We start from the raw sequence: 72,089 nt of genomic DNA, 5'->3' as shown, positions 1-72,089 counted from the left end.
CTTTGTGTATTTGCTTTATCTCTGATGGTATTTTCAGTTGTCATATTCATAGTTGCTGCCTTTACTTTGTTTTTCTAGCTTAATTTCTAGTTTAGTTTCTCAAGCTGTATGCTAACACATTGATGGTCTCCTTATCATAAGTTGTTCATCTGTAAGAGATTAGAATACTAATAAATTACAGCTTGCTTTGAGTAGCTTTTGGCTTATATCACTAACTCTTTCTTCACTTGTTACACATAACAATGTATGTTGGAAGCAGAATGCTGGAGAAAGGCACATTGGTGTTATAATTTGTCATTTAGAGCTTTATCACTTTTTAGACTTATCTCTAACTACTTCCTAATCGTGTTTTACATAGTACCATATGTTGGAAGCAGAGAGTTAGGAAGAGATGAACATTATCATTGGTTTTTAAAGTGATTTTCTTATCTTTTTATTTGCAGCAACATGAGTAGTGGCTAGTGCCATTAGAAAGTGGTTCTTTGCTTTCAGTTTATTTCAAGTTATTTATTTCAAGCTCTTTCTTTGCAAAGTTTAGAAGGTAGTTAGAAACCACCAGCAACACACACTCACTCATTTAGAAATCACCTTACACACACCATCACTCATCTGTTTATAAAATCATCACTCCATCTTAGGAAGTTAAATTGACCACAAACAACACCCCCAAACGACAAAAGATCTAAGAGGTTGCTTAAGTACATATAGTACACCTTCACTTCATCAGCTTACGAGCTCCTGGTTGACAATTTATGATAGCAATTTAGACAACACTAAATTGACTAAACATTTTGGTGCCGTTGCCGGGGAAGTGAAATTAAGTAGCCATATTCTTAGAAAAAAAAAAACATAAAATTTCAAGGAAAGAAGTTGATAACCTATCAAAGTATGCTCTCCTCTTGCACTTCAAAGTGATCTGGAGGATCAGAAAAGAGAAAGTTATTGATTTAGTAGTTTCTTGAGTATGCTCTCTTCTTGCACCTAGAGTGACCTGGAAGATCAGAAAAAGAACTATTAACTTGACTTGAAGAAAAATAATAAAAAAAAAAAATGGCATGCATAGAGCTAGAGATTCTAGGGGAAGGTTTTTAGCTAGAGCTCGAAGTTCAATTTTTACAAGTCCATCTGCTTCAAGGGATAGACAAGAGACACCTCCCTTATCTCCAACCGACACTCCTAGTCCTAGAATTCCTGGAATTCAAGAGCCAAGAGTTGACTCTCCCACACCTTCTATCGAATTTGAACCAGGAAGAGACTCTTCTCTTTCTCCTACAGAAAGACCAATTGTAATTGAGGAAGTAGAATCATCTGAAGAAGAAGGAGAAATTTCTTCTCATTCACCTTTTGTAGAGGAACCAGAAGATTTTGAAATCCCTAGGAGAACCATCATGGCAGAGGAAGAAGGAGGTGGTAGAGGTAGAGGTAGAGGTAGAGGAGGAGGAGGAAACAACAACAATAATGGAGGTAGAGGTCCCCTTGGAGGAGGAAATAGAGATGGGGATAATTCATTTGGGTTTCCCATTGTTAATGAGGATTCCCGAGGCACTATGAAAAACATATCGCCATCTGTCCTCCCAAATTTCCATGGGTTAAGAACTGAGGACCCTGAAACATTTTTATTTGAGTTTGAAGTGGTGTGTCGAACTTATGACTACCTGGATGACTCTCAGAAACTCAAATTGTTCCCTTCAACACTGAAAGATCAAGCCTTGAAATGGTTCATGGGGTTACTCACTCAATCCATTAGGTCTTGGGATGAAATGAAACAGACATTTTTGGATAGGTATTTGGACTATTGTATGCCTACTAATCACAAGGACGAGGTATTTAAAATGATGCAAAGAGAAGATGAGAGCTTAGAAGATTTACTTGAAAGATTTCAATATAACTTGAAAAGAGCAAAAATGAGTAGCTTGGATGAAGAGACCTTAAAAGCCCTCTTATTAGAAGCCATTAGGGATGAATGGATAGATATCTTAAACATGATGGGGAAAGGGGATATTTCTCAACTTTCACTCAATGATATAGCAGAACTCTGTATCCATCTCTCAAGGGGCAAATCAAAAACTCAAAAAGGGCCTAGAGATCCTTCTCTCCTTAGAGCAAATAAATCTGCAACAGGATCAGTAAGTAGGGCTGAAATCGGCAATATGCTTGATGAATTCAAAACTGACATCTTAGGGAGTCTTAGTGAACAACTAGATACCCTTAAGATTCACAATAAACAAAAAGCAGAAGCTGAGGCTTTGGCCATTTTTTGCCCGAAATGTAGAAAGAAACATGCTTTAAGGGAATGTCCCTTGGATGCACACGTTGTAGAAACATGTGTAATTTGCTCAGAAACTCATGAGACTAAGGATTGTCCTTCAATACCTGGCCTCAAAGCAGTCTTTCAAGAGGATCCAAATACACTTGAATCTCTCTGTTTTATTGCAAGGAGACCTTGGCAAGGGCAACAGAATCAAGGGTTTAACAACTCTATGAATTCTCAATCCCAACCAAATTGGAATCCTTGGCAACAACCTTGGCCTCAACCTCAAAATGCTTTTCAAGCATGGATGCAAAGCATGCAAAATCCTTATGGGAGACTTGCTCAATTCTATCAATATCCTCCATCATTTCAGAATCAGCAGGCTCCACAACTTCCAAATCAAGGTCAACAACTATCATTGCCATACCCTCAACAACAACAACCTCCTCCACAAAATCAAAATTCTCAACTCTCGCTTCAATCCCAGCAGAAATCAAATCAACTTCCCTCTCAGCCATTACCAAATCCAAATAATAGGAACCCTCAAAATGCTTACATGATGGAAGGTCAACCATTCCCTACCTATATGGTTGTTCCTCTCAATGAAGTACAACTCAGATCAGGTAGAATCCTAGATCAACCTTCTACAAGTGTTCAACAACCAAGCATTTCTGAGGAAGAATCTCTCAAAGTCAATAAGGGTTCTGAAGTATCACTTCAAAACCAAAATATCCAAAAAGAAAAAGAAAAAGAATCAACCTCTACAACTCCCATAGTTGAGCAACCTACACCTTTAGCTACACCTCCTTTTCCTGAAAGATTACAAATTGACAAAGGAGTGGAAAAGCAAATATGGGTGCCTGACTATAGTTTTCTAGATGAATTGAAGAATGTCTGTATCAAGATCCCCTTGTTACAACCCATTAAGGAAATTCCCATTCTAGCAAAGACAATAAAGGAGTTGAGTTTGAAGAAAACAGGAAAGAGAACCAGAGATACCAAAAGGATACATCTAGTTGGAAAAATTGCAGACATTATGATGGGTAAGATTACCATGCAAAAATATGTGGATCCGGTAGCCCTATTGTCAAAACTCATATTAATGGGGTTGAAATCCCAAATACTTTGATTGACTTAGGAGCCGCTATCAACATCATGAGTAGACAGACCATGGATCAGTTAAAGCTTCCTAACCTTCTCTTTACACCTACTTTACTGCAACTTGCAGATAGATCAATCATTAAACCTGATGGTGTATTGGAAGACATTCCAGTCTCCCTAGACTCTTGGGAATATCCAGTTGATTTTATGATTCTAACTCCCAAGAACAATCTAGGAGGACATCCTCTTATCTTAGGAAGACCTTGGCTAGCAACAACTGATGCTTTTATCAGTTGTAGGTCTGGGGACATGTATATATCAGATGGTAATTCCACCAAGAAATTCAACTTGTATCCTCCAGCAAAGGCAATAACAGAAATAGGAGAATATGAGTGGGTTGATGATGAGGATACTATTCAACCTGTTCTAACTATCTCTGAGATCAGTGAAGATAGTCAAATTCTAAATACATTAGAAAATTTTGAAATACCTTTAGAATATGACTCTACACAGTTTCAGTTAGATGCGGACATTGAATATCTCTCCTCTAGACAGATGTCTCTCTTCTCAATGGAAGAGTTTGGTAGTTCTACAGTTGAAATCCTTCCAGGAAAAACATTGAACATTAACAGAAACTTGGAAAGACCACAACAAGAAGAATTAACCAAACTTTTGCAAAAACATTCCACTGCATTTGCATGGGAATACACTGACATGAAAGGAATCGATCCTAAGACTTGTATTCATCACATCTATATTGAATAAAACAACAGACCTATTAGGCAACCACAAAGAAGGATGAATCCAAACCTTATGGAAATCGTGAAAGAAGAACTCCAGAAATTGCTCAAGGTAAACTTCATTTACCCCATTTCAGATAGCCAATGGGTTTCTCCCTTGGTTATAGTGCCCAAAAAGAATGGTAAATGGAGAGTTTGCATTGATTATCGAGAATTGAACAAGGCAACCTTAAAGGATCATTTCCCTCTACCTTTTATTGATCAGGTACTAGATACTTTAGCAGGTAAAAAGTATTTCTCATTCCTGGATGGTTTTAGTGGGTATAATCAAATTCAGGTAGCACCTGAAGATCAAGACAAAACCACATTTACTTGTCCTTGGGGAACTTTTTCCTACCGAGTACTCCCTTTTGGATTGTGCAATGCACCCGCTACATTTCAAAGGGTTGTACTAGGAATCTTTTCAGACCTAATTCATGATTGTGTAGAGGTCTACATGGACGATTTCACAGTTTATGGTAGTACATTTGAAGAAGCTTTGGAAAATTTGGAAAAAGTACTGATAAGATGTAAGGAAACAAATCTTTCTTTAAGTCATGAAAAGTGTTTTATGATGTTTACTGAAGGGATTGTTTTAGGACATCATATTTCAGGAGATGGGATTAAGGTTGATAGATCCAAAGTTGAAGTCATCTCTAAGTTACCTGTTCCAAATTGCCAGAAAGATGTTAGAAGTTTTCTTGGGTTTACTGGATATTACAGAAGATTTATTGAAAACTTCACTAAGATAGCATCTCCTCTTTTCAAATTGCTTACCAAATACTGTGAGTTCAAATGGGATCCCGAGTGTCAATCTGCCTTTGAAGCTTTAAAGACTAGAATATCTGAAGCACCCATCTTAAGGGGGCCAAATTGGAAACTCCCTTTCCACATTTCTACTGATGCTTCAGATACAGCTCTAGGAGCTGTTTTGGGACAAAAGGATTTGATCCCTTATGCCATTTATTACACCAGTAAAAATTTGACTCCCACTGAGTTAAATTATACTGTTACAGAAAAAGAATTCTTAGTTGTGGTACATGCGATCAATAAGTTTAGACACTACATAACCGGCTATGAAACCTTTGTCCATACTGATCACTCTGCCATAAGATATTTAATGAACAAACCTGTTACTAATGGCAGAGTTACAAGATGGCTTTTACTTTTACAAGAATTCAACATTACTGTGTTAGATAGACATGGAAAACAAAACACAGTAGCTGATTTCTTGTCTAGAATCCAAAACACTAATGAAGATTCTCCAGTAGAAGATAAGTTTCCAGATGAATACTTGTTTGCAGTAACTACCAAGACTCCTTGGTATGCAGATATGGCTAATTATCTAGTTATAGGGAAGCTACCTCTACACTTATTTCCTAATGAGAAAAGGAAAATCATTCAGGAGAGTTCACATTATTCTTGGATTTCTAATGAATTGTTAAAAACAGGGCCAGATTGTATAATCAGAAGGTGCGTTCGGGAAGATGAAATGCCTGACATCCTTAAGGCATGTCATGATGAGCCATGCGGCGGGCACTTTGCTGACAAGAGGACAGCCTATAAAATCCTTTCTCTAGGATATTATTGGCCTTCTCTCTTTAAAGATGCAAAGCAGTATGTTAGAAGGTGTGACAGCTGCCAAAGAGTTGGGAGACCAACTCCTTCAAATGAAATGCCACTACAGCCTCAGGTATGCATCGAACCCTTTAAGAAATGGGCTCTAGATTTCGTTGGACCAATTAATCCTCCATCAAAGCAAAAGAAGTATATACTGGTTTGTACTGATTATGTTACTAAGTGGGTAGAAGCCAAGGCATTGCCTTCTGCCACTGAAAATTCAGTTGTTCAATTTCTTTTTGAGGATATTTTCACTCGTTTTGGTGTCCCAAGGGAAATTGTGACAGATCAGGGCAGCCAATTTACATCTAAATTGATGGAGAAGCTGATGGAGGAATATAAGATCAAGCACAGAACATCTACTCCATACCATCCGCAATTAAATGGCCAAGTGGAATCTACCAATAAAGTTCTTGAAGGCATTATCACCAAGACTGTTCATCTTCATAGAAGAGATTGGGCGGAAAGGCTTCCTGAAGCCTTATGGGCCTATAGAACTACATGGAGGAACACAACAGGCCATTCTCCCTATGAACTTGTTTATGGGAAGGAAGTCCTGCTCCCCATTGAGTTCCAAATCAAGACCTTCAAGATGGCAGTCCAGTTGGGAATGAGCCTCTCAGAAGCCCAAAAACACAGAATGGACCAACTAAATGAGCTAGATGAAATAAGACAAGATGCAATTCTAAGGAACAATCTAGTTCAGCACCAAAGATCTAAATGGCATGATCGTCATATCAAAGAAAGAAAGTTTCAGAAAGGAGATTGGGCTCTATTGTTTGATTCAAAGTTTAAAGACTTCAAAGGAAAATTTCAAACTCATTGGCTTGGGCCATATGAGGTTGATGAAGTCTTTAGTAATGGAGCAGTTCGAGTGAAAAATATTGATGAATTTCATACTCCTCTTATTGTGAATGGCCATCGCCTGAAAATCTACCAGAAGCCACTCTCAAAAGAGGAATTTGTCAAGTTGTTCAAAGAAGATTCTGCAATGAGGCTGGTGGAGAAGAATTCTTCTCCTCCATCAGCCTAATCTCTGTTTCTTTCAGTTAAAAAAAAAAAAAAAAAAAAAAATCTCTTGTATAAGCCTGAAAACCAATCCTGGATTGGCAGTCTTATGCAGAAAATGTAAGGTGAAAATCAGGGTCACCTGACACCTTATATTTTCCAAAAAAAAATCCCTCTTCTTCCATCTCATCCATCTCATTCATTTCATCCATCTCATCATCTTAATTCCATTCCATTTTTTTTAGTCCATTCACTCCATCCCATTCTCATCAATAAAGTCCCTATCAGGACTATTTCATTTAGTCAAGTTGTTTTAATTCTCTTGGTGCAGGAAAAAATGTTGCTGCAAATTCTACAGCTAGGAGCCAATTCCGCAGCTGATATCCGAATTCCGCAGCTAATACACTCTGTCCCTGCAACAAAAATAAACTCTGTTTCAAAAAGAAAAAAATCTGCAGTCAGAAGTACCAGCATCATTGAAGGGTGAAGACACACAGCATATATAAAGGCAGCAATAAATCAAAGGTTAGCATCATGATTAGCAAAGGAATCAAAATACACAAAGGTATGTTCTAAACCTCTAACTAACAGTTATATCATTACGTATGGTTTTCGGATTATGGTATTAGGCACCTAGTGTAATGATTGAACAAGATCTCCGTTCACTCCTTGTCCATTATGCTGCGTAGTCCACCTCACCTCCGTTTTAACGGTCCCATAATCACTGTGATTCAAACTTGATACGGCCTGCTCCCTTGCATTAATTCTCCGTACCAGAATGACGTGTCCTGTTACACCACGGCTCTTCAACTGATCATTCCGCAGCCAGGTGTATACCGTTACCTGACGTCGATGGGATTCGGCCGTTCTACCCTTTAATACCTTTCTACGCATGCATAACTTCATTCCTATCGCTGTTCACTCCCTCGATTTCATCGATTTCACTCTCGGTTCATTCCCCACTTTGTCTCACCGTAAATCTACGCTACTCCATTCTCCTCATCTCTCCGCTTAAAAAACCCTGACCAACAGGCTCGCAATTGCATCACGGCCATTCTACTGTAGCCGTAACACCCACTACTGAACACTGTTTTCCTAATTCCATTACGGCCATTCTTCTGTAGCCGTGTAGTTCTCTGTTCCAGCCGTAATTTACGCTGAGGAGCACTGTTTTCCCGTGAAGTCTCTTTCCTTTAGCATCCAAACAGTATTGTCAGAGCAGCAAGAGAAGTTGGTAACCGAAATGGGCAAGCTATTAAGAGCAGAGCCGGAAGGTTCTAAATTTCTAGACGGTTACCCACAAACAAGGAATGCCCTGCAGAAGGCTAAATGGTTAAAATTTATTCAGAAATTCAAAGGATACCACAAAGAGGTTACCAAGGCCTTTGCTCGGTCGTTTGATGGGAAAACAAATGCTGTGGAGATTGGGGACTTGCAATTCACTGTCACAGAAAGCAGCTTGGCTCAAGCAACTGCTTTGCCTTGTACTGGAGAACGATGGTTCAAGAATCGAACTGTTGAAAGCCAAGAGTGGAAGAACATATTGAAAAATCCAGGTATGGATACTACTATCTTCACCAAAGGAATACCTGTAAGTAACATTAAAAAGGAATGGACTGCCTGAATTTTGCTAGTGCAGAAATTTTTGACATGTGAAGGCAGATTTGGTACAATGTATGTTTATCACACAAAGATAATGATGCATTTTATGGGTGAACATACCATCAATCTCCCTTATTTCCTGCTGTCTAGTTTAAAGAAAATGAGTGCTACTGTGCAAAAACATGTGGGTAACATTGAGCCACACCTATATCACCATGGCCTCATCAAAATACTAATTGAAGAGCAGTTAAAAATCAGGAAAGACACATGGGAGAAATTCCTTATCAGGAACCATTTTCAGGAGGTGGCTGAAGCCTCCATTAGCTCTCCTAAAGTACCAGCCTCTATTAACTCTCCTAAAGTGCCCCGGAGAAGTAGAAGAAAAGAAAAAGAAACTGCTGCCCAAGATACTGATGTAGAACAAACTGCTGCCCAAGATACTGATGTAGAAGAAACTGTCCAAGAAATCATTGCAGAAACTCTTCAAGAAATTGCCCAAGAAACCGTATTGGAAACTGGTCAAAAAGAGAGGGAAAAGGGTAGCAAAAGAAAAAGACAGAAAAGGGATAAGGGAAAAGCTATTTTGCAAACACCATCCCCTTCACCTGAGCCTTCAACCAAAGAAGATACCCAAACATTGGCTCATAGGCTTGCACAGCTTCAGGAAACTGCCATCTCCAAGAAGAAAAGCACTAGCATACAAGTAAGAAGAAGTAGAAGGCTCATAGAAAGGAAAAGTGTAATAAAAGGAAAACAGTCCCATTTTGTTGACTTGAGCACACCTAAGAAGAGACAAATTCAGCTAGACATTGACTCAAGTCCTCCTAGAGAGGAAAGCCCTTTTCAACAAGAAAGAGAGAGCAGCTTTCAAGAGTTTGAATTCAAACCAAGGCAAACTCCAGATATTGACCCTGTTCGGCAAGAAGCATATGACTATTTAGAAACATTGGAGCAATCTGTTGCTGGTCCTAGCACAGTCTTGCCCCTTGAACAACAGGTTCAATCTCTGAAGCAAGAAATATTTGAACTAGAAGTTCTAAATCGCCACATCAAAAATGAAAATGAAAAATTGAAACAACAAGGTAACGTGGACAAGATGATCCACGACAATACCATGCTTCATTTGGGCCTTTGGCAAAGAAAGAACAGAAAGTTGAAGAGAAAATGCAAGAAGTTGAGCCGGGCATTGATCAACTTAAAATTCAGGTGCTTGGTGAAGAAACCGAGAACAAGTTTGGCAACAAAGAGGAAGAGAAGAAGGTTGGATGTCTTAGCAGAGGCATCCGAGCATATGAATTAAAGGATTATGCAAAGTTTTGGTTGCATGAGGACATGCAACACCCTCAGAGTGGGGGTATGTTGAGCCTCAACCTTGCACTTACTTAGCCATCTTCCCAACAACCTTTTCCCATTCACTTCTTCCTTTTTCTATCTTTTCCTCCATTAACTTGTTCAAATTATTGCATTACATGTCTTTTTATCATGGTTTGTTAACTATGCTAATGTTTGACTGTTTGATTAGAATTTTGGAACATATACAGCAATTCCGCAGCTGTTCAGCAATTCCGCAGCTGTTCAGCAATTCCGCAGCTATTCAGAGATTCCGCAGCCTTTTTGTTGTTTGATATGCTCCACGCGTCTTCTCAAGGAATGGGCCACATGGGCATGTTGGGATGGATGTACACATGGATCGTATGCTATTGGTTGAGCCAAACCAGTCACGTATGCCCTTGGTCAACGCAGGTGTTCCCTCGGTCAAACGGTCAAATTCCAAACGGTGGCATGGGAGCCGTGAGCAGCTGGGACACGGAACCATAGCTGGCACTTCCTCCACGCCACGAGGACAGCAAAAGACAGGATCCAAACATAGATTTACTTCCCATGATGACCGTTTCCCTCAAAAGTGCACGGAGTTGCCTGCGTGTTGCTGCACAAGTTAATTAGTTAAGACTGCGTGTTGCTGCGTAGTTAATAAGTTAGGCTGTAGTTGCTTAGTTCACGCAGAGGGTAGTTTGCCTCTGTGCTTATAAATAAAGCGTGTGCCAACGCTTATAGATTAGCTTTTGAATATTGTAATTGTTGCGCTGATTTTGTTATCAAAACTCTGTTTTAGAAGGCTGTTTCTACAGCACTTTTTCATTGTATTTTGACATGCTGGTTTTATAAAAAGAAGACTGTTTCTGTTCACCTTTTCATAGCTGATCTTTTAGTTGGTTGCGTGGATGGAGGGCCCCCATCTATGACAGTCTGTGTACATAGTGTTTGATTTCATTTTCCTGCCTTCAGCAATTTTTATTTCTTTCATCATGTATAATAGTGTACCATTTGATTTCATGTCATTTCATTTCCAGCATTTATTTTAAACTGATCAGTATTGTTTTCTGCAGGTTTTAAGCCGGGATTGTTTGTCTTTGTGTATTTGCGTTATCTCTGATGGTATTTTCAGTTGTCATATTCATAGTTGCTGCCTTTACTTTGTTTTTCTAGCTTAATTTCTAGTTTAGTTTCTCAAGCTGTATGCTAACACATTGATGGTCTCCTTATCATAAGTTGTTCATCTGTAAGAGATCAGAATACTAATAAATTACAGCTTGCTTTGAGTAGCTTTTGGCTTATATCACTAACTCTTTCTTCACTTGTTACACATAACAATGTATGTTGGAAGCAGAATGCTGGAGAAAGGCACAGTGGTGTTATAATTTGTCATTTAGAGCTTTATCACTTTTTAGACTTATCTCTAACTACTTCCTAATCGTGTTTTACATAGTACCATATGTTGGAAGCAGAGAGTTAGGAAGAGATGAACATTATCATTGGTTTTTAAAGTGATTTTCTTATCTTTTTATTTGCAGCAACATGAGTAGTGGCTAGTGCCATTAGAAAGTGGTTCTTTGCTTTCAGTTTATTTCAAGTTATTTATTTCAAGCTATTTCTTTGCAAAGTTTAGAAGGTAGTTAGAAACCACCAGCAACACACACTCACTCATTTAGAAATCACCTTACACACACTATCACTCATCTGTTTATAAAATCATCACTCCATCTTAGGAAGTTAAATTGACCACAAACAACACCCCCAAACGACAAAAGATCTAAGAGGTTGCTTAAGTACATATAGTACACCTTCACTTCATCAGCTTACGAGCTCCTGGTTGACAATTTATGATAGCAATTTAGACAACACTAAATTGACTAAACATGCTGCTCCCTCTGTTGACTTCTTTGCTACATGATTTACATATAAAATACATCAACCTCATACATAAAATGCATTTTTTTATTAAATGAAAAATGTATTTATAAATATAGAAACATAACTTTCAATTAAAAAAAATCCTCGGTTCGCCCAAAAGCCAGTAATGCATCAGTTATAGTGTGTTGTCAAACAAAACTGCACCAGATGAAATGCACACATATATATGATGCATTGATGTTGGTTCACATATTTAAATTTTCATTGCAATGTGTCTCAAACTTATGCATCGGGGCACACGTATACCGTTTTCGCACCGACATAAAACATTAAGGTTATCGAATGCATCGAGCTATATTTTTTAATATCTTTTTGCATTGCATTTGGTAAATATAAATGAACCAAGTGTAACCTAAAAATGTACGCACTGGCTTACAATTTATAGTTTTTCTTGGTGTGTTTTCATTTACGAAACGCCCCACAAAATAGTGGTGTGTTAGGCTCATGCATCGAACGATGGTGCAACCTGTAAATTTACAGGGTGCGCCGCAATCAATGCGAGCCGAAGCTGTCGAGCGCACCATGCAATATTTTTTTTTTTCAAAAACAGTGGATTTTTTTGAGCTATTTTTCAATTCTAATCTACTAAAAAGTTAAAGTAGAGAGAAACATAGACATTACTTGGGAATTTTCTCGTCGAGGAGGCATTCTTGACCTGTAATTGAGAAAAACAAATTTCACCACTGCTGAGAAAAATGGAAAGTCACGCACTAAGCACAATATGGAAGGATGGTGAGTAAGAGAAGCACCGACGTCAGGGTGCTTACATGAGGTAAGAGTGGCACCATGCTCTAGAGCTCTCCAACATTGTAGATGGAAAAATTGAAATTTATGGCCAGGAGGTTTTATTTTATTTTATTTTTATTTAACCCTTCCCTGATGTGTTATTGTAACCGCACCGGTGCATCAGATATCCAAGGACAACATTTTTTGTTCTTTTGTTTTTGTTTTTGTTTTGTTTGTTTGTTTGTTTGTTTTGTTTTGTTTTGTTTTTTAAATTAAAAGGCCTATAGTGGTGCTTTCGTTAAGACACCCCCGGGCATTCTAATACACATATCATACCGGTGCTTTGCTGGACTATAGCATCGCATTTAAAAAAGAATAAAGATTGCCTAGAAATGCTCTTTAGAAGATGCGCCACAACGTTTTAATACATGAACAACACCAGTGCTTCATTGGAATATAGCACCACATTTTTTTGAAAATTAAAAAGTATAGAAATGCTCCTTCTAGGTATGCACCGAGGCGTTTTACTACAAGAACGAAACCAGTGTTGTGGGTACATATAACACCGATAATTTTTAAAAGTTAACATTTTTCCAGTGCTATCGATTATTAAAGCACCAGTGCGTTTTGTTATTTAGTGTATTATGTTTTTTTTGTTTTGTTTTGTTTTTTGTTTGTTTGTTTGTTTTGTTTGTTTGTTTGTTTTTTTTTTTTTTGCTTTTTGTTTTTTGTTTTTTTTGTTTTTTGTTTTTTGTTTTTTTTTTTTTTTTGTTTTTTTTTTTTTTGTTTTTTTTGTTTTTTTGTTTTTTTTGTTTTTTTGTTTTTTTTTTTTTTTTTATAAAAATAAATCTTCCATGGTGCACCATGTTATTTTTGGTACCGGTGCTTATATAGATAGTAAAATATTTGTGCATTTATATATTGTAGACACAATGTGAAAAAAATTCTGTTAAAACATCTGCCCGCCCACCTCCACTAGTGACCTCTACTACAAACAAATTTTTGGGTTACTTTTATAGGGGCTTCCGCAAAAACCTCTGCTAGAACGTCTTTTCCTTGTAGTGAGTTGGACCTTGTAGGGTGTTGGAGCATCCTATCAACTGTAGCTAATAAAACTAGGGCGTTGGAGCGTCCTTTCAGTTAGAGATGGTAAAAATAGGTTGTAAGAGCATCCTTTCAAGAGTTAGAGCTTCATGATATATTGAATGCTTTTTTAGAGTATTAGGAAGTTGGAGCTTCCATTTTTGTTGGAGTTGAAAAAATTGTACTCATAAATTATTAGAAAATCATTCAGTGGTTTTTCTCCTGGAAGGGTTTCCACCTAAAAATATGTTGTGTGCCGCCATTCCCAGACCGATCATCAAGAAGCAAGGCCTATATACTACTCTACCTACTCTTAGTTGACCTTGGGAATCCATCTCCATGGATTACATGTCGAGCCTTCCTTCTACTAAGCACGACAATGACTGCGTTTTCGCGGTCGTCAATAGATTCTCTAAGATGGTCATTATGGTGGCCTGCAAACAAAGTATCACAACAGAGGCCACTACTAAGCTCTTCTTTGAGTGAGTGTGGGTACACTTTGGGATCCCACAGTCCATTGTCTCTGATCGGGACAACAAATTCCTAAGTGCATTTTGGTCAAGTCTTTGGTCGATGTTGGATACCAAACTCACTAAGTCCATGACTTTCCATCCCCAAACTGATGGCCAAACAGAAGTCGTCAACATGATGATCGTACACATTCTGCGCATGTACAACTCGAAGCATCCATGCACATGGGATGAAAGCCTCCCCTATGTCCAACACAACTACAACAGAGCTCTCCACAACTCATCAGGCCATAACCCCTTTCAAGTAGGGCTGAGATTTTAGCCATTATGTCCCATTGATGCAGCCATACCATTTGCAGCTACTCAGGAAAATTTGCCTCATGTCCAGTCTAAAGCCGATAGGGCTTACAACTTCATTGAGCGCATTCAACACATCCTCCAGCAGGTCCATGATATATTGGACAAAACCAATGCTAAGTACAAGCAACGCCATGATCAACATTAGGTGCCGCATAGGTTCCAGGGAGGCAACAAAGTTTGGCTACATTTGCATAAGGAGCACCTTGCTGGACGCTACCGCAAGCTTCATCTGTTCCGATATGGGCCATACACCATCACCAAGGCAATATTAACATTCCATCATTCCTTGGTCTACACCTAGTTCTCAATGTAGACCGCCTTCAACCATACTTTCCACCATTGCTGGACACATTTGAGGTTGCAGAATAACTCACACCAACAGAGCTAAACCCAGACTGCATGGAACAGGCCACAACTGATTGGATCATGGAAACACAGATTAATAACACTTGTCAACAGAAGATCCAACTATGTCGGGTTGTCAAATCTGGCCAACTCCTTTACCAAGGCAACTGGCTCACCAGGGACCAAGTTCTGCTGAAGTTTCCCCATCTCATGAAGACACTCGAACCAATGTGGACCATTGCTTCCTAAGGGGGGAGGAATGATCCAGGTGGATATTGGTGGCCACCCGCCTATTCGACTTGGACCCCCAACACTGTCTCTTTTAGTTTTTCAGTTTCATTAATTGTAGCACAATTTACTATTTTCGGCAGTTTTTGGGTCCTAAACTTCCAGAGCCGTTTTGAGGCCCTAAATGATGGTTTTAGGGAAAACGGAGAGAGCAAAAACGTCTCATTTTGTCTTACTTGATTATTTTCAGCCTCCTCTTTGAGAGATTCGAAACAAGGTATTATGGTAGCCAAGCATAGATCATATTCCAAAGTTACAACCCCAGGAAGTTGATGTACCAACTTACCCAAATGGGGCCCACATTTTTGGCGCTTCATCTCCTAGGGTTAGGTTTTTGAATTTTTAGGGTTTTCTATTGTTTCTCATTAATAAATAGGCCTTAGAGACTTAATGTAACACAATTTAGAGGCATGTAGTCGCCACATCTCTTCTAAGAGATAAGCTACCATCGCCCGAGCTAGTTTATTTCCATTATGTTTGTAAGCATATTTCATTATTCCGATATTAATGAAATGAACTGTTATGTCTTCTGCATTTCTGTATTTATGGTTATATGTGTAATTTTTTGCATTCCTGTTTAAGCTCAGATCAATGGTATCAAAGTGGTATACTCTTTCTCTGTTTTTCTTTGCATGTCCCCAACGAGGTTAGGGTATATGGAATTAGGGCTCGATTTGGTTGAACCTTTGCAAGACCAGCGTCGCAAACCCTGACGACCTCCCATGGAGGAAGAAAATAAAGACGAGGGGGCATGATATCCTTTCAAAATATTACTCGAGGAAGCCCTCGAGCGACAAAGGAATGCAATGATGGATAACTTTTCCCAGATCCTTCAATGGCTACCCACAAGTGACGCATCTTCATCCAACAGCTACTATGGAGGCACCACTCCTTTTAAGGTACAAATTAACTTTGATATTTTCGTATTTGAGGGCTAGATAGATACTCCTTTTAAGGTACAAATTAACTTCGATATTTTCGTATTTGAGGGCTAGATAGATATAGACGTTGTAGTTAAATGGTTGAATATGTTGGAAGGATATTTTTTAATTCATGACTTTTCCAATCCGGAAAATATTACTTTTTAACTTCTTAAAGCCACCCCACATGTCAAGGGCTGGTGGAAAACCTACTGTGAACAAAAGGACGAGAGGGAATCCTCATCGTTTTCAACCGCACCCACTTGGGATACTTTTTGAGACACCATCAATGAACAATATTACCCCATCAGGAGCTATGAAGAAATAATACATAAAGTGGTTCACGCTATGGCAGGGAAGGGATAAAGATGTGTCGGAGTTCACAAATGCTTTCCATGCCCTCTGCACGAAGTTAGGTATCAAGGATTCTAAGTGGTATTTGGTACTCAAGTACCACAACTATCTACACAAGTACATCAAGGATGAGATGGAGTTCCTAGGCATCTCCTCGCTCGGCATGACACACTGATACACTGTCAAGATTGAGCAAAAGTTTAAACAGAAGAAGAAAGGCTTTGGATCTATGAATTCGAAGCAAGGAAAAGGTGCCCCCAAACCATAGAGAAAAGGCTAAAGCCAAGTTGGGGTGACCCAAGAAAATCCGCCAAAGCTGCAAGCAAGAACAACACCACGAAGACAAAGAAGAACATGGGAAAATTGTGTGAGTTCCACAAGAACTCCACTCACAACACAAGTGAGTGCCAGACCAAGCAATCAATGGTGGCCGAGCTGAAGGCTTCTGAATCAGATGCATGTTTCGACTCTGAGTGAGAACCTGACAAGGGGAATGACAAAGGGAAGAATATCATTGATGAAGAGCCCAGTGCTACCGTGGCCACCACCAAGATCCAAAAGAATTAGCCTAAAGATCCAGAGGAGGGGGAACACCTCTTCCACTCACATATGCAGGTGAAAGGTTCTGCGCTGCAGTTCATTGTCGACAGCGGGAGACAAAAGAACCTCATTTCAGCAGAGGTCATGAAGCAGTTGGGCCTATTGATGACATCACATCTGCAATCATACACAATTGGGTGACTTCACCAAGGACGAGATTTCCACATCATCTAGCACTGTCACCTTCCCTACAACATCAAGCCCTTCACGGATGAGGTACTGTGTGATGTTGCATCTTTTGAATTTTGTGATGTATTATTAGGACAACCATACTTGTGGCAGTGACATGATGTACATGAGCCTAGACCTTACTCTGTGATTATTACTTTGGGAAATAAGTTGTACAGGATACTGGAGGCAACCCCACCTACTACCATCTCTTTGATCACCTCAAAGTAATGCAGTAAGATCATTTCCCAAACCAGGAAATTTGTTTTCCTTATGATTCACCCTTAGGGAAAGAAGAAGGTTGTGGCCACAACTTCTAGACAAGGATCCTCCGCATAGTAGCAATAGATGGACAAGGTCGTGGAGGAGTACAAGGACATTTTCGCCTCACCTACAGGGGTACCTTTGCACTGTCACGTCAAGCACTCCATTGATTTGACCCTGGGCACGCCGCTACCCAATGGATCGATCTTTAGACACTCTGTTTTGCAGAACGATGAGATCAAGAGGGAGATTTAGGAGTTGTTGCATAAAAATGTACATAAGGCCAAGGTCATCACCCTGTGGGAGCCCGATTGTATTGGTACAAAAGAAGGATGGGACCTAGAGACTTTGTATTGACTATTGGGCGTTGAAAAAGATCACTGTCCGGAATAGGTACCTAATCCCACAGATTAATGACCTTCTGGACTAGCTCAAGGGGGCCAAATATTTCAGCAAGATTTACTTGAAGTTCGATTATCACCAGGTGCCTATCGAACCCTCTAATGAGTGGAAGACTGCCTTCAAATCCAAGGATGACCTTTTCGAATGGTTGTCCATGCCTTTCAGGTTGAGGAATTCCCCCACAACTTTCATGAGATTGATGGATAACATCTTGCGACCCTTCACCAATGCATTCGTGGTGGTGTATTTATATGACATCTTGATCTTCAGCCAGAGTTGGGAAGAGTGCCTCCTCCATATTTGACAGGTCCTTCAAACCTACGACAACACAAGTTTTGTGCTAATTTGGAGAAATGAACTTTTGGCATGACCCAGGTTCAATATTTGAGGTACATCATTGATGAGTACGGTGTGCATGAGGACCCAACCAAGATACAATTCATCCAGGATTAACTTTATGGGACTTGCCAATTTCTACCACAAGTTCGTGATGGGACTCTCTCACATCACTTGGCATTTAAGTCAAGTCACCAAGGGCGGAGTGAAAGCAATTTTTTTTTGGTCTGAAACCCAACAGAAGGCGTTTTGCATGTTGAAGATCGCCTCTACTCTGCACCAGTTCTCCCATTAACAAACCTGCAACAACCATTTGAGATTGAGGCAGACACCTATGAATATGCTATTGGTGCAGTTCTTACTTAGCAGGGGCATACAGTGGCTTACTACAGTGAGACACTTTAAGACACAGTCCGAAAGTATCCCACTTAAAACAAATAAATGCATTCCATTTTGTTGGCATGTCATCAATGGAAGCATTACATTCTGGGGAAGGAAACGATCATCCACACAGACCACCGACCCTTGCATTTCATACAAGAATAAGGGAAGTTGCAGAACGATAACCATCAGAAATGGCCCACATACCTGCAACAATTCCATTTGAACATTAAGTATAAGAAGGGAAGCACAAATAATGTTGCAGACTGCCTCAGTCGACAACCAGTCATGGCGCTGATCACTGTGCTCGACTCCTGTGGGCACGAGACTTCGAGGTGGCCACATCTTTACGAGAGCAATCCAGAATTTGGCAGTACATACAAGACACTCCTGGAAGGTAAGAAAGTTCAAAATTTTCATCTCCACAATGCACTATTATGCCACCTAGGACACATTTTTGTTCCTTCAAGCGATCATGCCAATATTATTTGGGAGGTGCACTACGGTTGAGTCACGGGACATTTTGGAGTAGAGAAAACAGTGGCAGTACTGCAGAAGTATTTTTATTGGCCAAACCTTCGTCATGATGTTGGGAGGTACATTAAATCCTACACTGCCTGCGCCATTTCCAAACCAACCATCAGGAAGCAAGACCTATATACTCCTCTGCCTACTCCTGGTTGACCTTGGGAATCCATCTCCATAGATTACATGTCGGGCCTTCCTTCTACTAAGCACGACAATGACTACGTTTTCATGGTTGTTGATAGATTCTCTAAGATGGCCATTATGGCAGCCTGCAAGAAGAGTATCACAACAGAGGCCACGACTAAGCTTTTCTTTGAGATAGTGTGGGTACACTTTGGGATCCCACAATCCATTATCTCTATTCGAGAAAACAAATTCCTAAATTCATTTTGGTAAAGTCTTTGGTCAATGTCGGATACCAAACTCACTAAGTCCACGACTTTCCATCCCCAAACTGATGGCCAAATAGAGGCTGTCAACATGATGATCGTACACATTATGTGCATGTACAACTCGAAGCCTCCACGCACATGGGATGAAATCCTTCCCTATGTCCAACACAGCTACACCAGAGCTCTCCACAGCTCAACAGGCCACAGGCCCTTTCAGGTAGGGCTAGGATTTCAGCCATTATGTCCCATTGATGTGGCCATACCAGTTGCAACTACTCAGGAAAATTCGGCTCATGTCCAGTCCGGAGTCGACAAGGCTTATAGCTTCATTGAGCACATTGAACACATCCGCCAGCAGGTTCATGTTATATTGGACATAGCTAATGTTAAGTACAAGTAGTGCCATGATCAACATGAGGTGTCACACAAGTTCCAGGTGGGTGACAAAGTTTGGCTACATTTGCAGAAGGAGCGCCTCGCTGGACCCCACCGCAAGCTTCACTCGCTTTGATATGGGCCATACACCATCACCAAGGCTGTAGGGGACAATGCCTTTGATATTAGTATTCCATCATTCCTTGGTCTGCACCTACTACTCAATGTAGACTGCCTTCGACCATACTTTCCACCATTGCTTGACACATTTGAGGTTGCAGAACAACTCACACCAACAAATCTAAACCCAGACTGCATGGAAAGGCCACAACTGATTAGATCATGGAAACACATATCAAGAACACTCACTAATAGAAGATCCCACTATATCGGGTTATCAAAGCTGGCCAACTCCTTCACCAAAGCAAGTGGCTCACCAGGGACCAAGTTCAACAGAAGTTTCCCATCTCATGAAGGCACTCAATGCAATGGGGACCATTGCTTCCTAAGGGGGGAGGAATGATCCAGGTGGATATTGGTGGCCACCCGCCTATTCCACTTGGACCCCCAACATTATCTCTTTTAGTTTTTTGGTTTCCTTAATTGTAGCACAATTTACTATTTTTGGTAGTTTTTCGGGTCCTGAACTCCTAGAACTGTTTTGAGGCCCTAAACGACGGCTTTAGGGAAAACAGAGAGACCGGAATTGTGCAAACTTGCTTACTAGTTTATTTTTGGCCTCCTCTTCAATATCTTCGAAACAAGGTATTATGATAGCCAAACGAAGATCGTATGCCAAGGTTACGACCCCGAGAAGTTGATGTACCAACTTACCCAAATGGGGCCCACAATTTTGGTGCTTCATCTCCTAAGGTTAAGTTTTTGGATGTTTAAGGTTTTCCATTGTTTCTCAATAATAAATAGGCCTTGGAGCCTCATTGTAACATAGTTCATAGGCATGTAGCCTCCACATCTCTTCTCAGAGATAAGCTACCATCATCGAGCTAGTTTATTTCCATTTTGTTTGTAAGCATATTTCAGTATTATGATATTAATGAAATGAAGTGTTATTTTTGTTGCATTTTTGTATTTATGATTGTGTAATTTGTTGTGTTCTCGTTTAAGTTCGGATCAATACCATGGGCCAATACCATGAATTATCAATACCACATGCCCAAAAATCATAACTTATTTCACAGTCAAAATATTTTATAACAATATGAAAAGATTTTTAACCATGGAAATTCACCCCCACTTTACCATAGATATTATAAACTTGTAAATATGCTTTGTTACAATACATGGGTTAATACCACAGCTTATCAATACCATATGCCCAAAAACCATAACCTATTTGATAATCAAAATACTTTATAAAATATTTTATTTAAATTTAATTTTATAACATTTTTTTAATTGAATCTAAAAGGAAAAAGGTTATAATTACTTTTCAGATATATCTAAACCCTCTATCCTCATGACTACTAAAATTATTCGCATATAAATTTAATCAAGGAGAGAGATAGAGAGAAAAGGGGGAGAGAGAGAGTGGGAGACACATAGATGGTGGGGAGAGAGAGAAGGAGAGAAGGAGGGAGATAGTGACATAGTTGGAGGGAAGAGAGAGAGAGCGAGTGATGGGGGGGAGGGACTAAGGGGGGTGGGAGAGAAAGGACCGAAAAGAGAGAAGGAGAGAGAGATGGAGTTGGAGGGGGAGAGAGAGGCAGGGAATAAGAAAAGCATAGAGGGAGAAATGTCGAGAGAGAGAGGGCATGACAAGGAGAGTTGGAGAGAGAGTGAGGTAGAGAGGAGAGTGGTAGGGAAGAGAGAGAGAGGGAAAGAAGGGGAAGAGAGAGGGAGAAGAGAGAGGGAGAGAGAGAGAGATAGATATGGAGACAATGTGTTTATGTTTTGGGGGTGAGGTAGAGAGAGGGAATAATATAGAGACACGTAGATACAAATATAGATATTATACAATATTATATAACTAGCATAGATCCATCTTAACCCCGGACCTATCAAGCGTTGAGAGGGATCAAAACTCTCAAGGTGCAACCCTTTCCTCAAGTTTTGCACTCAAAAAAGAGGTTTGCACCTCAAGAGATTTGTTCCCTCTTAGCGCTTGATAGATACATGATTAAGATGGATATAGGATCTTTGAAAACTACTTTCCCATGGTAAAGACCATATGATCCCCTTATCGAGAACCATGCCATATTGAATGCTATAATCATCTGAAATGTGTGAGGGATGTCATAGTGGTGATTCTTTAATTCATCTCAGAAGTGACGCTTTGTCATAAGTTGATCTGAAAAATGGATAAGTATGAAAGTATACAAGAGTCAAGATGTATGTAATTCAGGATGTCAGGATTGAGATGGGGTTTAAGGTTAAAATGGTGTTTGAGTCATTCCACCATCGTATTTTAGGAAAAATGACTTAAGCATACAATCAAGCCTTTGAGATGAGATACACAAATGAAGTGGTAAGTCATCCCACCATCATCACTAAGCAAAAAATGGCTAAGTATGGATATTTTCTCAAGAGAGGTATTCAACACTATGGACCACATAGAAGCATAATATGGCTATGTTATTTGAATACATGCATAAATGACATGGAAACATATTTAAAATGTCTCACCGTTGATAAAAAATGTTGATCAACAAGTCTTTATCAAAACCTTTGCCATTGAAACATCAACATATAAAAGTTACATTTTTCCATTTTTTTTTCGACATATCAATCATTCTCTAGGATCAATCCACTTTTTATCTCTATAAATATATTGTATTCCATAAGTTTTGGACTCCAAAAATTGGTGTTTTCTTAGGACACTCAGACTTCCAAATCCCAAATCTTTACTGCAATTATCCAAATTTCCCCAAATTTATATAGTTTTCTCCATTATTTTCTCTTCTACTACCTTTTTGAGTCACCTAAATTGGATAATATAGCCATAATTTGTGCCAATGTTAGACAACATGTTGTTTTTGACCTTGATGTCTAGGTTAATCATCAATTTGACCTCTTGTTTTCTATATTTCAAAGATTTTTTTCTCTAATTTCACTAAAATTTTGACCTATGAAAATTTGAAATGTATTATATTGAAGGAAAGTAGTCATACTTAGTTTGGATTTTAAAATATGGAGTAATTCCTAATTTGTGAAACTCTATTCCTTTTAGAGGCTCTCTCTCTCTCTCTCTCTCTCTCTCTTTTGTGAACCTATATAAATTGCATCTCCTTGAATATTCCAACAAATGATATGAAATTTGGAGCCATGACACCCTCCAATATCTTCTTTCATATTAATCAGGTCACACAAAATTTAAAATCTCAAAATGTTTAGATATATCATATTTGTTGTATTGATCTTTAGTGGGGAGGAGGATGGCTCTGACGTGGCCGCAGGTAGGCAGGTGGCGCACGTGCATCTCCACACTTGCAAAAAGTTAGGTTAAAACAGTTTTACTGCAGCTAACTATGGCATTTGCTGCATCTGTTACAACCCTCCCGACCAGTCGCCATCCGGCTCTAGCACTCACGGTCAACTGTCTCTTCGGCGGTCTCGGTGGTGGTTTCCGAGAATGGACAGTATGGATTTCGAGGAGGAAGTAGACTACTCCCAGGACCATATCACGGGTAGTCTATCTTCTGTAGCCCTAACCCTAACCACACCAGCTCTGATATGCTTCCGGTATCGGATCCAGTTTTTGTGCCAGTTGTCTCGCTGCCTTGTTATTCCACATCCCCGCTTCAATTTGGATCACTCTCCCTTGAATCTTCGGGCCTGGACTGCCCTCCACTATCCCCCGGGACCCTAAATCTGCTCATGGCTGTTTCACCTCCATCGCCAGCTTTTGATCCGATCCCTTCGATCTTTCCCCCGCCCCCATCTTGTACGGATTCCCAAATTCCGCCAAACCCTAGCTCCCTCCCCTCTCGCTGCTTCGAATCGCCCATGATTAGGGTCAAAGCATCGACACCGCAGACGCAAGAAGGCTCAGATCCACTGCAAGGACACCCATCGGCTCCACGAACCAGGAAGAGAAAAGTCAAGTGTGTGAAATCTTCCTCAAAGGACCTCACTATCATATTTGGAGAGGACATTCCAATGGGAGAGGTAGTGGATAAGGCCAATACGGTACTGGTTGGGCATGTTAGAGGAAGGGCATACTCAGCGGCAAGATTAACAAGTTGGGTCAAGGAAATTTGGGGTAACACTCTACAAGAGCTACCAGAGGTTCAGAATCTAGCAAGGGGATGGTTCGCACTGCATTTCTCCAAGGCAGACTACACAGAGCTAGTTCTTGCGAAATATTGGCATATTGAGATGGCACTGGTCCTTCTCAAATGCTGGAATCCATTATTTGATCCAGAACGGGAGCAAATAGGTGTCGGCCCCATATGGGTTCGATTACCAGGTTTACCTCTTCAGTATTGGTCTGAAGCAGTCTTTGTAAGGATTGGGAATGCCCTTGGAACATATCTGGATTACGACAAGACCTATGTGCAGACAAAGAATAGAGCGCTGGCTAGAATTCTGGTATATTTGGATACGAGGGAGGGACTGGAAGAGAAAATTACTCTTAAATGGCGGCATTACACCAGAGTCTAGATCCTGGACTATGAGGGGGTTCCTTTTCGATGTAGGAGGTGCCACAAGGTAGGGCATATCTACAAGGATTGTCCTCTGCTCATGAAATCAGCTGAACCCCATAGCTCACCAACTCCACAAAAAGGAAAAGCAACAACCAAACAGGTCAACACCCCGGTATCGACTCACAAAGCTCATAATCAAGGCGAATCCTCCAAGTCTGCGGATGAGCATTACAGAACGCCATCGCCTCCACTGACCCGTGCTAGAGTTGCTGCTGCTGCAGAGGCCACAAGAAAAGCGGGTACATCTCTCTCTTCATCCCCTATCTCTAATTTTACTTCTGTCACATATGCTTGTTGTGCATCATTAGATTCGTCATCAGCATTGTTTAAGTCACCTGCTATTTCATGTGAGATTGCCTTGCCTCCACCCCTCATCTCCACCACCTCCCCATCCCTTCCCTCCTCCCCATGCCTTCCCTCCCCCCCACCCTCCCCCTGCCATCGGATTTGAACCATCCTGCTTTGGCCCACACATACAACCTTCGTTCCCGTTTCATCCCGGACACCAGCCACCAAACTGGCCTAGGTCTCACCTTCCCTGGGCCGATCACATAAGTGACCCCAGGGCCGTAAATCTAATCTCTCAAAAGCTATTCTGAAGGCCAGGGTAGAAGTAGTCTCTGGTAAACAATCCACTATGGAAGGGGTTCTTAGAGCAATGAACACCCCTGGGAGGGTTCCACCATGAAATGCCTCTCCTTCAATTGCAGAGGCATGGCTAGTGCCTCCAAAAAACTAGCCCTGCAGAGGTTATTTGATATTGAACCTGTCGATATTATCATGCTGCAAGAAACCCTGGGAAACGCTGAGTCCATCAATCAAACCCTAGCAGCCATTAAACCAGGTTGGCATTTCCTCTCTCTGGATGTTGTGGGTAGATCAGGGGGAATAGCCATTGGATATGATCCTCGCTCCATAAATGTATCAGCCTCTTGGGGAGGAGTGGGATTCATTGGATTGGACTTATTCTCAGTCGATCTTGGTTTGTCCATCAGAGTCATCAATGTATATGGTCCCTGTCAGCGGAGAGATGAATTTTGGTAGCACTTCCTAAATACTGAAATCACATCGGTGGATCAGGTGATTATAGGGGGTGATCTTAACTTCTCCCTAGGCTTTGGGGAATCCTGGGGATCACAAGCCCAAGTTGACCCTATGTCAGATTTTTTCAGGGACATTCTGGATCAACACAACCTCACTGATGTCCCCATGATCAAGCCCTTGCCCACTTGGAGAAATCGAAGAGTTGGGGATGCAGCTCTGGCTAGAAGGCTTGATCATTTCCTGATTAAAGTGCCTTTGCTTCAGCAGCTAAATAGATACAGACAATGGGTTGGGTCTGGAGGGATATCAGACCACTCACCTATCTATTTGGAAATTCTAGGACCTGAAGCCAAGCCAAAGTCTCCTTTCAAATTTAATCATGTTTGGCTCCAAGATCTGGGATATACCAAGTTGGTCTTGGACTATTGGACATCCCATCCCATCTCCAGTCATAGATCTGCGGCTGAAGGATTCTGCCATAACCTATCTCAGCTAAAACATTTATCCATCACTTGGGAAAAGGAGAAAAAATTAAAGGACGATCAGACCATATCAGCTATTGAAGCTGAGCTGAACGAGCTTTTGGATGACAACAACAAAGGTTTTGCTTCTGCAGATGAGAAATCTCATCTGATTGAGCTCGAAAAACAGAGAGATAAGATACTGAAGGAAAGAGAAGAAACATGGAGACTGAAGAGTAGAGCAATTTGGTTACAGGCTGGAGATGATAACACAAAGTTCTATCAGAATTTTGCAAAAGGAAGGAAGATAGCAAATACAATATGGAAAATGCCTCTCCCAGATGGAGGTGTGGCTGACACTTTCAAAAAGCTATCTCTTTTAGGCACCTCTCACTTTTAGAATCTTTTCAAATTTCCACAAGAAGCCAATCTTGCTGATATCATTCAAGTAGCAGGCTATTTCCCTAGATTTGTAGGGGAGGAGGAAGCGCAAGATCTCAATTCACTTGTAACGCTTGCGGAACTTGAGGGGACCTTAAAGTGGTTCAAAAAAGACAAAATCCTGGGACCAGATGGGTGGACGATTGAGTTCTACCTGGCTTTCTATGATCTTTTGGCACATGACCTTCTCCAGGTTGTGGAGGAATGCCGGACTACAGGAAAATTGTACAATGCCATCAATTCTACCTTCATCGCCCTCATCCCCAAATCTGATTCCTCCTCATCCTTCAATGACTTCCGTCCCATCTCACTCTACAACTGCCTCTATAAAATAATTTCCAAGATCATCGCAAATTGTATTAGACCTATCCTATCTCATCACATCTTACCTGAACATTTTTCCTTTCTGGAAGACTGATAGATCCACGAAGCCATTGGCACTGCACAAGAAGCTATTCACTCAATTCGATCTAGGAGACTCAAAGGGATCATCCTCAAGATCGATTTGGAAAAAGCTTTTGACCGGGTTAGCTGGCTTTACATCAAAATGCTTCTTATCCACCTGGGTTTCCCGCACCTATTCACCACCTAGATCATGGCCTGCATATCCACGCCAACCTTCAATATCCTTATTAATGGCTCTGCCTCTCCTTTTTTCCATGCTGAAAGAGGACTCAGGCAAGGATGCCCTCTTTCCCCACTCCTCTTTCTGATTATCATGGAAAGTCTGAGTCGGCTAATCTATCATGAAAAGCAAAGTGGCAGATTATTTGGGCTGAAGATCAATGAACAATGCTACCTCACTCATCTCCTTTTCGTGGATGATGTTCTGATATTTCTGGATGGAAGCATTCGTGACTCGATAGCTTTCGATAAGATCCTTGCCATCTTCTCTAGGGCCACTGGTATGTTGGCAAATCATGCAAAATCCACAATCACTCTGGCTCACACCTCCGCACAGGAATCCACCTTCGCATCACAACATTTCCCTTATAGCACTCGTCCTCTTGAACAGGGCTTCAAATACTTAGGTTTCTGGATCAAGCCCCTGAGCCAAAAGATTGCAGATTGGAACTGGTTGGTCATCAAATTAGAGAAAAGAATTACAAACTGGTGCCACCGCTTCTTGTCTAGAGCTGGAAGACTTGTGCTTATCAAATCAGTCTTGGAAGCCACTCCGGTATTCTGGATGGCATTGGCATGGATCCCCAGATGTATACTGGCTCGTCTCAAACAGATTTGTTGCAGATATCTGTGGAACGACTGTCAGGACAAAAGAGTATTTGCATGGGTAAGTTGGAACAAGATTGCTTTGCCCAAAAAATGGGGAGGATGGGGACTCAAAGATCTAACCCTATTTGCACAAGCTTTGGCTGCAAAAATGGGCTGGACCCTCCTAACCAAACATAATCTATGGACTTCCATCTCTTATCACAAATATATTTGGCCACACCAAATTATGGACTGGATAAGGATGCCGCAATGGAAAAGGACAGGCATATCCTCGGTTTGGAAAGCACTTCTTCACTCTCTCCCTCTCATTTGCAATCACCTGGCATGGAGGATATATGCAGGCACAAGAGTGCACATTGGCCAGGATCCCTGGACTGGGGGGGAGGCAGATGCCAACTCCTAAGAGAGCTCATCCTACACTTAAATCAACAAGATATCAGGGTAATTGCTCAAATCACAGATCAGGAAAATACTTATATTTTCGCTCAAGCATGGAAATCTGCATCTCAGCTAAACCTTCCTCCTCAATGGCACCTTTCCTGGAACAATTATACTTCTGCATTGATTGAGTCGCACATCCGTATTAAGGATGGACCGGATGAACTCATGTGGTGCATGGCAGAATCCAGAATCTACTCACCGAAGGAAGGTTATCTGTGTCTGCTACAAGACAAAAAACCTGATCACATGCAAAGCTGGTGGCAGAGCATATGGAAACTGAAAACTCCTCCCCGAACCAGACTTTTCTTCTGGTGCATTCTTCATAACAAAGTACCCACCGGGGACTCTCTCACACACAGATCCATTTATGGACCTCATTGGTGCATTCTATGTAAACAAAACTCAGAATCGACTGAGCACCTATTCCTAAATTGCGATACAACTAAACATATATGGAGAACTGTAGCTGTTGAGATTCGATTCACTAGCGAATGGAAAGGAGACAATATATTAGCAGCATGGGAAACCTGGAACAGCTCGCACGCAGGAACAAATCTTCCATGTCTACCCCTGATTATTTGTTGGGCTATATGGCTGGCAAGAAATAAAATGACATTTGAGGACAACATGATCAGGTGGCAGAGCATCACAGCAAAAATTGTATCCTCTTACCTTGAGCTACCAGAATATACTCTGCCTCAACCGCGCAGATCTATTGCTCCTGAACCGATAGACCACTCCACCCCATGGGCTTTTTTTGACGGAGCAGCCCAACAACATGGGTGTGGGTTGGGGGGGGTTCCTTCTTTACCTCACTGATCATCATTTCTTCAGAGTCAAGTTGGGCTTGGGTGAAGGAACGAATAATTTTGCAGAATTGATCACTCTTCGTCATCTATTACATTTTTCTCTTAGCCATGAATGCAGAGATATTCAGATTTTTGGAGACTCCAAAACTATTATAAATTGGTTCAACAATATCACAAGATGCCACACACACACACTTATAAACATTCTGGATGAAGTGAAGCATTTCAAATCTCATTTTAACTCCATTATTTGTCATCATATTTACAGGGAACATAACGACAGTGCTGACGGCCTTTCCAAGGAGGCCACGCACCTGCCAAGAGGACAGTGGATAATTCATGAACAAAGGGGTACTACACAGTACCAGTACTATCATAGACCATACATAGATCAGACATATCATCGGGTGGATGGCACCTAATTTTTTGATGACTTTCGGCTACATATGATGATGTATATATCTTAGTTTTATTTATGCATATCACGTTGCAAGGTGTGTATATTATAGAACTCTATCCAGCCTCACCCTGCATAGTGAATTTTGTTTTTTGTTACAGCCATTCATAGGAATGGGATTGTGGATATTCTGGACATACTCCAAAACGACAAGTTATGCATATGCTATCAAGCATATACTATATGTAATTTTTCAATATTAATGAAATATTATGATTTTTCCTTGGGAAAAAAATTATATTTGTTGTACTTACTACTTTTAGCAAGATTTTAGAATTGGACAAGAACTCTAACTTAAATAGAACATATCTCCTAGAATTTTACACTAACTTGATTGAAATTTTAATCTATAACATCCTCAAATGTTTTCTTTTAAATGAATATGCTCTGAATTTATTGGATCTTGTATTATTTCACATCTATATAAGTTATTGAAACATACTAATTTTAGCAAGGATTGAGGGCTAGATAGGAACCCTAACTTGCACATAGAATTCACACCATTTTTCCTTTAACTTTAACTAGAGACACTACAAAATGTTTTCTTCTTCGAAATCAAGTGCAACTAATTTCTAGTTCAAAATAAAGGACATGAACAATTTACTAAATCTTGCTACTTTTGGTAGCTCCTTAGGACTAGACTTGAACACCAACTTGTATAATGGAAATTTTGACCTACAATAATGGAAATGGTCAATTTTGAGGTACCTAGAAAAACTAATGTTTCTAATAGTGAAGGGTACTTTTTGAATTGGCCCAAATGAAATTCACTCACTCTAACACCAAAAGTTATGAACCAAACACTCACTATAGCATGATAAACCTGGAACACACCAAATGCAAATCTAGTGACTCCCAATAATATTATTATTGTGAGTTACATAGTAACTATTATATATTATGAAAATAACTCTCCAATAACCTAACTGCATCCGTACATAATGGTTAAAGTGTATAATAATGAGTCCATTAACCTCTCTTTATATTTACTTTCAGTTCCTATTGGAATAGACCCTCTATTAGGTTGAACTATTGTGTAATTATACATGTGATCCCTTATATATCTTCATTAGAGACATAATAATGGACCTACTAGTGTTACAAACTCACGAAATGACTATAAGATAAAGGTTAATGGGAAATATAAGGCATAGACACAAGAATTTTTCTTACGGCAGAAGATTAGAATTAGGTACCCATGAGGCCCTACATGTAAAGATGTTGATTATGAGGTAAAAACATGATGAGGTTTTAACCTCACCATGTTTGGTTGGGGGCATTGGAAGGTCCAAAGGTAAAACTTGTGGTACTATGTGCCCATAGTTGAAAATGTGTAAAGAAATGAACATGGAAATAAGAAAATTGTAAGTTTTAACCTTGTATAATTAATTGTAGCAAATAGTTTCTTAATTAAAATAGGAAAAGTTGTAATGGCAAACACACACATTAACACAAATATTTTATCCTCGAAATCCAAAACTAGGAAAACCAACAAGATTTTTCAATATATATTGTTGGTACAATATTACAATACAATACATCTCTCGTGGCATCTATGAACTGTCAATCCATTGACCCTATATTAGAATATAACCATAGTTCCATAACTGAAACTACAAAACCACCATGTGCCACAAAACAACTTTAAGCAAAAATCGTGTTGAAAGCCGCCAAAAATAGACACAAAAAAGCCACCCATTTTTTCCATGGGTGTTTCCCGCAAACCCCCACCAAGGGGGCTTCCATCCCCTTGTTGTTTATCACACATTTTTACAACACGCGGGTATAGTCATACAAAGAATATAACACATACCCAATATTCTACCACTTGTTTTCCTTACACATGAGGGCTTGCAAGAGCACATGATCAACAATCTAGGGCAATCATAGCCAACATTTCTCTACACCAAGAGAACTTCTCAGTGCTCACATATTTTGGTAATGAATCTAAAACAATCTTCAAAGTGTCCACTTTTCCAACAACGCCTTTTGTCTTGAATTATATCTTTCACTAAGTGATAATGATCATCAACATGCTTTGTGTTTGAATAATAAGTTGGGTTCTTTGCCAAGAAGATTGCATTATGACTATCATAATCTACCCTTATAACTTGTTGTACCAACCCAATACATGAACTCAATCTCTCTAACCATGTTGCTTCTTTTCTTATGAGTGGTTTCCATGTATTTAACTTTTGTAATTTAGAATCACGCTAAGGATTGTCTTTTGCTCATCCAACTGATTGCTCTTCCAAATAGGTTAAACACATATCCATTTGTAGATATTCTACGATCCATATCTTTAGCTCAATTTGCATCAACAAAGCCATGTATGTGCAACACTCTGTCTAATCGCGACCTTCCTTGATAGCACAATCCATATCCAATAGTGTCATGAAAATACCTGAAAAAACCTCTTTATTGTTGTCTAATGCTCCCTCCCCAGTTTTGACATATACCTGCTCAATGCTCCCATTGCATGAGAAATGTTCAGTCTAGTGCAAAACCATTGCATACATCAAGCTTGCTATTGCATTGGAACATGGAACACATGCCATGTCATGTTCCTCTTCCTCTTATTTTGCCTTGGGACATTGATTTGCAAATGAACTTACACCTACATGAATAAGCACCTTTACTAGTTTACATCCCTGCATATTAAACATTTGCAACATTGTCTCAACATACTTTCTATGACTCAAACAAAGTTTCTTGTTTTCCCAATCTCTTCTAATTTCCATGCCCAAGATGAAATTTCCAACACTGAGATCATTCATATCAAATTTAGAGAACAATTGAGTTTTCAGTTCCTTGATGATTTCCCTATTATTTCTAATTAGCAACATATTATCCACATACACAACCAAATAAATAACACCATCACCAACTAATTTGAAATACACATAGTGTCAACTAATTGGTTCTATAATTAACTATGTAAAATATTTTACATAGTTAGTTCCAAAAGTAATTAGTCAACAAAATGAATACAAATTGTGGAAACCTACATGCTCATACACATAATAATATGCTTTTCTCCATGTGAAGCCAAGTCCCAATATGTATGTCTCAATTTTTTGATGCCACATCCTTGGTGATTGCTTTAACCCAAACAAGGACCTTTTCAACTTGCATACCAACTGTTTCTTTCCTTTCACAACAAAGCTTTCTTGTTGCTTCATGTAGATTTTTTTATTATAGATCCCGATGTAGAAATGATGTATTAATGCGTTGAAAATGGCAACAAGAAAATCCTGATTTAATTTTCCCTTGAATTAAGTTAGGAGAAAATTTTAATTACACATCACAAGACAACAAGAATGAGTTAACAAAGTTAATTTCACTTAGTTGTCTCAGTTAATTCGAGTTGAGGGCCTAACTTGAGTCATGTAGAGTGGTTCCTAAGTTCTAGGAGCCTGAGTTTAATTTGAGTTGTAGTAGTTTAATTCAATTAAACTAAGCTTATGTCAGTTAAACTAGTTCCAACTGTTGGAGGAACTAGTAGAAGGTCTAGCAGTGGGGTGCAACTTCATGTGTTCAACCAGTTAACTGATATATCAACCATAATTAACTCATGTAAGCATGAAATTCGAGTTACCCAGTTGATATTGGAGTTCAAGAGCAATGTACAGGTGGTGCATGCAGTCAGAGAAGGGCCTATAGGGATTGCACAATTCAATATGGGGATTTCCCTAATTAATAGGGGGCTAATTCCTTAAGAAAAAATGCAAGGAAATAAGAGCTTGGCAGGCAACAAAATTGGCTAACTATTGGCCAGAGTCAGCTTGTGAGGAAGTGAGATAGATTATACTTGTGCAAAGATTGTTCAGGCCTGAACACGCATTGTGTTTCTTATTTATTTTATGACTAATGCAATACATATAGGAATGGGTTTTGAGCAGTTTCTTTCCCCTTAGATAAATATCTGAGCATATGTGATTGAATCTTGTCTCATGTTTATGTTGTGATTTCTCGATTGATTAATTGTTTCTGCTAATGAGTAGAGTATATTCAAGTCTTTTGTTTTAGCATATTACATAAGCAGTTTGAATCTACAAGGAATTTATACATAATGTCCATCAATTCTACTTCAAAATCAAAAGAAACTAGAAAAATATAAGAAATCTAATAGAATTTAACTTGGAAATAGAAAAAATAATATCAACAAAGTTAATTCGCTCTACCTAAGAATAACCCTTTGCTACTAATCAAGTTTTGTATTTCTCCATTATGCCTTCTACATTCAATTTCTTTTTAAACACCCATTTGTTGCCAATAGGATTTCCTCCATTTGGAAACTACACTAGATCCCAAGCCTCATTCTTATCTAAGGCCGCCATTTCTTCAACCGTGACCCTTTTCTAGAGTTTGTCATTGTCTAAACTCACTGCCTCCCTAACAATTCTAGGATCATCGATAGTAATAAACAAAGAAAATTTTGAATGGAAATTACATGTAGTATACTTTTTTGTTGCTTTCTTTCCTAAATCTATCTCCTCAATACCAAAGTATGTGGTTCTTTTTCTATTGATTCCTATTCTTCTATAGAGTCTGGTTCATCATCCTTCATTCCAAACTATAACTTGGCTAGTTTTTTCTCCCTTGGCAAGACTTCCTATTTGACAACATCTTTGACTTCTCTAAATACCACATCTCAACTATACATGAGCTTCTTAGATTTTGGGTTCCAAAGCTTATAACCTTTCATACCATCTTTATATCCAATAAAGATACATTTTTCATCTTTCTTATCTAGTTTGCTCCTATTCTCCTTTGGAACATGTACATAAGCATCAAATCCAAATACACTAAGATGTCAAAGAGAAGGTATCTTACTAGTCCATACCTCATATGGAGTTTTGTCATCCAATGTTGATGAGGGTGATCTATTTACAAGATAACATGTAGTGTCCACTGCCTTTGCCTACAATTCTTGTCCTAATTTGGCACCACTAAGCATGATTCTTGCTTTCTCCATCAAGGTCCTAATCATCCTTTCTACAACTCCATTCTACTTAGGTGTATAAGTAGTCTTTTGCCTTGCTACCTTGTTATACCACAATTCTCACATAATTCTTCGCCATTATTTGTCCTCAACATTTTCTTCTTTGTCTTATTTTCCATAAAAGTCTTAAACTCTTGAACTTGTCAAAGACTTCATATTTATTCTTAAGGAAATAAATCCATGTATTCCTCAAGAATTCATCTCTAAATTATACATAGTACACATATTTACCTAATGATAGAACCGACACAATCTAAACACAACATTGTGCACCAATTGTAATATTCCCTTTGACCTTGTAGAACCATAGGATAATCTTACCCAATTTCACTTCCCATATAAACAATGTTCACAAAAATAAAAATCCAGAGAGAATTTAGAGATAACTTCTATCATACCATTATTGTGTAGTACTTGAAGGCCCTTCTCGTCGATACATCTTAGTCTTTGATGCCATATCATAGTCTTTTCTCCAAACGTTGCAAGAATTTTTCCTTCTTCTACTTCACTCTCATGAACAATAGAACTATTGTACCCATCACTAACATTGTTTCCCAATATCTTATATAGATTTCTAATCCAAACTACCCTTAGAAATTCCATCGCTCCTTGAACCATCCTGCAGGTATCATTTTCAAACACTATTTTTGCACCTGTCACTGCTCATCTTACTTATAGAAATCAAATTTTTGGCCAATCCCAAGATGTGCAAAACATTGTGGAGTATTCTTCAAAATTGAGACCTCTTCAATAGCTTCCAAAACAAATAAGTTTACTACCTTTAACTAAACAACTTCAAGCTTCCTCATCTCCATTGCTTATATAACAAATAGGGGCATGTAACTTGGATTTTCTTCAAAGACACAAGGAGCCTTAAGGTCATACCAACATACTACTCTCCCTTCATCATCTCAGTTCATAAACTATCATTATCATAGTCAATCCCTATAGGCATGAATAACATCTTAGTTCATGCATTCATAACACATTCAAAACAAACATAACCTCTGAGAAAGTTACCTTTGCATACAACAACTTTATTTAAAAGGAAAAAAAAACGTAATTTTATTTCAAAAGAGGAAACAAAATTACATTTTGCAGACACTGACAGCATTCAGTATGAGAAGCCTAACGGCTTAGAAGCGAGAAAAACACTAAAAATAAAAAATACAAAGGGGAAGAATAAGTAATGTAAAAATCACTTCACTTCCCTTTATTTCCTTTGTTTTATAAGACCTTACGCCATTCCCCTGAGTTTGGGTCAACTGGTACCATTTCCATTTCACTCACGGATGTCTTTGGTGGTTGTTCTTTGTCTGAATTTGAGCTTTTTGAAGCATGAACTTGCTTTGTTCTCACTGTCCCATCCTCCCTTTGCGCATTTCCATTATGTACCTGAGTAACCCTTTCTTCTTGGTTTGGAAGGTTATCTGTGATTTCCCCATTTTCTTCCTCTGTTAGGTAGGGATCAGGACGTTTCCATCCTTTTCTCTTGAAAACTGACCCTTTTATTTTTTGGTATTTTTTTTCCTTAGGGCATCTGTCTTGCAAATGTCCATTTTAATAGAAAAGTCAACATCTAAATGCCATATTTTCGTAATCTAGTAGTTGGGTCCACTAGATGTCTTGATGTTTCAGCTAAATGTGATATGGTAGACCTTTATTAAGATCTATTTCTAAGACGACTATGGTGAAACTAAATAACCTTGTCTTTTTCCTCTCAGAGTCCATCTTTTAGAAAGACCCTAGGGTGTTTCCACTTTCCTCAAGGACCTTGTGAAGCCAGAAAAGAAGGGGAAGATATGGTAGTCTCATCAATATTGACATTGTTGATACCACCATTGATGTGGCATCAAATTCTAGAAACCAAGGGATAATGAATGTTGAAAAATGTCACTATTTTCGGTCTTCATAATTATCATTGTACTTGTATCAATATGTATTTCATGTAAAAATAAAAAACAAAACAAAACAAAAAATTATTATTATTATTTCATTAGTTAAGCATGTTCTTCATGCTTATAGAGTTTATTGAACCAATTTTTTTTGTCATGAGTCAATCTATTGTACTTAAGTCCCATTTGGATTTTTGGAAGAAAGAGGAAAAATAATTTTATTTGAGTCAAAAGAGTCAATTAGTCACCCACAAGAACAATTCGGCCCTGAAAGGCACCAATTCAAACTCTTGGATGTGTATAAATACAATGCAATTCGACCTGATTTGATCACGAATTCATCTCATCGATTTATGTGCTAAGTAAGAAAGGAAAACCAGTGAAAAAGAAAGGAAGGAAGAGCATAGGTCAAAGGAGAGAGAGTGAAGGTCAAGGACAAAGAGAAATCAAGTTTTTTTACCCTAAGTTTTCCCTAATTCTATCACATGTGTGAAATTTCAGACTGTTTCAGGGGCCATCAATTTTAAACCTATTGCAGGGGCTGAAAATTCAGGGTTTGATTAGATTTGAAGGACATTGACCAACATTGACTTGGTTGGATTTAACTTTCTCGAGGAAGGATTAAAAGAGGGTTGACTTGGGTCTTGTGGGAGGTATTGGTCTGGTTTTTTGGTCTTGGATTTCTCACTTTGATCTGATTCTATAAGAAGAGAAGTTGGTTGGGTTTTCCCCATTGTGGGGTTTTTCCTTGGCTTGGAGCCTATATCTTTGTGTTCTTTGTCTCTTGTGATCTTCATAATTCTATGTTTTGGTAATTATTTGATGAAGAGAAGATAACAAAAATAAATAATAAGACAACAAACATTCACAAGCAATTATCAAGTAAGAGAAATCATCCTAATCTTCAAGCATAATGATTTCTCAACAATGAAGAGCCCTGCATTTCCCCAAAACTAGGGTCCTTCTTTCAATACTATCTCTTGGTCCTCCTGGGTATCAAAATGAACAATGAGGAAGCCTTTTGAGTAGGGGTATATATCACACTTGGTGGTCCAAGTTGCAAACACCCATTAATGCAGAGCATCCAATTTTGGCCAAAATTTGTTGAATCTACAAATTATTCCCCTAGATTTAAGAACAAAAAATAGTTGATTTGCCTCTTTTAGGTTTATGTCCATGGAAAGAAATTTTTGTTGTTGTTCAAAAATGTAGTTTCTAGGGTTTTATTGTGGAATCTCCAATGGATTATAGCCCTTACCTTGTGTTGCATCCTTGTAGGAGGGTGAGCCTCTTGAGTTCCCGAATCTTGAGGCACCCTCACGCAACCTCAACAATATGATTATGGTAGAATTTCAAGAAATACCATAATCATTTAATTGAGCATAATCATGCAACTATTTCCCTTCTAAAATAAGATGATACATGGCTATAAGAGCCCCCAATTTATTCTCAATAAGTGGCTTTAGATCTGCCCCACAGATTGATCTAGAGATCCAAATTTGGATTGTGTTTCCACTAAGGGTTTTTACAAAAATATGGAAACCTATCATTTGTAAAGGATCTTCAGAACCCCCCACCGATTCAGGAAAAAATGGATCATGAGGGTTTGTGGTTTTTTATGCTCCGATATGGATAGATCAAGGCAGAAAGGGGTGACATCAGAGGTAAACCACTTGAAAGATCGGACTTAGATTTTGACACCGTAGTACCTGAAAATTGAAACCTCGAAGGGCTAGAAAAACCCACATATGGGGATGGATAAAATAGAATAAACGACGATTAATTCCCCTATCCTAGAGACTAGAAGCATTCCCTTTAAATCCATGCGGATACCCACAATAACCTCATCAGAAATAAAAAGGAAGGGGTCGAAAACCACTTAGTACTTAGCATTGATCTTCCCATGTTGAATCCAGACAACAAACCTACTGATATGGGTGCTCGAGTGATCCAGGTGGCTCCAGGGACATACACAGGACAAAGAGGGCTTATGGAAGCTCATTAATCAAAGTGATCAGAACTCTTTCGAACTAGGACTAGAGCATAGATCTTGTCATCCTGATCACAACGGTGCAAACGGTTAATCAATCCGAGCTCGTATGAGGGAGAATGAGCCAGTCAAAGTTTTGGTTAAAGTTGGACTATGGGCGAGGTTTAAGTGTCCTACAATTTGACTGACCCCGGGGCACAGAACCTAGCTCCTGAAAGCGGTCAAAATTGTGGCCTCGTTAAATTTCCCAATATCCCTTATTTTCTAAAGATTTGAAAACACCCCTATCTTTTCGGGTGGCGGGGTTGGGTGGCCCCCACAACCAACATATAAAATTTTAAGTTAAAATTGGTCGACGGGTCATGACCCTTGTTGGCCCCCAACCTTCCGCGACCACCATATACAATTGGGCGGCAGGTTGGCCACCTCCGGTGGACTCGGCCCACGCCCCACCACCAACACATTACAATATATATAAGGCGAGGGTGGCGGGGCTTGAACCCGCTCGGCCGGTGTGGCCGGACCACCTCCCTAGCACCCTCACACACACAACCATATACCAACCCACTGTAACCAACACTCAAACAAACGCGCCTTTGAATATGCGCCCCCCCATTTAATACATGCTACGAAGGGTATGGGGCGGGCCGCTCAATGCAGACCCGACCCCCAAAACGAATATATACGTGGTTTTTAAAAACAAAAGGAGTATTAAAATAGAGGGGTCATGATTTGACCACCTGACCTCCTCCTTAATACTCAGACATTCATACCAATCCGCTCAAATGGGTTTTTTATGAATTCTGCCCATCGAAAATTTATATAAACCTTCATTTCATCAGTGCACCAAGGCATGGAGGAGCAAGGAGTGTGCACAAAAATCGAGGAATTTTTTTATTAATTTTTAATGTAGGGTGGAACCATGAACATGAGAAAAACACAGGCGAAACCATGATTAGGCGAAATTCTCAGGTGGGTGAAATTTTTGTAGTGTCCAAATTTGACAAATTTTATGTCAATCTTACACCTCTCAGTGACACGAACCTGATGGCATAGTTAGTTTCCTGATCTAAGCAACCGATTTGCAGAGGACTCGAAGAAGGGAATCTTTGAGGAATCTAGGGGAATCTAAAATATTCCTTAAGCCCTAGATTTCCACTTTCTCATAATTCAGAAATTTGATAGTGGATTTTGCACTATTCAACGCCATGAATTTGATGGTGTATTCAGATTTTCCATTTTCTCATTTCATTTTTTGGCCACTTGTCTAAGTGTAGTGCAGGTGTCAGCATTCATGTGCGAGTAGTCATTTTCCATGCGATTCGACACCGTGAGATCGATGGTATGGATAGCTTCAGCATTTTGATATCCTGTTTTTCAGATGGCCCCAGGATGTAAGGTATATGCATTGTGTTAATGTAATTCTTTTTGCTATGCATTGTGCTGCACAGATCCCTGTTTGATGTTTGATGTGGGATCTCTTATTACTTGTTTCATGATTCCTACTTGATGTGATGCGGAATCATTTGTGGGATGTACTTGTTGTCATGATTCGTCATGTTTTGTTTGAGATCCCTTTGTCGTTATGTTGATGGGATACTCATGTGTCGCCATGTATGTTTGCATTGAGATCCCTTTATGCCATGTTGGTGGGATGCCCATTATCATCATGGATGAGTTTAGGTCATATTGATAGGAGTCCTTTTTGAATGAGAGTTCCTGCAGTGGAACATCTCTTGGAGCCACTCCTGTGTGAGGGAATTTTCCTTGTATGATAGCGACGTCACCTCTTATGTACATCATCACTATTGACATAACTTAATGCAGCAGCCTAAACCATCCTGACACGGAGGCTTGGAGACATAGTCCCTCCTGGAAGAACTCCGTTATCAACGGCTTATGTTTTAATGTGTTGATGAATGTCATGTTCCTCTTCTTTACAACATGCAGATGTATTCATTTGTGTTCTTTAAAAAAATACAATTTAACACATCACCAAAGTAAAAGGTCTTGGAAGGGTCCTTTGTCACACCCGGACCTGGATCACCGAGGCAAGGAATAGGAGGTTCTTGTACCCTACAAAATTCACAATGCCCCAAGCATTTCCATTCTCTCCACTACCAAAATAATCCTCACCAAAAACCCTAGATGCGCTCACCATTTTCCTCCCTCAATTTTCTTTATGTTCTTTTGCATACAACAAATTATTCATAAATGGAAACTAATCAACATTCAACTAAGCTACATAAGTTGTTTAGCTCACTTTTCATACACATTTAGTAAAAAATATACATTAGATTTAAGCTCATCATCACATTTACACACAATAATCCAACATATCAATAAGCACCAACCTAGATCCATCTTAACTCTGGATCTATCAAGCACCGAGAGGGATCAAATCTCTCGAGGTGCAAACATCTTTTTTGAGTGCAAAACTTGAGGAAAGGTTTGCACCTCGAGAGATTTGATCCCTCTTGGCACTTGATAGATCCAAAGTTAAGATGGATCTAGGTTGGTTTCAGTCATGCGTTGTCACAAAAAGTATGTTGAACATATAACTAATGTACTCATTTTAAATATATTTAATACGTCTAAGATTATATATTATGAGAATACAAATTTAGAATGTTGAATGATCGAAAATGAAAATAATAAGAATATAGTCAATCAGAAAATAGTTTACAATGTGATTGATCTCAATCTCTCTTCTTCTGCTTTTCTTGCAGTCACACCTGCTACTTTTTCCATCTTTGCATATTGATCATATGAAAAGGGAGGTTGAAATCGTAGACCATTCATATCTTTAACTCGAGATATTGCAGTAAACATCATACCCTGTCTCTCTTGCTTCCCAATATTAATAGTAGCTTTCTCCAAAGTCAATCCTTGTGACTTATGGATTGTTAAGCCCCAAGCAAGTTTCAAAGGAAGTTGTTTTCTACTACCTCTTTCAATAGGTGTAATAGGAACTGTTTGAGGGGATGAATCATCCCATGGTACTCCCATATAATTATCAAATCTTACTAAAACATATGTGGGTGGTTCTGGGGGTGATTTTCCAAGTTTATACACAGTTTTTTCTACAATTCCAAGAGCACCATTTACAGTCCTGCATCAGTCCATATGTTTGATGTAAGCATCACTCAAGCTCCAACTGCAATGAGTAACTCAAGTTCCATTTCTTCCTCATCTATTTCCATGCAGTTTCTTTTTACTTTTGTAGCAACACTAGATGCAATGGGACAATTTAGGCTTCTTAAACAAAGCTTATTATGATTTTCTACATCATCATTTGTTGCAAACAAATGTATTTCCTTATTAAAGGACTATTTTGTGGAAGGATCCAAGCATGTATTTGTACGAGTCATAAGTGCTTCCCAGTCTTCCATAGTTGGTATTGCATCTCTTACATTCATTAACAAACAATGAAAATATATTTGTTGATTGCTTTGTCCATCTTGTTAAAACATGATATCAAGGGTCACAAATGTTGTGAATGAGTTCCATAATTCTTTTGCAATACCTTCACATGCATATATAGGTTTATCTAGAATAGGAGGCAATTGTCCCAAATCACCGACCAATATAACTGATATCCCACCAAAAATAATATTCTCGTTTTCTGGAAAAGCCTATCGAATTCTCGTATAAATGTTTTGCAATAAATTTATTCCTATGAGACTCATTTCATCTATCAAGATACACTTCACATACTTCAAATCTTATTGTAGGTTCATTAAACTTGATCCTTTCAAAGGTGACTTGTATTTGATTGGAAATTGAAGTGCATAATGAATTGCTCTTGTAGATATGTTGAAAGCTGCAACCCTTGTAGGAGCTAAAAGAAGTAATGGACTCTTCTCCAGAAAGGACTCGACTTCAAGGGCGTTTTTAATAGCTCTGATCAAATAAGACTTTCCTGTACCTATAGTTCCTTGGATTATCATAAGTAGTTGATAAAACCCTAATCTATAATAGTCAATGACAATATCAAATGTTATTGTTTTCTTAAGCCCCAAACTTTCAATGGAATAAGACTTTGCATGTTGGTTAGCACAGATCAAATTCAACTCTCACTTTTTAGATATGAAATGGATAACATGATTGGAATTTACTTCATCAACAAAATGTGTGTTCCAATCATGCACATGATCACGATCTTTGTGTCCTAGCATCTCAAACTCATTGTAATCTGTATATTCCCACTCATTCTGCCTAGACTTTGTAGGTGGATTTTGAACTTCTTCTTCATCAGATTCAATTGGATCAATTGGAGGTAATGGATTGTGATCAACATGCCATGGATTGTATCGAAAGTTTTCCCAATTATGCACTATCTCATCATCTTCCTGACCTATATCTCTATGGAAATCATGAAAGGCCTTGTACAATACTAAATCAGACCAACAAAATTATACAAACTTATCATCTTCTCAATCAGGAACTAAGTTAAATCAAGGAAACACACGTACAATAAATCCATTCTTTTGTTCTAACCATTTCTCCCCACGTCGACATTTATCATATGACCATGATTTTTCAACATTTATCAACGTAAGGTGCTCAATATGGGCATGTTGCTTGGTATATGCATCAATAAGGGAATTATCATTATCAACATCATATGTGTCAATCTGTACTTGTTTGAAAACTTTCCTACCAACATTTAGAACCAAAAATCGACGACTACATTCAGAAAGAGGGAGCTCTAGAAGCAAATGACATGTCTCTTATGCACCTATATCCATGTCAACAACAGTTTCACAAAAAAAACTCCTGTATGCACGTGTTGCTGGTTCATTTGGATTTTGAATAGAAGAAACACACATCAACATATTATGGAATGTTTCTGATCCTTTTTCAAATTTTATTGCATATTTTTCTAGGTAATTAATGACAAGGCGCTTCGAAAGAACATGTTTCCAATCAATATTAGCCCTCCACATCATCAATGTTTCACGATTGTGTGTATTAAATCTATCATCATTTCATCTTGGTTCATACTTCTTTTCTCCATTCTCATCAACATAAAGTTTGGACTCTTCACATAAATCCCATGGTGCCTTATATCGACATACCAATCTTCCTGCCTTCTTTCAAAGGCATGATCTCTCATTGCAAGTGATGTGACGCTCAACACAATTAAGAAGTTATTCATAATCAATCATAGGATCAAATTGAAATATTTGTTGTGTGTCCTTTAAGCAAGGATGATCATCAATATTGAGTCTAACTTGAATATTTCTTTGATGTCGATCACGTGGATTCATTGCATGTACACATCCATCAAAATATTCTTTTGCAAATCTAACTTGCACTAGATCATCCCAGTTCAACATGTCCATGTTAGGAGCATTTTTTAACCATAAAAATCCATGCACAAGTGGAGACCCATGATGTTGCCACTCATAGCGACACCAATAATTTGTAGCTTGATGAAAACATTCAAAAATTTCATCTCGAAATATTGTATGCCTTAAGTGCATATAATGTGCTACAATATGAGGATTATCAATTACATTTTGACGTCTCCATTTCCTTGCTTCCCTTGGATCTCTAGGACATGTACCTGGCATTAATTGATGTAAATCTGGCCATTGCATATCTTCTTAAATTAATGTAAATAATATTGTAGGACACCCAATCTGTTGAACAAGTCAGATAGCTCGACACGACACTTATTCCAATATGCATGCGTGTCTCTTATTACAATTCCAAATCACATCAATCTTTCTCCAAGTCATGAATCTAGAAGATTTTGCAAATTTTATCGTAACTCCTCCATTGTTGTTGTTAGATCTATCATATTCTTCTTTACAAATAGGAAAGAGGAAGCTTGAGCACGATGTCTCATGATGATATTGAGTAAAAAGTATCTAAATCACGGGTGCCTTCCGAACCTGTTATCACGAAATCGAAGAAGATGTTTTGCATACTCATAAAGATGAACATGTCTCTCGCGCACTTGAAACCAATTTGCTTCATCTTTTTGGAACAACAATGGAAATGCTATATTGAATAACCTCATAATGTTATACTCATTGATTGTAGATGAACCAAAACTAGGCTAACTAAGCACTTCCTCTGCATTAGGGTTATTTACCCAATCTCGAATAATATCAATCTCTCGTCGAACATTTGGAAGCTTTGATGCAAATGAAGTTGTATGTAAGCCATATAATGCATCGTTAGTCCATGGAACCCCTTCCAACATTACAAATTCAGTGTCACTATCTAACTCTGGAAAAGTAATAACATTAACAATATGTGATACACCTGTTACAATTTCAGGTAATTCTTAAAGTGCATTATTATTAACTTGAACTCCACGATAATATGGATCATTCTGAATCTTATAGTATAATGCACGTAATACAATTTCTTTCTTGACAGTAAAATCATAACTTGACCCTTTTGAACCTTTTTTCTGCACAACCTGTTGAAAATGCAACAAGAAAATCCTAATTTAATTTTGTCCTTGTATTAAATCAGGAATAAGATTGTAATTCCACATCATATGACAACTTGTATTAGTTAACTAAGTTAGTTTGAATTAGTTGTCTTAGCTAATTCGAGTTGAGGCTCTAACTAGAGTCATGTAGAGTGTCTCCTACATTATAAGAGCCCTGGTTGAGTTTATTTTGAGTTGTAATTAATTAATTAATTCAGTTTAACTAAGTTAAATATCAGTTAAACTAGTTCCAATTGATGGAGGAACTAGTAGGAGGTCAGACAATGGGGTGTTGCTTCATGTGTTTAACTAGTTAACTGATGATTCACTCATACATAGCTCATGCATGTCATATCTGAGAGTTACCCAATTGAGATTGGAGTTTAGGGACAATGTACTATTAGTTGTGTAATCATCAATATTGTACGGGTGGTGCATGAAGTCATAGGAAGGCCTATGATGGATTGTGCAATTCCTTTGAGGAATTTCCCTAATTAATATGGGGCTAATTCCCAAGGAAACAACGCAAGGAAATAGGGACTTGGACAAGCAAAAAATTGGTTAAGTATTGGCCTAGGCTTGTCTAGGAAGCTGTGAGACAAATAAAGATAGTGCAGAGGTTGCTCGGGCTTGAGAAAAGCATTGTAATATTCTCATATTTGATAACTAATGCAATATACAGATAACATAGGTTTCTAGTTATGGCTTTCCCCAGGAAATCATTATGTAATTTGTTCATTGAATTCTTTCCCTTCTATGCTTCATGATTTTGAGATCATTTAATTGTTTACGTTGATGAGTAGAGTATATTCAAGTCTATTGTTTTAGCAAATTATAGATTAGCAGTTTGAATCTACAAGAAATTTCTACATGGTATCAGATCAGAATCATTCTAGAAGAGGATAATACGAGTTTGACTTTTGCAAGTGAAATCGAATTTGTAGTATCATGCTTTAGAGCCAGCAGGATGTTGTTCTACAGATTGAGACTTGAATATGACCTTGAGGATAGTTTGAACTACATTTCTTGGAAGGACATGATGGAGGCAATTTTGGAAGACAACAAGATTAAGGAATTCATAGACAAAGATATTCCTAAGCCTCTAACAACTGATTCTTCAGATCTGGCAGAGTGGAGAAAATGTGTTGCAAAGGCGGGAAGGATTATCCTAGAATGAGTTTGAGATCAGATTGTCTCGAACCTCCACGGTAAGGAGACTCCATATGCAATGTGAAAGGCCTTGAAAGATTTGTTTCAAAACAATAGTGACCAGATGGATCCGGAACTAAAGGATAAGCTCAGAAAAATCAAGATGGAGAAGGGTGACACAATACCAAAGTACTTGACCAAGTTCACCCAATGTTGGGCAGAGTTTGGAAGTTTTTGTTTTACAGTTGTTGAAGGTGATCTGGTTAGCCTAACACTTCTAAGCATTCCAAAGATTTGGCATAACTACCAGGATTCAGTAAATGGGAAGAAGAAGCTACCAAAGTGGGAGCATTTGTGGTTTGACTTGGTGCAAGAATAGATTCAATAGAACACCAGAGATGAATTCTCATCCAAGCATGATGATGAGGAGAAATGTGCCTTAGATGGAAATGTAAAGAAAGGGAAAGGGAATTCATCCCATTCCAAATTAGATTCCAGTCGGGGTGGCAAGAAGAAGGAATTGTCGAAGATTAAATGTTTTCATTGTCATGATTTGGGACACTATGCCACGAAGTTTCCACATAAGAAGGCAGAGAATAAGCCTTCAGGAGGAGCGACAGGTGAAGCTCTTGCTTCACAATTCAAGTTGGATTTCACCCTCATTGCTTTCATGGTGACATCAATGATGGGTAATGTGTGGCACCTGGATAGTGGAGCCTCATTCCATATGACCGACAACAAAGAATTCTTCAGTGACTTGGAGGAGAAGGACCCACAGATGCACATCAAAATAGGAGATGATGGAAGGTGTAGTGCGATTGACATCGGTACTGTTACTTTTTAGAGGCAATCTGGTTCTCCTCTCACATTAAAAGATGTAATGTATGTTCCAGGTTTGAAGAAGAATTTGGTTTCAGTTGCTATGTTGGAGGATCGTGGTTATGATGTGATGTTTAGCAAGGGAAAGGTTTTCGTTCATCACATAGCCTTAGGAAAAGTGAAATGGATTGGGGTTCAGGTGAAGAACCTCTATATATTGTATGTAGAAGACTGTGTTGCCTTGAGCGCAAAAGTAGAGAAGGTGCAGATCTGAGACATTGGTGAGTTGTGGCATAGAAGATTGGGTCACTTGCACCACAGAGATTTGAAGATCATGCAAAATATTTCTACAAGACTTCCCAAGGGTGCACTAGAGAAGAGAGATACATGCAAAGGGTGTACATTGGGGAAGTACACCAAATCCACCTTTCATGATAAGGATAGTCAAGCACAAGCAATCCTTGAAAGAGTTCACTCAGATGTGTGTGGACCGTTCTTGATAGCCTCCATGACCAAGCACATGTATTATGTAATATTTGTAGATGATTTCTCATGTAAGTGTTGGATTTTCTTCATGCAAAAGAAAGATCAAACGTTCACTAAAATTTGTGAATTTAAAGCACTTGTTGAGAAAGAAACTAGCAAGAAAGTGAAGTTTCTTAGGAGCGATAACAATGGAGAATATGTTTCAAATGAATTCAAAAAAATTTGTGCATCAGAAGGCATTCGATGGGAGTTAATAACACCCCATAACCCACAACAGAATGGGGTGGTTGAAAGGAAGAACAAAAGTATTGTGGGAGCTGCACGAAAGATGTTACATGATCAGGGCCTATAGTTGCACTTGTGGGCTGAAGCATGCAATACAACTGTATGGAATTTTTTTTTTTAGAATGCAAAATTTGAAAAACGATTTACAGGTTAAGATTTAATCTTTTTTAGTGCATGATAAATCTGTGATTAAGATAGATCTATAGTGGTTTTGTGTCTCTTTCTCTATATAGACCATGTTTAATTTTTCATTATTTAAATTGTATTTTTTAAATAATTTATTATTATTAATATTTTATATTAAAAATTGAATGAATTACACATTTTTCTCTTCCTTTTGAGCATTGAAATATTTTACTAAGGTAAATATTAACACACATAATATATATATATAAGTTAATATGTATATTCAAATAGTTTATTGAAGTTCTATATTGAAATATTTATTTGATAAATATATAATATATAATAATATATATATATTACTTTATCTCTGTAAAGTTATATAAAACTATATTCAACATAGAGATCTAAATATTTTATTTATTACTCGAAGAGTAAAAGTGAAATATCAAGGAACTAGCAGAGCACAATGAGGATGTGATTATTAATGTTTTATAACATTTTTAATTAAAACTAACCAAATAGGTATAATAATTTATATTTATGTTTTTATTATAGCGGACAATGTTTTTTTATTTAAAGTATTTTTTCAAGGGACATGTGTTAACTCCAAGTTGAGCACAAACGAAATTACACATCGCCCTCATACTCGATTGTAGAATGAGCCTCTCGGCTCAATAAAATTGCATAAAGGGAATTGAGGAATTTTCTGCAGAGGAAAAAACACTGGTTTATATTAAGTACCAGTACAATTGTAAAAAATATTGTGCATACATATAATCTCCATTCTACAGAGTGTTATAAGTTCTATATTGTCGAGGTAAGGCTACATATGTGGCAAAGATTATAAACTCAAAAGTAAACAAAAATAAGTGCATAAAGTTGACCCATAATGAGACTACATAACAGTGACATGAGTGCTCAAATATTCAACAAATATAATGGACATTGAAAACAAAGAACCTATGGGAGTTGTATGGAGTTGGCCTATATAACAGTGTTATCCTCTAGGTACTGAAAGTGCATGTATCCCGTAGCCTTGGTAAGCCCTTTTTGGACAGTGTATCTGCAACAATGTTTGATTCCCTGTAAATATGGTGAAAGGTGATGCAGTCATAAGAAGACTTTAGAGTTGAATGTGGTCGAGCCATCCATTAAGTTGGGGGGGGGGGGAGAGTAATTTTCCATAGCATACTGTCAATGAGGTAATTGGAATCCCCGTATACATGAATGGTATTCAAATTAAGCTTTTTGGTAAACCAAAGGAGGCCCCACAGTGCTAATATTTCAGCCCTAATGTTAGTGCCTGTGCCACCATGCCAATGTATCTTGTATTATTTTCTGTCACAGTTCCTAAGGCAGGCACGACAAGCACATATTCCCGCATGTGATGCGCCATTAGAGTACCCTGCTGGAAAATGAATGCATAGTTGTATTAGATGAACACTTAAATATTTGTCACTATGTACTCAAATTTTCAGCATATCCATCCAAGTGCCAACGTAGGAGCAAATTTTATGGATATTGATAGGGATGCCTTCAAAAATGTATTTGTTCCTGGCGCACCGTGTTTCCCAGAAGAGATATAGAGGAATAGGTTGTACTATGCCACCCAATTCCAACCACTAACACAAACATTTTTCAACAAAGAGGTGAGTGCTAAAAGGAATATTAAAATTTTGGGATATCTAGTGATAAGAAATGAAGATTAAAGTGCTAGGGTTTTCACAGGTATATGGGGCCTAGTAAATTTTTTTGAGAAAAATACTAAGTGGGGCCTAGTAAATTTTGTTGGGAAAAATACTAAGTGGCGGGGGGAAGGGCAGGGAGTGAATCAATATTTTAATTCACTTTAAACATTTTCATTTCATATTCTGATTTCTATATGCTACTGTCATTCGTGCAACCAACGTATGTACGTGACGTTAGTGAAAGCAAACAATGTATATCCAGTGAACTAAATTTTCATATATTTTATCAATTGCTCATCTTTAACCAGTGCATCATTACTTCATTATTTATTCATTAAGCATAAGCCATAAGTAGTAAAGAGCAGATAGATCATCAACACACAAGAAACATACCAATTTTATCAACACACATGAACACCAAGATTTTAGGTGAAAACCCATTGTGGGAGAAAACCACTATTGTCGTCATCTCTGTCTTCTTTCTTATTATATAAAGAAAAAAAATCTTGCAATATTGTATTGGAGCAAACTCTTACCAACACGCAGGAACCCACCTGCAGAAGGCTATAAACTTCTCTCATTCTACAGTAGCCACTGGAAGGGAGCCACAACCCCTTGATCTCATTTACTGGCTCCTACCAAAAGGGAGCACCTACGTAATAACCCCGATTAAAAATCCATGAAATAAAGTTAATAAAGAAAAAGATAAGACCAAGGTCACGAGACACACATTCCAAGTTGAATGTTGGGAAAAAATATAGTAATGGGGATCACTTGTGATTAATTAATGACTATGGAAGTTGACAAAGACATTAGCAAAGACAAAGAGACATTTATTGAGATTTTATTTTTGAAATAAAGGAAAATAGGAGAAAAGGGAGATGAAAGGTCACATATTTGCATGTGAGAAAAATTGAAGGAAAAATATAGGAAAATGGAGAAAATAGAAGCCTCATTGATAAAAAGGCTTTTGAGGATTAGTTCATGGTTTTTCGTCAATTTTAGCTTGGATCTCTCTTCTATTCTCTCTCTCTCTCTCTCACTCCTGCACACTTAGAGAAATTTTGGAGCATTCTTGGAGCACATTGGATTTGGAGAAAGAAGGCAAAGTAAAGAAGGAAAGCACAAGGGGACATGAGGATCAACAACTATAGCTGGATTGCTTTGGTACCGAGTTGCATGTATGGTTTACTTGCTATTTTTGGCATGCATGGTGAATGCATGTGGTTATTTAGTTATGATTTGTCATTGGCATGAATGATTGCCTGGATTGACAGTGGTTTTGCCTAGCCTTGCCATTTCGTGGATATCCATTGTGTTGTGGGTTTACCCATTTGTTTTCTGATTGGTGCTAATGTTCCTTATGGTTGTGGGTTGAGTTATTAGTTCTTGGAGCCTTGGTTGGACAAATGCTTTGAAATCCCTGGAATAACTTAGGTTGAGTTACTAGCATTGGAAGATTTGGTTGGACAAACGCTTTGGAGCCCTTGGTGGGTTGAGTTACTAGTCTTGGAGCCTTGGTTGGACAAACTCTCTGGAGCCATACGACAATTGTGGGTTGAGTTACTAGTCATGGAGACGAGTTGGAACAAATTCTATAGAGCCCTGGACAACTTGGGTAGAGACTGATATGTTGATGTTAGTGATGTTCGACCATGAGGTGGAATCATTGGTTGAGGGTTGAGGTGGTTTGGCCTTTGGAAGCTCTAGTTTGATTTCACTTGGTTTATTCTACGAGATCCCATATTCATGCTTGGAATATGGGGTGGGGGTGATTGGATGAAAGAGAGATTTGGTTCAGCCCAATATATGGTCGGGTGGTATGTGGAAGTCCCTAACTTGGTTGGATTTTGCATATGTTAATAAGAGTTATTTCCTCTTGTATTATATGAGTAAATGTACTTGTTATGATGTGGCTTTGATGATAATTCTATCATTTTTATTATTTTGTTTATATGTTAGTTATAAGCATGGTTTCATGGCATATTCTAGTTATGGCTCTTATCATGTTTTGATTGGTAAATGATTGGCTATTGAATGCATGATCTAATAAATGTTATGACAACTATTATGAGAGGGAATTAGACCTTCTTGATGATTTTCAGATAAGTATCAGACCCTTATGTTTAGATATGCATTTATGACTTGTAGAGTACTATGTACACAAAGTGTTTGTATAAATGATTAATTTGGACATCCAACTTTCCGGGGTCATAAATTTGGAATATGATCTCCGTTTGACTATCACAATACCTCATTTCGAAAATGTCCACGAGGAGGACAAAACCAAAATAGCAATATAGAGTCGCATGTTTCTGGTCCCTCCATTTTCCCTAAAAATGTCATTTAGGCTCTCAAAATGACCTTGGAAGTTTAGAACTTGAAAAACTGCTAGAAATAGAAAGTTGTGTTAAATTTAAGGAAAAAAATTGAAAAGAATAGTGTTCAGTCAAGTTAGGATGATAACAGTGTGATCATGTGTCACTAGGTGTTTGCAGTCAATTCTGGACATGTGGACCCCATTTTCCATAAGTGCATATTGGAAATAAGATCTCGCACAGTAACTCCCATCTCATGTTTACCCTGACGAAGTTTTGAGTTTGGGTAGATGTGGGAGGAGGCATTACAGAGTGGTATCAGAGCTCCCAGGTTCAACACTTGGACTAGATGGGTGGAATGTGTTTGTCATGCATGCATGCTTGTTGTATATGTGTTTTTCATGTATGCATGGTATTGGTCATTGTTGCAGTTGTGTCGTCATGTATAGGTTGATGATGTTGGTATGTTGATTTCATTATATATATATATATATATATATATATAGATATATATATATATATATATATATATATATATATATATACATATGTTATGCTAATCCAGATTGATTGGTGCAAATGAGATAGCCTCCCTTGAACTTCACTGAGGTACGTGTGATTTTGTTTATATTTGGTTATCTGACATGGTATGTTTGTAGGAAGTAGAGGATTAAATATGACAAACAATATGGTAGACTATAGTTCACGTGATTCTCCCTACAGATCATATGAGTAGCATGGTGATTAGTACTCCCCACACATAGCAGAGATACTGAGAAGTTTGAAAGCAGAGATAAGGAGTTGTAAGGCAGACAATGACATAATAATTCAGTCACAAGAGATACTTGCTAAGGCACAGGAGAATCAAGCAAAGGTTAATGAAATTATCATTCAGAGTTTGTCAGACTTACATAGACATGGACCGCTTAGGCTCATCCATGGTCAAGAGGAAAGAACTAATGGGGCATATGTCAGCCGGTCTAAATCAAGATACATGTTTGACAGGGATGATACAGTCAAAGATGGTAAGTTCATGGATGCACCTTATATGAGGGATAACGACTGTGGGTTTTATTCTAGTTCTAGATCAGAGAGATAACATTTTCATCGCCATCACCATCCGTATAGGAGGAATGAGAAGTAGTAATTGCCAGAGGAATTTAAGAAAGAAAAGCCTCCTACATTTGATGAAGAAATGAAGAAGTCACAGATTGTAGAATCTTGGTTACTTGGGATGAACAATTTATTTCGATTGCATGATTACTCAAATAATATGAAAGCCATGATAGCTACTTTTAGTCTTAAAGGCAAAGCAGACATTTCGTGGGAAGATGTAAAGAATGTTAGAGATAGTCAGGAAGAGGAGTTGACTTGGAGTTAGTTCAAGAGACTTTTTAGGAAGAAGTATCTATCTTAGAGATACGATGATGAAAAGGCAAAGGAGTTCCGTGAGTTGAAGATGTGATCTATGATCGACGAAGAGTATACTAGTAGGTTCTTGGAGTGCCTTATCTGAAGGAGGAGAAAGATTCAAAGATTCATCAGTGGGTTTCTGATAACATTCAAGGCCAGGATCGAGTTTGATGAACCTAGATCGATGGAGGAAGCCATCATAAAGTTGAAGCATTGTTATTGAGAAATCGAAGTGTATGTCTGAATATAAACAAGATTGGAGATTTAATGAAAAGACTAAAGAAAAATGGGATAAGAAGCAAGACAAACTATAGGATAGGTAATAAAGAGAACACAGTGTTGCACATGAAGTTCAATATATCTGACATAGGATAGGCATTTCAATCTGAGGAGCAGAACAAGGGTGATGGCAGGATGCCTTTACAATGTTAGACTTGTGGCAAGGATCATCGTGGGATAAATTTCCCACAACATCAGGGTGGAAGATCGCAAATCTACAGTGCTCAGGAGGCACAAATAGGTGGGGATGTTGGGCAGGGAATTCCTTGGATATATGCAACATTGGATAACAGGTAGGCGGATCACCATGCATCCATTATCGAGATGGACGATAAGGTTTGTGATCAAGTTGTTTCTATTTTGATTGACCCTAGATCTAATTATAATTATGTTAATCCTAACCTGGTGGATAAGTGTCATTTGAATAAGGAAGTGCATGCATAATCTGGGTTAATGCAATTGGTTACAAGTACTAAGAAAAGAGTTCATAATTGGGTACAAGATCTTGTGCATTTGATCTTAATGGTATTTTTATGTCAGCACATCTAAATGTGCTTCCGTTGAGATTATATAATATGTTATTGGGTATGGATTAGTTATACATTCACAGGAACAAGGTAGATTACTATGATAAGGCTACTGATTTTTAGGATGACAATGGAGAACATAGAATCTTGCAGGGTAAGAAGAAGGCTACATCAGTTAGAATGGTTACAACTATGCATGAAAAGTGCAGTCGCAAGAAAGGGTGTGTCTTTTTTACAATACATATTTCAATTGACAAAGGTAAGGATGTTGAGGATGTTGAGGTCTTGAACATGTACCTGGTTTTATAACAGTTTCAAGATGTGTTTCCAGCAGAGATGTCAGAGTTTCCACATCATAAGGAAGTGGAGTTTTCTATTGAGTTGGTACCAGGAGCAACACCAACATCAAAGGCACCTTACAATATTAGCACGCCAGAGTAGTGGAACTGGAATTGTAGTTGAAGGAAATAATTGACAAGGGATACATTAGGCCAAGTGTGTCACATTGGGGAACACCAATATTGTTTGTGAAAAAGAAGGATGGTACTCTAAGGTTGCTTATTGATTACAAACAACTGAACAAGGTGAAAATTAAGAAAAAGGCATCCATTTATGATGATTGATGACTTGTTTGGTCAGTTGAAGGGAGAAAAAATGTTCTCGAAGAATGACTTGAGATCCAAATACCATCATATACGCATCAAAGAAGAGGAAATCTACGTGATTTCTTTTCGGATCAGGTATGGGCATTATGAGTTTGTTTTGGTTCCTTTTGGTTTGACTAATGCTCCAACTACTTTCATGTGTTTGATGAATAGTGTGCTGCGTCCTTATCTGGACAAGTTTATTATTGTATTCATTGATAATATATTGATATATTCTAAAAATGATGAATAACATGTTGAATGCTTAGTAGCAGTGTTAAGACTGCTCAAAGAGCATCAATTATATTCCAAGCTTAGTAAATTAATTTTTTTCAGACAGAGGTCCATTCTTTGGGGAATGTGGTTTCCAAGGAAGGTATAACGGTGGATCCAGAAAAGATAAGAGCTCTCATGGAATAGGAGACTCCTAGGAATGTGGATGAGGCCAGATCATCATGGGACTAGCAGGTTACTACAAATGGTTCATCAGGAACTTCTCGCAGATTGAATACCCTATTACATCATTGCAGAGGAAGGTAAATAAATTTGAATGGACAGAGGAATGTACAACAAGTTTTGAGCTGTTGAAGTAGTTGTTGATAAATGCTCCAGTGCTAAATATTATAGATCCAGATAAAGAGTTTGTGGTATGTACATATACTTGCAAGAGAGGATTGGGTGGGATTTTGATGCAGGAAGGACAGGTGGTATGCTATGAGTCCACGAAACTGAATGAGCACGAGCAGGACTATGTGGTACATGATCTTTAGTTGGCAACGATCATTCATGCTTTGAAGATGTGAAGGCACTATATTCTTGGCAAAAGGTTCATCTTGATGAGTGATTACAATGGATTGAGATACTTGTTTGAAAAACCTACTTTGAATGCCAAACAAGCTAGGTGGTTGGCTATGATCAATGATTTTGACTTTGAAATCAAGTACATTAAGGGAAAGGAGAACAAGGTTGCAGATGCTCTTAGAAGAAGGGTAGAGGTAAATCACATTGAAGTTATAAGTTCATATGGGACATATTTACTTGATCAGATCCTGTAGGTAGGACAACAGGATGATAGGTACAGGGAGCTTAAGCATAGGCGACAAAAAAATGGTACAGGTGAACAAGATGTGGACTATCATTAGATGGTTTTGTCATTTTTAGGGACAATATCTATGTGTCAGACAACAATGACTTAAGAAGCTTATCTTGCGAGAATTCCATGTTAAGCCATATTTAGGTCATCTGGGATATCAAAAGACATAAACATTGGTGAAGAAGTACTACTACTGGCCGAATCTGAAGAAAGAAGTGGTAGAGTTTGTGGCTAGATGTTTGGATTCTCAACAGGTAAAGACAAAATGTAAACATCCAGGTGGTTTACTACAACTGATTCCGATTCTAGAGTGGAAATGGGAGGGTGTTTCCATGGAATTCATTACAGGTTTTATAAGGACATCTAGACACCATGAATCTATTATGGTTGTGTTGATAGGTTGAAGAAGGTAGCTCACTTCGTTCTAGTGAAGTCTACTCATTCAGCTAGTGAGGTAGCACATGTATTCATCAAAGATATAGTGAGGTTGCATGGTATTCCTAGAAAGATTGTGTCAAACAAAGATGCCAATTTCACTTCTAGGTTATGGAAAGTTATTTTCAGGTTTGGGTACAAAGTTGGCCTTCAATATAACTTATAATCGGCAGATAGATGGACATACAAAGAGGTTCAACAATATTTTAGGGGACATGTTGAGAATGTATGTTATGCACCAACAACAAAAGTGGGAAGAGTAACTCCCCCTGGTGGAGTTTGCTTACAACAATGGGCATCACGAATATTTGAGGATGAGTCTATTTAAGGCACTTTATAGGCAAAGTTGTAATACTCCTATCAGTTGGAGGGATCCAGTGAACAGGGTGTTGATTGGATCGAACATGTTGGCAAAGATGGAACAAGAAATACAGGTTATCAAGAAGAATTTAGAGGTAGCATAGAACAGATAAAAGAGATATGCAGATCAACACAGGGTATTTAAGGAATTTTACATTGGGGAACAGGTGTACTTGCACATCAATCCCAAGAAGAGCTCCTTGAGGATTGGGTCATGTGCCAAGTTGGCACCTCGATATTGCGGGCCTTTCAAGATCCTTGAGAGGATTGGACCAGTGGCCTACAAAATTGCACTGCCTCCAACAATGAGAGTCCATGACGTTTTATATGTGTCATTGCTTAGTTAGTATGTGAAAGATGTTGATCATGTGATTGAATGATATGTCTTATCACTCAGTAATTTTTTGAGGTTGCAGAAGAAAATCGCAAAGGTAACCACAAACCTACTTTGGAAGCTGGGATCTAGCCCTCCTAGCTTCAGAGAGGGTTCTCTCTGTAAGATTTAACTTTGTTGTATTGAATATTAGGCTTGTTATGAAGTTTAAGGTTTGATTTGTATTTGAATGGTTGGTTGATAACTAGATTATCATTGGGCTATGGAGTCTGTTTCATAAAGTACAGATCAATTTAAGTGTTTACAGATAGATCTCTCAGGGCAGGGTAGCCAAATTGATTAGATTCTTTAGCTGATGGGACGGGGAAGGAAGAAAAGATTAAGATTCACTTTAGATATAGAGCTTTATTACTTGAATTCTATATTTAATGTTCAGTAGAAAACATGGAAATTATTCAAAGCCAGGAGTAGAGTGTAGATTTAAACAAATTTTGTCCTTAAATTATCTATTGAATCATTTATATTAAGAAACAAATATGTGTGATAAACAGAGAAATATAAACACATAGAATGATAGAGGCACTTCACCAACAACTTGACATAAGAATCCTGTCAAAGAGCTTTCTATATTACTGGTAAATCCGCTAATGCTCCAACTGAACAACAGGAACTGATTCAAAGCTCCAATGAATTGAGCAGAGATATTGTCATGAATGGCTTCATTCCTCTGTTTAATCTCTTTATATCTCTGGAAAATATTCAACTGCCTCTGTTCTGTAGATGACTTTGGTGTGTGAGGTATTGTAGCTGGAATCTTTTTAGTAGTCAAGGACGATAGAGAATCTGTGGTACTGCTATCAAACTTAAAAGTTTGAAAGCCTAAGAGTACAATGGTACCCTGTGTTTCCTCCGATGGTGGGAAGTCTATCTTAGAGCCTGTATTAACTTTCTTTATATATATCTTGAACTCTTTGGCTGAGACTTCTGTAACTGAAGGAGAGTCCTCCTCTCTCAGTCTCTTCTCGGTATTTTCTCTGGGTATAGGAGTCTCTGAATCTGTTCTAGAAAGTACCTACTCTTCGGCCTCCTGCAATGTGTTTTCTACCCAAATGTGTTGGTTCATGTACTTCTCTATTTCTGGTCTTTGGGTATGCACATAGGGAGTTGCCTTCTATTCCACTCTTAACTTAGAAATTACCCCAAAGGGGTCATAGGACCAAGTAAAACTAAGAGGGAAATTCATTTGTTTCAGCAGGAGGTCTGCTTCCTCTCCTACTGCTCTACTGTTGCAGATGAAAGGTCATATCTGTATCTTAATTCAGAATTGAGACTTCTTCTTGGCTGCCACGAAATGGATGTTGTCTAAGTAAATTATTTTCCTGATGTAATCCAAGGCCAATATTCTCATTGGAAGGTACTTGGGCAACTTATATGGTGGCAGCTCTGAGCCATAAACTCTAATCTTTGTAAATGACTGGTATAGGTACCAATCTCTTGTCTTCGTTAGTTCACTGAGAAGTAACACTTACTGAATATCCTCATTAATCCTTGGAATATGCTAGCCACTCAGCAAACAAGCTGTTGGATACATAAACTGATCAATAAACTCTATAAAGCTAAATTCCTGTGATTGTCTTCTGATCATGGAGGTCTAGAAGACAATGGACTAAGGCTCTCCTTGCAAATCAAGATTCTGCATTGCAAAGGGAAACCTATCTCTCTGAAATAAACTGAACATATAAATAAGAATAGAAGAATATCGGAACATTCCTTCAGTTAGAAACTAAAAGAATTGTTCTTGAATTACATTTGACAAGAAGTGACCAAAGTCAAAGGTGACTAATAGTCCTTTGTCTGTAGAAAGGGTGGATAGTGTTAGTGTCAGTCTTTCCAGCCTTCCTCCAGTGATCAAATATTCTCTTAAAAAGTGGTCTCAAAGTGTCAAGGTCAAATTTTGTCATTTCAGTGAGTCTTCAAGCAAAATTTGGTCACTAGGTATTAGGTCTAGGGTTTGCTTTCACTCTTTTCAAAGTTGTCCAAATGTCGGTCCATGCCACCATTCAGCTGAGTTTATCATCATTCATAGGGTTTTCATTATCATGTCAAGTTCCATTGAGTCATTTTACACCTTGTTCATGCTTCAGTTGCGCCTAGGTAAGGTCATTTCCCTCTCCTAGGGTTTTGAAGCTAATTTCTCTTGGATGGTCAAATCATCGGCAAAACTTGTATCCTGATGTTCAAACACCTTCCCCTATCTTTAAAGTACCTTACCAAATGCTTTCCATCACTGAGATCCCCTAAAATCCTCATTTTTGCACAAACCCTAGTTTCTAGCTACAACCTGTCAATTTTCTAGGTTGGGCCTGTGTTTTGCCCTTTTGGACCCCTTCCCCTCACTCAATCTCTGATATTCCACTTTCCCCTGCTTCCTAACATCCCTCCCCACTTCCAAAAATTTCCCCAAGAATTTAGAAGCCCCTTATCCCCTTCATTTCACTTCATTTCGACAAAATCCCTTGTTCCACACATCGGGATACGTTGCACTCAAATGATGTTTCAGAGCAATAGAAGATGGATTTTGGAAAAATGAGAGAGGTTTTTGTCTACAACATGCCAAAGAAGAAAAACCTCCTTCACTTTTTGCACAGGTGTTATGGTTTTAGAGAAATGTCAAAATTGCAATTGCTAGATCCAAGGAGGTTGGCCAAGGCACTAAACGACGGAAAAGGCCCGATCCACTCCAAATTTTGGCCAACGCCTCTTTGACTGAGCATGGTACTTTATTGGGGACTCCCAGCCCAAATTTCAAGAAATTTGGAGAAAATTTTGTCAATTGTGAATTTTTTGTGCCAAACACAGGTTTTCTTCACCAACACCCCTTCGTTGGGCAACTCCATTTTGGGAAAACTCAGCATTTCTGGATTTGTCATGAAAAGTTACACTTTCTCAGCCATTGCCAAGAAATTTCACCAAGTTTTGGGCCTCCAGAAAGTCAAAAAACAAGCAAAAAATGACTTTCTACCACCTTTTTGACACACAGGAAGCAGTATTGGGAGATTGTAATTTTGGAGGGGCAAATGACCACCAAATTCAGAAATTCCACTTGGGTTGGAAAGTAGACATCCAGACCTTTCCAACAAGCCCACTTTTGCCTCATTTGGACACCTGGAAGTGCCTCAAAAGTGCCTCCAAAGGCGCGCGACCCATTCAGGAATTGTGCGCGACCCATCAGGCAGTTTGCACAGGAATTCAACCTACAGCTCAGCAAAACGCAGTTTTGACTAGATTTGACTTTTTTGAGTTGATTTTCATCCTCCTTGTTGTAAATGATGTAATTTTATGATATTTTGACACTTATTTATCTCTTCTAGAAGATTCATTCATAAGATAGGCAAAAATTTAATGAATGAATTGGTTTCCTAGCTTATAGAGGCAAGTTGTTTTGACTGCCTAGATTTTAGTGCTCAATTTAGAATTGGTTGAAACAACTCCTAGAAGGATGAGCTCGACCCCTAGAGGCAAGGAAAGGTGTTAGCTTGCCTATATTATGTATTTTCTTAGTCATTTTCAGAGGTTGGAGAGGTTGGACTCTTGAGGGAGAAGCTACTATTGTATTATTCATTGTATCTCTGCAGTTTTGGCAAAGGAAGAAAGACCAGGGTTTTGCAGTCTTTTTGGGATTCCTGTGGTTACATGTATTGATGGTGTGTATCTCTTTGTACTTGTGAATTTGTTATGTGATTCATCATCTTACTTTTCCTTCTGCAAATTAGGCGAATGAAGTGTTAAAGTAGAATTCATGATTGTCATGCTCTGCTTTTAAGTTTGCTTAATATTTATGTTTTCATCTGTCTAAAGAGAACTCTTGAAGGTTTCTTGCTCTCTTTAGCTCCTCACCGGTCATTCCTATCCATTCACTTAATTCAAAGGCATCAGTACAGTCTCCTACCTTGCCCCAAAGAACCCCCTGCAAAAACTGTGTCCGATTCCCGCACCCAGAATTGCCTTTCCCCAAACATTCCACCAAAACCCTAAAAATCCTAAATCAAACCTTTTATCAGTTTACTAGCCTAAAATCAGTGTTCTTTATTGGTTATCTCCGCCCTTTGAAGATCTTTGCCGAGATATACCGGAGAGAACCCTTTCCTGCCCCGTAGGGCTAGCTACGAGGCTAAGTGATTTGATGTTGCCTTGAAGTTTACCTTTCTCAGCCTGAGGTGAAATTTCAAGCGCTAACAGATAGGAAGCCTAAAATAGGCTCATCTACCCATTCATCCGAATAGTAACCAAGTATGCATGACAAGACAAAGATAATCTGTCTAGTCCTTTGAGGGAAATTTAAGAGGGATAAGGAGGATTTTTCTTGGGGAGTTGAGAATCTTCTAGGAGGAAGACTTCAAAAATCTTATCTCTTTGGGGGAAGGTGAGTTTCTGATAGATTTCTTTGAGAGCTTCAAGGGGAAAAGGGGTGATGGAATCACTATAGTGGACTTGCAACGTTTGGTTTACACTCTCAGAAGTAATGGTGAAAAGGATTTCACCACTGGGGGAACTTATAACCCTCTTACTTGAAAGGTAAGAGGCATGACACTTTAGGAAGAATTCAGGGAAGTAATAAGACTGGGGGAAAACGAACAGGGGTAGTCTGGACTGCCAGAGGCTGATTTCATCAGATTGGTCAAGGTAATTGTCATGAAACCAACATTGTAATTCAAAGAGGTCGAGTTCACACTATGTCTCAGCTATCTTATAGTCCTTGTTAGCAAGAGGGATGTGGTCTAAATCCATAGGGGGAGTGAGAATGGGATTCAACACAATGGCAATTTTGGGGGCCATCGTGGTAATAAAATGAACGCAGGAGAGATTGACAGAGGGAATTTGTAGAAGATCTCAGTAATTCTCAGGAAAACGCTAGGTGGGAGTTCCTCTGTAAACAATTAGAGATAGGCAATTGGTTTGTGAATAGTTGTTGATAGGTGCGAAACAGAGGGTAGGAGTGATATATAGTAGGCAAAAAAGGAAAATGATGTAATCACGGGAGAAAATTAAATTTTATAGTTCATAGATGGAGAGGAACCATTGCATCAACGATTGTGAGCTGCATTAACTCTGCAAGGGAACGAAGGAAATGATAGGAAACTGCAACGGGATGGGTGCAACGGTCGTCGACATGGGGGATTAGGATAGGGGATGAAGTCTTGGGGCTCTTGGCGGGAAGTGACGGGAAGAGGGATACGTGGCATCAGTGGAATGAAGGTTGAACACAGATGTGGTGGGTGACCATTCGCAGGAAGGTGGGTTGTGTCGGGATGACAGAAACCCCTTTCGGAGGGAGGGGGTAGGATGTTTGTGGTATACAAGGGGGGGGTCCAAAATTACGAGGAGTGGACATGTAGCGGTAGGGAAACCACTTTTCAGAGCCCCCCCTCGCCGTTAAAGGGAATCACTTCGGGGGGGTCTGAAAAGACTTAAGGGCCGTCGGATCAAAGCGGGGTCATGATCGGGGGAGGCAAGATATGCTAGGTTTAACGCCAGTGGTCCCACCTTGTGTTTCAGGTGGATATCTTTTTACAATAATGTCCAAACTTTGGACAAATGACCATATTCATGAATTACATAACCAATCAATTTTTTCCTGCACTAATGTAACTTTGAAGCAAAGAGGGTGCATTTAAACGTGCGAACCCTATTTATTTTTTCATTCTTAAAGGACTAAGAATATTTATTTCAAACAACTACATTGATCCAGATAAAATTATTGGATTAACTTATTCACCCATTCTACCTATCTAATCTCAGCCAAGATTACACTGTTTGGCTAAGTTATTTATTTTCCCTGGGAAAAAATCACAATTTTCTATTAGTTGAGAAAATTACATGTTGTAGATTCTTGGATGGCATATGCTATAAGTTGGGCCGCAGCCATCAAAAATATGTCTGTACAAAATTACCCAAACAGGCTATATTATGACTAATCATGTAAATGATATATACAGAATATATAAAACCATAAACTGATAATATGCGCTAATATATACTGCAAAATTAGGGCCTATCGGCCCGCTGGTAGAATTGATCTATGTAAGGCCGATGATAGTATTGAAAATGTTCAGCTCCCTGCTACTCCTTTATTAGCCAAATCCCCCTTGGTTGGACCATGGCCGCCTTGGATAGCTGGTCGACAACCTGATTTTGCTCCTTGTAAATATGTTGACAAGAAATATATTCAAATTGTGATTTTAATAGCATAAATTCATCCAAAATATTTCTGAGTGCATATGACATGCAGATGTGTTATTGAACCAGTTAATGATGATTTTTGAGTCCCCAAATATCTGTAAATGTTTGCAATCATGTGCGAGTGAAAAGTGGAGCAAGTGTCTAAGGGTGATAAGTTCGACAAAGTTATTAGTGCCAGTCCCTAAACCCATCTGTATGCAGAAAACATGATTTTCATATTGGTGCAATAGAATACCCCCATCCCCACCCCCACCCCCACACCCTTGTTCTTGTGAAGCACCATCGAAATATGCCCATGAAAGATTATGGTTAATGAATTTAGGAGTGACAACCCGTGTAGATGGTGTGGAGTCATCGTCTGGAATTTCGTGATATGCATTGATGATCTGAGCAATGGATAATGGCCAGCAGACAACTTGAACATCATTCCTAAGAAATTTCAACCTCATCCTCAATTTCCTTGATATTTGTTGTTATGAATCCATTCTTTTGATATCAATTTCGTATTGTAAGGTCTATACTATTGATCTTTTGTTGGATGAAGAGAGAAGATCTTCAATATGTAAAATTTGGTTTATAAATCTGCAGATAATTTATCGTTGCATTAAAACCTATGCCACTTTGCCAAAACCAAAAAAACAAAATAACACAATGGGTTGAACCATATTTACAACACAATGTCTTCACTTGTCTAAGATCATTGTCACTTGTCATTAGATCTTGTTATGAGGGGGGTTTCTCAAACCACTAATGGTTTTGTTGCTAGGCCCGCTTGTTTTTCCGCTCCAAACACTTTGTTTTTCATTGTTGAGGCTTGCTTTTTCTTCCGCCTCTATTAAATTAAATGTTTTTGTATATATATTCAAGGGGTAAAAAAAACCTCAAACCACTATTGACATCACCTTTTGGTGCAAATGCTAGTTAATATAATTCTTTGTTAATTAATTAGGTTAAGGAGAAAAGAGTAGATTGAAAAATAAAGATAAAGACTATTCATTTATAATAAATAAATGAAGTGGTTTTATGTCACATATTACCATTAATATTAATTATTTATTAAACAAATAGAAAATGAATACATGGAGAATGATACTAAATTAATATTAGTAATCATAAGATGATTTAAAATCTCTTCACATGCGCACATTCAATGTGCAAACGAATTGCAAATGACTAACTATAGATTGATGTGTTGAACAACTAGAGCGAATGGAAACCCAAATATGAGTACTAAGTTCAAATGGATATTCAGCTACAATTGCCTCAAGCGATGAGAAGATCGACTCATCTAGTCAACCAGGCCAACTAGTAATCTTAAAAACCTAAGAAAACATGGGAGCATTTCAATCGGCCTTTTCTTTCGTTTTCAGTGATCCATGCATGACTCATAGATGTTTAATCACATTTTGAGGATCCAACAGGTCTGGAATTTCAAATCTCTTTTGCCCGTTAAATGAAAATTTGATGAGGTTTTTTGCATTTTTCATGTTTTTCATTTTACGTTTTATGCAAATTATGAGTGTCGACCTTTCTTTATCTCTAAACTCACTTTCAACTACTCTTGCATCTCAATTTTCATTAATCTCTCTGAAAATTATTTTATTTTAACAATTTTTAATTAAAAATTTATTTAATATACACTTGCGAATAAAAAGTACATTATTTTTGATAACCATTTATATTTGAAGTGTTAGATGAATAAACTTGACTCACCACACGACACTCAATATTTTTTAAATTTTACAGTTGAAAATTACAATTTCAAAAAATCCATACCCAATTATAGGAAAAATGACCAAAAATATTTAAATTTTACACCTGAAAATTACAATTTCAAAAAATCCATACCCAATTATAGGAAAAATGGCCAAAAAAGGGAAAACTCTTATACTAGTGCTAAATTATATTACCCAGAAAACCATGATAAAAAAAAAATAACAAATATATTTAGCCCGTCACGAAAGTACTGACCACCCAGCGAGAGCACGAGAAAAATCTTATCTCAAATTTATTTTGTTCGGCCCATTTTATCAGAAATGCAAAATCATGTAGACAACAAATTTTACTTAACCATCATTTAAATGATCACTTATCTAAACATTTATTCAGGCAACCATTTTTTCTCGGATATATTTATATTTGTATTATACTGTACTGTACATTTATTCAAGTAACCATTTTTTCCATTGACTTTGGACTGCCGATTATAAAGATAAGCTTAAAATTATAAAGATAACCTTCCTAGAAGGAACCGAAATTTTGCACTGAACAAATTTTCCTCTTCTTCAATATTCCCAGTCTACCGTCATGGATGGGTGCCTCACTCGGCCCACACTCTTTATACCTCCTCTGCAAATACTTACGAGTTTCTATATATAAAACACACTCATTACTGCAAAATGATTTCCTATGTCCAATCATTTTTCCTTTGAAGGAACTTCCATTTTATCTCTAACCAGAAATATTGTGTCATATTTACAACTTGGTGCTCTTGTTTGAAAAGAGACTACCATGATGGGCATATGATTTCCTTGAGGGGAGTGAATTAGCACAACAGGGCATTTACTTCTGCAAGGAAAAGCTTTGCAAACCACAAGAGTTATATAGTGATATATGCAGTGTATATATATCTGTATGTTATTTTTCTCTTTTCGAGAGAAGCCAAATCTCTCAACCCCTGACAAAAATCTAACACTAAGAAATGATATTTTACACACATAATATTTGCAGGTAAGCCTGGCCTGAGGAACCCCCTCAAAATAACAAGCTGCAAAATTTTGGGCAAATTGCAAAATCCGGGACTTAGAAAATGAAATGTTACGGCTGTTTTCCATGGTAGCCACCCTTTCACAAGAGAGACACATGGTGAGCATGGTGGTAGGCAAAGGCATGTAAAACTTATCTTGTCCTATCACGCCCAAAGAAGGAACTGCCTTCAGAGACCTAAGCTCTTGCAACTCTTTTTGTAGCCTTTTGTTCTGGCAGCACCACTTCAGAACCTCGCAGTCCACTTTTGTCTGCTCTAACTTTGTTATGCAAAACCACCGAACTTACGTTAATGGCCACAAAATTACATCCAATGTACGATCTTTCTTTTTTCTTTTTAAAGGTCCCTGAAATGAATTCTTACCACGCTCTTCTGTTATGAAACTAGGCCTCCATCTGTCGATGTTGCAAATTCAATTCCTTGTCCAGGGCATTCTTCTGTTTCTTCTAATATCTCGGTTTAAAAAACTGGATCAACGTGTAATCTTAAATCCATGAATTGCTAAGGGTTCAAAAAGAAAGCAAACAATAAAAGATCACTGCGATTAAAGACTCAAGGATGCATTACCGGATTCAGAGTGTTGTGCTCCAAGAAACTTTCCTCCAGGAGTGCAGACTGCTCCTTGGAAAGCCGAAGCTTTTTCCTCATTGAACCTATCTTCTCCTCGTCGTTGGTCCTCGAACTCACGTCACAGGTTCGATCCCTCTCTGTCTCCAACTCAAAAGTTCTTTCTCGCTTCCGCTTCACTACCACAAAACTAATGTCAACTGTTGGCAAGGCATTGACCTGGAGAACCGACGAATACTTAGACTCATTGGTCTACAAAAGGCGATTCATGTCTATCGCTCAATTGGGCACGATCCCAGACTGATTCGACTTCACAACCATTATCTCTTCCCGTCCTGTAAACAAAGAACGGTGTCAAACACAGACAAAAACACAGTTCTTGGGCATGAACCAAAGAAAACAAAGCATATACACAATCCCAGAAGACACAAACGCACACTGCAACGATAATTTACACCCTTCCTTTGCTGGCCTGTTGGCCTTGCACCGACTTAGGGTTTAATAGAATTTGATGCACTGCAACAATAACTTCTTTTTCAGAAGAAAACATATGCGATCTTTTACACACTGCAAAAATAACTTACTCTGGCGTAAATGCTGTGCTAATCTCTCAGTTAAGACGTTAAATGCACCTAGTGCTATAACTGCAATTTTATTACCAAGGTCCAATATTTCCATTCTCGAAGACTTTCCTGTGATATTATGAAACTGGCGATTCAAGATCCTAGAAGTCGGAACTTAGCACGATCATGCTTGGAGCTTCATCCTATAAAATAAATCATTTTTGGAATGATATTCCATCCATTCTATGGTGATATTTCATTAATTAGTACCCATTACGTTCTTCTAACTTAAAACAAGTTAAATTTTGACAGGTTTGATTTCACATCAAAATGATGGCCCATCTATCTATCAAACATGTCAAACTTGACGTTGAAAAATTTTCATCACCTGTCAAATACGTTATGGAGCATGAAATACGTCCTGTAGGACATCAAATTCTAGGCTTGGGACCGACTATCTTAGCATATTTGATGGTAAAGTGTTGTTAAAGAAGTTGGAAAATTAGATTTCGTACTGGTCATGATTCATGCACGAAGGTCGAGAGAACATCAACAAATCTTACTTTTTGCAATTGCAACGAATTGTATTCTTATTTTTAAACACCAATCGATGTAATGACACCAAAATTTACACAATTAACTACATTGAAGCAACACAGGGGTGGTAAAAAGATGAGGTATTAAAAAAAAGTTAAGGTCAGTTAGATTTGATCTTGGGTTTGTTCCAGATAATTCTCACCCATTATTAATTATCCTTGAAAAAAAAGTTGGAAAATCACATTTCGTACTGGTCATGATTCATGCACGAAGTTCCAAAGAACATCGACAAATCTTACTTTCTGCAATTGCAACGAATTGTATTCTTATTTTTAAACACCAATCGATGTAATGACACCAAAATTTACACAATTAACTATAGAGGCTTCAATGGAACAAAGGGGTGGTAAAACGATGAGGGTAGTAAAAAAAAGGCGAAGATGATGATATGAGGTTTGTAGTTTAACTTTTAGGTTGAAAAATAATAGAAATTTCAATATGATTTTGATAAAATTTCGTGGAAATTTTTGAAAATTTGGGTTTTCTAAACCTTCAGGATTTTGGGTGAGGATTATGTGTGCCCCTGGGGTTTTGACGGTGCTGAATCCATTTCTGCCATCGAAAAAAGATTTAAACACTCCCATAGTGGATTTCTTGAACTTGGCTAGAAATTTGCATTGCCATTTTTTTCTCTTTATTATACTTGTTTATAGTGGTGTTATAATTTGTTTGTCAAACTAGTGTTTCACTTTAATTAATTTGCAAATTTTTGAAAACAAATTATAAAGTTTATAAAAATTTATGTAAAAATCTAGGCATCATAGCTAGCACTCCTTGTAGCTTATTTTAATTATTGAACTTTGAAAGATATGAACCAACTCTCACATTTGAACAATGGCTATAAAGTAAGATTAGCTCTTCAAAGCCTATAACCATACACTTAATTTGTTTAACTAGCCTTGAAATCACAGTTTCCTTGCAACTTAGTTTAATTATTGAATTTTGAAAAATATAAATCAACTCCCACATTTGAACAAGAGCTACATAGTAAACTTAACTCTTCATGACCTATAACTATACGCATAATTGGTTTAACTAGCCTTAAAATTACAATTTTAAGTTTTAATCTCAATTTCAAGTGTTCATATAATTAATTTAATTTTTCTATTATTTATTTTTGTAAAAAATAAATTTTATTTAAAATTTGATTAGAAATTGTTAAAATTATAATTATAATAATTGTTTTATATAATTTAAGTATTCTAAATATTGAAATCGTAATTATAAATTGTTATTATTGTATAATTTAAATATCTCACTTTTTTGAGGAATGTTGAAATATTTTTTTATGTTTAAAATTATAATTTAAATGGAAGAAATTATACTCTCACCCGAAATAATAAATGTTAATAAATATTTAAAAAATAACATATATAATCCAACTATATATAAACCTCATTGGTTTTATTTTTGTTGAAAATTTTACATTACATTTTTTCTATCAGCTTTATCTTGTCTCTCTTGAAAGGTCCTTTTGATACGGAAAAAGCAAGCCGCATGAGATGGGCAATTTCATTTTTTTTAATCATATTATTACCTTTAGTTTCTTTTTCAAATTTCCACTGGAATCTGGTTTTATTTTATATAAATGCATGATCCCTTAGCATTGTAATTTAGATATTGTACTTAGAAGCTTTATAAGAAATAAGAAATGTATACGATATTCCTGCTCAGCTATAATGAACAATATAGAATATTGATTTTTTCTTCAAAATCATTGTTAGAATAATCTTTTTAATTTTAGAATGTGAGAAAATGACATTTGAGAAGTTTGAGGTTTTTATATGGGGATGAGAATATAAATCAAATAATAATTTATGAAATGAAATGAAATTATTTTAATTTTTATGAAGTTAAAAATAGTTTATGTGATAGATTGTTTCTCTATCTGTTTCTTGTAATCGATTCTTTTCCTGTGAAGTCTTACAATAAACGTTCCTAGTTTCTCGACAAACCCATCGCTGAATAGATTATCCTAAGAGCTAGCTGCCATAATATCTACATAAATTTATCAAGTGTATTTGAAGACCTCACATTTTAAAATGAAATGCTTTTCTGTTTCCACTTTTCTGGAAGAGGAAAAAATATATACTCTTTCCTCCCACACTTCTTTTGGCCTTTTCCAGCTCCCCGTTTCACAACGGAGTTGATAAGAATTAGTCCTTAATTGAGCAATAAGAATTTTGGCTCTCCAAAAAATATTGACCCCTATGTACGTTTTTTGTTGATGATTATGAGTGAGAATAAACTCTTCAATATAATACTTCTTCTTTCTCCCTTGCTCCTTCTCCCAAATAGGTATGTGGAATTTATCCATAACACAAGTTTTTATCTCTTTGTTGTTTGTGGGACTAAAACAAATACCCCATTTACTAAACCATTTGTTATTTATTAGCATCCAAGTCTTTTTTCTTTTGCACAATATGTCATTAAACACAACCTTAGCCCATCTGCCCTCTTCCATTTTCTCATTTTTTTAAATACCTTATGACTCGCACCATAGCAATTGCTTCAATAGGAGCAACCCCTATTTCACTTAACAAGGTAGAATAAGGAATTGCACTTTTAATTTTGAATTTGTTTGTAATCAAACACTTCTAAATTTTCTCAATTTGTTTCCACTGCATCTGAGATGCCCACAATTCACAACCGTAGGGAATCGTCTGAATCACTAAAAGCCCAAAAAGAGTTAGAGTAGTTTTCCAGTCCCATAACTCTGGAAAAGCATAAAATGATTTCCAACCCCCAAAAGTTCTTTTCTTTCTACAATCATCTCAGCCTAAATTTCTATTGAAGTCAATTTGGAGGTATTTGAAATCCTCAACTTCTTCCATAATGCTTCCTTCAAAGTAGAAATTACACTGGTTATGCTTTCTTTTGTTAGAGAAAACCACTACTTTGGTTTATGGCGTTCGCAAATTGCAGTCAACATACGAGGATACATCACATCACTGCAAATGGTACTATAAAAAGAGACAAAAACATCATTGCAAAATAAGAACCAATGCTAGTTAACCAATCAAAACCTAAATATATATATATATATATATATTTGCAATATTCATTCTTGAGTTTTATCCAATCTAAATTACAAATATTCACATGATACGAATTTCCTACACAGTGATAATAATATATTACTCTTTGAGCCAGAAAGAAAATTTCCGTACAACATTACACTAGTTTCCTTTCCTCTGGAATTACTTAATGGTCAAAATTGTTTCCACGATATCAAAAACATGTTTTTCCTTATTACAATTTTTCACGAGAAGCAAAGTCTTCTTGTCCTAATTTTGATGAAAGTATATTATATCTATTAACTTCTCATACAACCAGTAATGGTAAGAACTTGCACTCTAAGATACAAAGGTATTTTCCGAACGAACAATACATTTACCTCTTTTCCTATACAATGTTTAATGGACAACTGATGAGTGGTTGTACAAGAAGCTCATAGAGAAATAGCCTATCGATCCCTGAAATATTAAGCTTGAGGATGCAGATCTCAAGTTCACACAAACCAGGGATGTCGTCGACATTGGGACTCAAAATATGGGGCATATCATAACTAGGCAAAACCCAGAAAATTCTGGATTAGATGAGTTATTCTCCTCATTATGGTTTAGATGGGTATGCCTTATTTTTATTGGAAATTCTAATTTAGATGAATCTGTGCTAGCTAGTTTAAAATCTGCCCATTGCCATTAACAATGGGCATTGAACCCCATTTATGTAAAACATAAAAAAATAAAAATTCTTGCAATCAAGTAATTACTTGATAGGCAATGAATCCTCTATTGAGATTAGAGTGTCAAGTGACCCCTGGAATGAATTGTGGACCTCCATATCACCTGAGCCTTCCTCGTTACAACTGGTAAATGTAAAACTATTTCCACGTTGCTGCTAATTTCCCCTATTGACGTGGATGAGCAAGAAGGAGCAGAGTCCCCATCGTTTCTATTCAATGCACTCTCATTATCAGGACACAATTGTCCATATGGGCTCCCCTCAAAACACTTGGATAATCCCTTAGATTCATTTACATAAATTGAAACCCGTCGGTTTGCCACCGGACACATCAATCTTCGTTCATCATATCTAATTTTCCCCGTCTACTCTTTATCCAAAACCGTATTTGTCATGGATATATGTTTTTGTTTCCCTGGGTAATGACCGTATTCCCTAGAGCTCCACCCCTCAGTAAAATAAAGAGTGGAAAATGATAAAGATCGGGATTCGGGACTGCAATCCACTTCTCAGTCACTGCAGAGTCATAGAAATTAATTGCAAAACCGTGTGAATAGTGAAGACGATGCACAATGCACTTTCAACATAACTTTGACAGAACAAATTCAAGATATCTTCCAAATAATTGCCAGAAAACCTACCGGTAATGGGATGATTTTGAGTTGTCTTCAAAATAATTTCCAAAAAACGGATGGTTGAATGACCAACATCCCTTCACCTGCCATTTTATAATATATATATTTTTAAACCTGTGAAATTAAAACCTACATTTTTTGATGAGTAATTTTAGTTTAGCACTTTTATGACGAGCCAGAGCCCTCTTGACAGCCTGTGACGGGTTCAATTTTGAACCATGAGGGAGGTCCGACCTCCGGACCTTGGGACCCATAGCGTTGGACAGGTCAAACTTTACACCAATGTAAGAGGTCATATAATTCATTATTGTGATTAAGATTTTATATGACCCCTGGGAAAATAATTAAATGGCGTTTGCATTATTCAAAGTTTTGGTCAGATTTAAATTTTTTATCGACTTTTGAAATAATAAAATTGTTGTTGTGTTTACGAGGAGAGCGTTGAGGTTGTCCGAAAACTGAATTAGGAATCCCCGCGATATACTTTGTGGGTTCACCGAAAACACCCTACAAAAGGA

The 72,089-nt window shown here is 37.9% G+C and overlaps 1 protein-coding gene and 1 pseudogene across 1 annotated transcript; one reads left to right on the top strand and one right to left on the bottom strand.

Annotated features, from left to right (window-relative positions):
* The first annotated feature begins 25,424 nt into the window (after nt 1-25,424).
* Nucleotides 25,425-26,174, top strand: LOC149149571 (uncharacterized). The gene has a single exon (XM_089442515.1). The coding sequence runs from the start codon at nt 25,425-25,427 to the stop codon at nt 26,172-26,174; it is 750 nt and encodes a 249-aa protein (XP_089298641.1).
* Nucleotides 26,175-42,121: 15,947 nt separating this feature from the next.
* LOC149149570 (uncharacterized) lies at nt 42,122-66,707 on the bottom strand (annotated as a pseudogene).
* Nucleotides 66,708-72,089: the final 5,382 nt, after the last annotated feature.

Source organism: Pinus tabuliformis, chromosome 9 (genome assembly GCF_031772625.1).
Source record: "Pinus tabuliformis cultivar Carrire ecotype Pingquan chromosome 9, CPIR1, whole genome shotgun sequence".
Classification (NCBI taxonomy): Eukaryota; Viridiplantae; Streptophyta; class Pinopsida; order Pinales; family Pinaceae; genus Pinus; species Pinus tabuliformis.
Note: the sequence above shows the minus strand (reverse complement) of the source record. Positions and strands in the feature narration are given on the sequence as shown.

Coding starts and splice junctions, on each gene's coding strand:
- LOC149149571 (XM_089442515.1), top strand. CDS start 25,425: ATGTCAGATTTTTTCAGGGACATTCTGGATCAACACAACCTCACTGAT.